The sequence below is a fragment of the Choloepus didactylus genome (genome assembly GCF_015220235.1).
Source record: "Choloepus didactylus isolate mChoDid1 chromosome Y unlocalized genomic scaffold, mChoDid1.pri SUPER_Y_unloc1, whole genome shotgun sequence".
Lineage (NCBI taxonomy): Eukaryota > Metazoa > Chordata > Mammalia > Pilosa > Megalonychidae > Choloepus > Choloepus didactylus.
This window is the reverse complement of record NW_023637624.1, coordinates 6,459,517-6,531,605: the sequence shown is the minus strand read 5'-3', so window position 1 is coordinate 6,531,605 and position 72,089 is coordinate 6,459,517. Positions and strand designations below refer to the sequence as shown.

Genomic DNA, 72,089 nt, shown 5'->3' with positions numbered 1-72,089 from the left:
CCACATGTTGCTAGTGGCTACCATTCTGGACAGCGGAGCTCTACGGAGTCTATAGAATCCTGCAGCAGACACTGCCGTGGCTCATCAAAGCCTGTTCCTTTTCTTCCTGAGCCCACTCAATCTTTTCCAACCTCGCTTGCAACCTCTGCCAGATGTGGACATGGGGCTGAGTTCTGACAAATGGAATGTGCACCAAAGTGATATGTACCAATTCCAGGCCTGGCCCATAAAAACCTCCCAAACAATCCTCCACTCTCCCTTTTCCTTCCCCACCTACCAGCTAAACAGCAAAAACGCCAAGGACCTAGAGGAGAGCACAGCCACAAAAGCGAGGTCTCCTGGTCCACTTATGACCTACTAGCCATTTATTTGTTAAACCCCTGAGATGAGATTCTTGGTTGATTTGTTACAGCAGCTAGCATAATTTATCTCAATGAATAACAATCTCTTGATCTGAATCTGGACATGAACATAAGATCTTACTATCTACATGAACACAAGCTCTGAAACTGTACAGAAAAAACCTGTCCTGACCTTGATCTCTTTGTAGGAACCTGCTGTAATGCAGTCTAAGGAGCTCCATCCTGAACTTGGACAGGATCCCCTAGTCTGGATCTCTCTAGGAACACCTGTCTTGTCCTGTATAGAAACACCCACTTGATCCAGTAGAGGAACACTGCTATAGAAACTATAGGAACCCCTGTGCTCACCCCTATCCAGAGACATTTGCTTGACCCAGTAGAGGAACACCAGAAGTGACCTGACCCTGTCCATGAGTCCCTTCCTACACAGCTCACACAAACAGAATACCTCCCCTCATGCAGCCAAGAATCCCTGCCTCCATCCTTTAAAAGAATCCTAGCAAGATCTAGTTGCTTTTTTTCCATTTTTACTTGAAAGAACAAGTGACAAACTAAGGTTATTCATATTCATATTTAGCATTTTCCTGAAAATAAAATGAGCCTGTTACTTCTAGGAAAACAACTGACAATATTTGTTTGCAATTACAAAATTCAAGCTTTCAAGTGAAAATTTAGATTTTTTCATCTACCACCACGAGTTTGAGAGTTTCCAATACTTAAAGGCTTTTTCCTCTAGATATTGGTGGTGATATTAATAAATGTGATCTTTTGATATTACATTATGAATGTGTCATTTGGAAAATGTACATAACTTAGTGAACCAGCATTTTCCAAATGACCACTGAAGACCAATGGCTTTTTTTTTTATCTTCATTTTATTGAGATATATTCACATACCACGCAGTCATACAAAACAAATCGTACTTTCGATTGTTTACAGTATCATTACATAGTTGTGCATTCATCACCTAAATCAATCCCTGACACCTTCATTAGCACACACACAAAAATAAGAATAATAATTAGAGTGAAAAAGAGCAATTGAAGTAAAAAAGAACACTGGGTACCTTTGTCTGTTTGTTTCTTTCCCCTATTTTTCTACTCATCCATCCATAAACTAGACAAAGTGGAGTGTGGTCCTTATGGCTTTCCCAATCCCATTGTCACCCCTCATAAGCTACATTTTTATACAACTGTCTTTGAGATTCATGGGTTCTGGGTTGTAGTTTGATAGTTTAGGTATCTACCACCAGCTACCCCAATTCATTAGAACCTAAAAAGGGTTGTCTAAATTGTGCCTAAGAGTGCCCACCAGAGTGACCTCTCGCTCCTTTTGGAATCTCTCTGCCACTGAAGCTTGTTTCATTTCCTTTCACATCCCCCTTTTGGTCAAGAAGATGTTCTCTGTCCCATGATGCCGGGTGTACATTCCTCCCCGGGAGTCATATTCCACGTTGCCAGGGAGATTCACTCCCCTGGGTGTCTGATCCCACGTAGGGGGGAGGGCAGTGATTTCACCTTTCAAGTTGGCTTAGCCAGAGAGAGAGGGCCACATCTGAGCAACAAAGAGGCATTCGGGAGGAGGCTCTTACACAACCATAAGGAGGCCTAGCCTCTCCTTTGCAGCAACTGTCTTCTCAAGGGTAAAACTTATGGTAGAGGGCTCAACCCATCAAACCACCAGTCCCCTAATGTCTGTGGTCATGTTAGCAACCATGGAGGTGGGGTAGGCCAATACCCCTGCATTCTCCACAGGCTCCTCAAGGGGGCACTACATCTTTTTTTTTTCCTTGTTTTTCTTGTTTGTTTTTTTTTTTTTAACTTTCCCTTCTTTTTTTTTTTTAATTCAGTTTTATTGAAATACATTCATACACCATACAATCATCCATGGTATACAATCAACTGTCTACAGTATGATCACTTAATTATGCATTCATCACCACAATCTATCTCTGAACATTTTCCTTACATCAGAAAGAACCAGAACAAGAATAAAAAATAAAAGTGAAAAAGAACACCCAAACCATCCCCCATCCCACCCCATTTGTCCTTTAGTTTTTTTTTTTAATCTTCATTTTATTGAGATATATTCACATACCACGCAGTCATACAAAACAAATCGTACTTTCGATTGTTTACAGGACCATTACATAGTGGTACATTCATCACCCAAATCAATCCCTGACACCTTCATTAGCACACACACAAAAATAACAAGAATAATAATTAGAGTGAAAAAGAGCAATTGAAGTAAAAAAGAACACTGGGTACCTATGTCTGTTTGTTTCCTTCCCCTATTTTTCTACTCATCATCCATAAACTAGACAAAGTGGAGTGTGGTCCTTATGGCTTTCCCAATCCCATTGTCACCCCTCATAAGCTACATTTTTATACAACTGTCTTCGAGATTCATGGGTTCTGGGTTGTAGTTTGATAGTTTCAGGTATCCACCACCAGCTACCCCAATTCTTTAGAACCTAAAAAGGGTTGTCTAAAGTGTGCGTAAGAGTGCCCACCAGAGTGATCTCTCGGCTCGTTTTGGAATCTCTCTGCCACTGAAGCTTATTTCATTTCCTTTCACATCCCCGTTTTGGTCAAGAAGATGTTCTCCGTCCCACAATGCCAGGTCTACATTCCTCCCTGGGAGTCATATTCCACGTTGCCAGGGAGATTCACTCCCCTGGGTGTCTGATCCCACGTAGGGGGGAGGGCAGTGATTTCACCTTTCAAGTTGGCTTAGCCAGAGAGAGAGGGCCACATCTGAGCAACAAAGAGGCATTCGGGAGGAGGCTCTTAGGCACAACCATAGGGAGGCCTAGCCTCTCCTTTGCAACAACTGTCTTCCCAAGGGTAAAACTTATGTAGAGGGCTCAACCCATCAAGCCACCAGTCCCCTATGTCTGTGGTCATGTTAGCAACCATGGAGGTGGGGTAGGCCAATACCCCTGCATTCTCCACAGGCTCCTCAAGGGGGCTCTACATCTTTTTTTTTTTCCTTGTTTTTCTTTTTTTTTTTTTTTAACTTTCCCTTCTTTTTTAAATCAACCATATGAAAAAAAAAGTTAAAAAGAAAACAAACATACAATAAAAGAACATTTCAAAGAGACCATAGCAAGGGAGTAAGAAAAAGACAACTAACCTAAGATAACTGCTTAACTTCCAACATGTTCCTACTTTACCCCAAGAAAGTTACCTAATATAGCAACATTTCTGTGAACTTGCTCCTACTATATGCATCAGAAATTAACAGACCATAGTCATTCCTGGGCATCCCCAGAACGTTAAATAGCTTATCTGTTCTTCTTGGATTATTGTTCCCCCTTCCTTAATTGCTCTCTATTGCTAGTTCCCCTACATTAGACATTATAAACCATTTGTTTTACATTTTTCAAAGTTCACATTAGTGGTAGCATATAATATTTCTCTTTTTGTGCCTGGCTTATTTCGCTCAGCATTATGTCTTCAAGGTTCATCCATGTTGTCATATGTTTCACGAAATCGTTCCTTCTTACTGCCGCGTAGTATTCCATCGTGTGTATATACCACATTTTATTTATCCACTCATCTGTTGAAGGACATTTGGGTTGCTTCCATCTCTTGGCAATTGTGAATAATGCTGCTATGAACATTGGCGTGCAGATATCTGTTCGTGTCACTGCTTTCCGACCTTCCGGGTATATACCGAGAAGTGCAATCGTTGGATCGAATGGTAACTCTATATCTAGTTTTCTAAGGAACTGCCAGACTGACTTCCAGAGTGGCTGAACCATTATACAGTCCCACCAACAATGAATAAGAGTTCCAATTTCTCCACATCCCCTCCAGCATTTGTAGTTTCCTGTTTGTTTAATGGCAGCCATTCTAACCGGTGTTAGATGGTATCTCATTGTGGTCTTAATTTGCATCTCTCTAATAGCTAGTGAAGCTGAACATTTTTCATGTGTTTCTTGGCCATTTGTGTTTCCTCTTCAGAGAACTGTCTTTTCATATCTTTTGCCCGTTTTACAATTGGGCTGTCTGTACTATTGTCATTGAGTTGTAGGATTTCTTTATGTATGCAAGATATCAGTCTTTTGTCAGATACATGGTTTCCAAAAATTTTTTCCCATTGAGTTGGCTGCCTCTTTACCTTTTTGAGAAATTCCTTTGAGGTGCAGAAACTTCTAAGCTTGAGGAGTTCCCATTTATCTATTTTCTCTTTTGTTGCTTGTGCTTTGGGTGTAAAGTCTAGGAAGTGGCCGCCTAATACAAGGTCTTGAAGATGTTTTCCTACATTATCTTCTAGGAGTTTTATGGTACTTTCTTTTATATTGAGATCTTTGGTCCATTTTGAGTTAATTTTTGTGTAGGGGGTGAGGTAGGGGCCCTCTTTCATTCTTTTGGATATGGATATCCAACTCTCCCCACCCATCCTCTCATCTTTTTTCCTGTCCTTCTCCCCTTCTTGCCCCTTTGTCTTTCCCCTCCTCCCTCCCTCTTCTCCCTTTCACCACTTGCATCCCCTTCCTCCTCTTCCTTGCCCTCCTCTTCTTCCTCCCTCCCATTCCCTGTCTTCCCTCATCTCATCCTTTCTTTTCTCTCCTCTCACTCAATTCCTCTTCCTTGTCTTCGTCTCCTCTTCCCCTTCTTCCTTTTTCTACTCCTCGTTCCACTTTCTCCTCTCCCTCCTGTCTTTTCTACTCCTCCACCTTCTCCTCCTTCCCCCTCCTCCTTTTTTCTCCTTCCTCTCATCTTCCTCTTCCCCTTCCTCTTTTCCCTTCTCTCTCTCCTTCTCTTCCTTTTCTTTGCTACCCTCTTCCCTCCTACATTTTCATCCACCTTATCTCCTTCTCTGCCTTTCTTCATCTCCTCCACTCTTTTCCTCTGCTCTTTTCCTTTCTCCTCTTTCCTCTCCTTCATCCTTCTCCTCTCCCTCCTCCTTTTCTGCTCATCTTGTTTTCCCTTCCTCATCTTCCCTTCCCCTCCTCCCCCTCCACTTCCTCTTCTTATCCTCCCCTCCTCCCCATACTCCCTGCCCTCCCCTTCTAGAAGAGTCCCAACGGGGGTGGGATTGGGTACAAACCCAGGGTCCCTTGAACCCCTTGGTCACTCCATGGGATCTTGGGGTTCACCCTCCTGTGTTCCCCAACTTCATCCCTATCTGTTGCATCTTGCTCTCTGACTTTTCAGAAACCCCATGGTTTCCGGCTTTACTCCCTCCTCCCCCACCTCCGTTGGGTCTACAGACAGAGGGCCCCCTCAGTTCCTCCCTGCTCCATGGAGGGGGGTCAGTACCCCCACTGCTTATCTCTGCTACCCCTGCCCAGCTTTTGATATCACCCCAAGGCTAGTGGCTTCCTCTGAGGAGGGGGCCAGGTGGGAGGTGTTCCCTTTACCCCTACTCTCTCCCCTGGGGAGGCCTGCCATAGTTCTGCTTTCAGGCTCCTTCAGTCCTTACCATTCCCAGACCTCAATTTCCCCATCTGATGGATAGGAGATGGTGGTAGGGGCTGAGCTAAGACCTACATTCTGGTGTGGTCTGTCCCCTTTGTCTCATCTTTCCCTGTTTGTATCTCTTCCCTCTACCTCTCCGTCTCCCTGTATCTCTCTCTCTCTTTATTTCTCTTCAAGTCTGACTTGCTTTCTCCACTGTCTCTTTCTGTGCTTCTATGACATATCTTGTGTTCTCTCTCTCTCTCTTTTTCTCTGTGCTTTTATGAATGTTCAATTTATTCCCCTCCCTTTCTTTGTCTCTCTGTCTCTCTATGTCTCTGATTGTCCCTCTCCATTCATCTCTGCCTCATGTCTCTTTTTGGTTCTGTCTCTATCTCATTTTCTCTCTCTCTTTCTCTTTCTGTCTCTCTCTCCATCCCTCTCTCCCTCCCTCTCCTTCTCTCTCTCCCCTCCTCTCTCTCTCTCTGATCCTTTTGACCTTATTTCCATGACTCTCTTACAGCTCTCTCACACCACTCTGACCCTACCCAACTGTCCCTATGAATCTGACAGTCACAAGTTCCCTGTCTGTAAGCTGGGGTGATGGGAATGAAGCAGAAGGCCATCTTTGAACCCCCACCTACACAACCTATTGTGCAGACAGGTAAAGGGCTGGGCCTCGGGTTGGGGGTGTGTGTTGTATATGTGCCCATCACCAGCCCCTTCTCTGCCCCAGGAGTCCCCCCTCTGTTTCTCCCTGGGCCTTGCTGTGATCTCTCCATCTGGGCCTCCAGCACTCTCCTCTCTGTCTCTGATTCTTTGTTAGTCTCTGCCTCTCCATGATCCTTTCTATTTGTGGGTATTCTTCTTTACATTCCTGTCTTACTCTCTTTCTCTGCTCCTGGGTCTCTCTCAGTTTCTGTCTCTCTCCCCTACTGGCTCTCTATTTCTGTTTCCCGCTCTTTCTGAGTGTCCATTTCTATCTCTGTCCCTCCCTTCTCTCTCTCTCTTGATGTCTCTGCCTCTGCCTCTTCTTCTCTGTCTCTTTGTCTCTGCCTCCCTTCCCTCTCTGTCTCACTGTGGGTCTCTTGCTCTCTCTTTGTCTCTATCCCCACTATTCCCTCATGTCCTCATCCTCAACTCCTGCCCCATAATCCCCCTCTAGCCCCATTACCCCCAAGCTCTGCACCCCACACCTTGGTGGGTCCAGAGTTGCCCACCCTCCCATGGCAGGGGCCCAGCCCCAGTTATCACTCTCTGGACAGAGATAAAGTTTATCTTGAGGCTGGGGGATATGAAAGCTCCTTATCAGCTGCCCCACTAGAGTAAGTGCTGCCCCAACAGCAGCAGGCAGCAACTCGGCACCCTCGACTCTCCCTCACCCCAGATAACATCCCTATTCCAGCCTTCAAGGGAGTATCCCTTGGGACTGAAGGGAACAGAGATGGGATCTGGGGGTCAGCCATGAGGTTTGAAGGGTTAGAAATGGAGTTTCAGAGTCACGTATAGGGTTGAGGAATCAGAGAGACGTTTGAGGTGTAGCATGGAGTTTAGGGGAAGCACCTATGGAGTTTGAGGGGAGCAGAGACAAGTTTGGAAGTTCAGAGACACATTTTGGGTTCAGAAATCGGTTGGGAAAGCAGAGGTGCAGTTGGGGGGTCAGACATGAAGTATGGGAGTCAAAGTTTCAAAGTTGGAGAGGTAGTTTGGGGTTCAGAAGTGGATTTTGAGGATCATAGAGAAGTTTGGGGAATCCAGCGGTTTTGCTGGAGCAGAGATGGAGTTTAGGGGTCAGGGAAGGGTTTGGGCAGACACAAATGTGGCTTGTGTTCTGAGATGGGTTAGGGTTGCAGCACAGGAGGAGTTTGAGAAGCCAGGATGGAATTGGGATGGAGAAAGGTTTGGGGCTAGAGATGAGATTTGGGGGGACAGAGACATGTTGTGGGGACAGAGATAGAGTTTAGGGAAGGCAGACATGGGGGTTCATGGGGCAGAACAGATTTGGGGGAGTAGACTTGGTGTTTGCAGTGACAAAGACATTTTGGCAAGCAGGCAGTGGGTTGGGGAGAGAAATGGTTTGAGGGGATCAGAGAGAAGTCCTAGGCAACAAATATGGAGCTTGACAGGCAGAGGTGAGAGTAAGAGGATGGAGCTAGGGTTTAGGAGATCAGAGACAGGTTCGGGGGGTTAGAGAGGGAGTCTGGGGCATAGATAAGGATGTTCTGGAGCAGAAAAGGGGTTTGAAGACAGCAGTAGGCTTGGGAGAGAAAAGTGAGGTTTGGGGAGAACTCGGGGCTAGAGACAAGTTTAGGTGAATGAGAACCAGATTTGGGGCAGACATAAGATTTCAGGGGATGAAGGAATGTTTTATAGGCAGATATGGGGTTTAGGGGACACAGATCTGGGATATGGGATACAGAATCAAGGGATCAGGGGAAACAGAAGTCTTGAAAGGGATGGATAGGAGAGAGAGCAGAGCAAAGTGGGATTTAGGGGAGTAGAGTTGGAGGCAGAGATGGGAGTTGGAAAAATAGACATGGGTTTGGGGGTAGCTGTGAAGGGATTCAGGGGTGGCAGACACTTTGGGGACCAGTGGTAGGTTGGGGGGCCTGGAGCAGCCTAGAGAAGTAGCCATGAGGTGAGGGGCAGAAGGCCTGGCATTTGCCTTGCTGGGGGCTCTTTGGGGGCTGAGACTGACCTTGGGCTGGTGGGTGCAGAGGGTTCAGCTGCCTTGGGGATGTGGTGAGCTCGCTGTGATCCCAGGGGGTGTCCTGGCTGGCCTTGGCCTTTGAGGCGCCCTCTTCCCTCCCTCCCTCTCTCCCTCCCTCTCTCCCTCCTCCCTCCTCCCCAGGGAGTGGCTGATGCCCCAGTGGGTGGGGTGATGGGGGGAGGGGGGCAGCTCCCTGCTTGTGGGACACCTCTTGGGCACTGCGGGCCCTCCCCCACCCCACCTGCCCACTCCGTGGATTCTTGGACCCTGCTCCACCTGGGTGCCTGTGAACTTCAGTGTCCTGCCAAGTGAGATGGGCTGAAACCACACAATATGCAAGTAGCAGAGATGGTTTCATGACTCCACTGGGCTTTTCAGTGACTGCTTGTAAAGCCCCTACTGTGTGCTGGGGCAGGTGTGGGCTGGGCCCTTATGTATGTGAGTCCTCCTGGCTGCAGAGAGAGGAGGGGTATGGCTGTACCCATTTTGCAGGTGAGAAGAGTGAGGCTCAGAGAGGTTCGATGGGATTTGAACCCGAGCCTGTGTGACACCTTGATGATCCAGGCCCAGGCTAGGGGCCAGGCCAGGGCTGGAGGAGGGCAGGGGCACCACTCACTCATCGCCCCCACTGGGGCTTACGCCAGCTCCTGCCTGCCCTGGGGCAGCAGATAAGTCTTATCAGATGGAGGCCACTGTGGCTTTTGGTGCCGCGGTAACAGGCTGTCTTTGGGTGGGGGGTAGGGCACAAGGAGAGCACCCAGGGAGAGTGGCTTCAACTTCCTGCTCACCATGCCGCCTTGGAGGCGGGAAACCGAGGCGGGACCTGCAGTTGGTTCCTCTGCCAGTCCTTGCCGAGTAGGATAGGGTGGGGTAAGGGAAGGACATGGAGAGCTGAAGGCACAAAGATGGAGAGAGAGGGAGAGACAGAGAGAGGCCAAGAGACAGACAGAAACAGACAGAGAAAAATGGAAACAGGGAGACACAGAGAGTGACTGAGATAAACACAGAGAGAAAGAGACGGCGAGCTGGAAGGAGTCAGCGGGGGGGGGGGGGGGACAAAGAGGGAGAGATTCACAGAGAGAGCCAGAGACAGGTAAAGACAGATATAGAGAGACGCAAAGAGAGATGAAGAGAGAGAGAAAGATAACGCCTGAAAGCGACAGGGGCCAAGGATGATGTTTGTATAGACGGGACCAGAGTCAGAGACATTCAGAGGGTCTAAAAGGGTGGCCATGAGGCCCCAGGTGACAGCTTGGGGCAAGCCCCAGGCAGGTGGTACTGGGGTGGGGTAAGTGCATATGAATTGATGTAAGGCTTTTGACCCGACTGCCCCCAGCCCACCACAGGGGAACCCCAGAGGGTCGCTGGGCCTCTCAACTTCAATGCCCCACCCTACCCTGCCCTGCTTTCCCCAAACACTATCAACAGTGACAACAACCACAGCCTCTCCTGCTGACACAGGCCTTGGCCTGCCCTGTTCTGGGCACTTTGTCTGTATAAAAATCACCTGACACCCACGCAAACAGCAGGGTGGCCTCCATTTGGGTGTCCCCAAAGGACAGGGGACTCCAGGGGACAGGGGCTCGCCTGCCCACCCATTCTGCTGATGGGGAGACTGAGGCCCAGAGAGGTCAGAGAGGAGGGAGGGAACCCTGGGTCTGTGCTGTCTGCTCACCCGCTGGCCCACCCAGAGGGAGTTTACCATCCTTGTCTTACCTCTCTGAGCCTCAGTGTCCTCATATGCAAAATGGGAGGTTTGAGGAGGAAAGAGAGCAAGGTCACAACTTCCCATTTATTGAGCTTCTGTTGGGTTTCACACCCTGTGCAGGGGCCCTCCTCAGTAAGAATGAAGACAACAACAAAGATGCTGGTGACTTAAGTGGCAGGTGTTCCAGGACGTGGACTCTGGAGCCAGGCCACCTCTGTTTCACAGGCCACCCTTACCATTTACTGACCATGTGGCCTGGGGCTAGTACTATCCCCTCAGTTCCTCTTCTGTAAAAAATGGAGCAATGGACTCTTGAAGACGATTGTATAACAATGTAGCTTACAAGGGATCACAGTGTGATTGTGAAAACCCTATGGATTGCACTCCCTTTATCCAGTGTATGGGTGGATGAGTAGATAAATGGGGGCAAAAACTAAATGAAAAATAGGGTGGGAGGAGGGATTATTTGGGTGTTCTTTTTTGTTTTTATTTTTTATTCTTATTCTTTCTGGTATGGAGTCTTTCTGGTATGAGGAAAATGCTCAAAAATAAACTGGGGTGATGAATGCACAACTATATGATGATGGTACTGTGAACAGTTGATTGTACACCATGGATGATTGTATGGTATGTGAATATATCTCAATACAACTGAATTTAATTTTTAAAAAATGGGGCAAGAAGAGTAACTATGTCCTAGAGTGTTTTGGAAGACTCACTGAGTTTTAATCCACGTCAAGTGATTTTCAAAGTACCGAGATCTCAATAAACGTTAAGTATGTTTGTCAATTTACTGAGGACTTGCCATACCTGAGGCATAGTACTTGGCCCTTTCTTACTAACGTTATTACTAACTTGATTGCAAATACTAAGAATATGCTGGTGCCAATACTAATACTGATTGTAGTCATTAATACTAATAGTAATGCTAATATTAATTCTCATGTTGATTCTGACACTAATACTCATTTTAATACTACTCCTATTAGTAATGCTTCGACTAATAGAAATCTAGAATGAATGATTGTTCTATTTTAATCCTAGCAACACAAACAGCAACAGTAACAACACTAATGCTAATTCTGATGCCAATATTTTTACTGCCACTAATATAATAATAATAACAAGGGCAGCGGCATTATGTGCCAAGCGATGACCGTGTGTCAGGCACTGTGCTGAGTGCTCTCCAGACATCATTTTATCCTGTTCTCACCAGGATCTTGTGATATGAGCACATATCATTGTCCCCAGCCTCCAGACTGGGAGTCAATGCCTTGAAATGAAGATGTTTCTCCCAGTCCCTGGGTTATTGACTTAGGTCTGACACTGATTTGCTGTGTGATTCTTGAGCAAGCCACTCTTCCAAGCCTCAGTTTCTTCACCTGGAAAATGGGTGCAATCATAGACACCTCCCTCAGGGTCTGCGTGGCACCCCTCAAATGCTGACTCTAATTATTATTATCATTATTATAATTATTGATATTGTTATTATTATTATTATTATTAGAAGCAATAGCAGTGTTGGGGGTGAGGTAGGGAAATCTGCCTTCACAGGGAAGGGCAGACTCAAGGGAAGCACCCCAAAGACAAGGACTTGGCCACTGGTCTCATGCCCCAATTCTTCATTCCTGGAGAGGACAGAGGGCTGAACAATGGAAGAAAAGCGCGGGGACTGGGTCTCCTCAGGGCCCTGCCTCCATCAAGAGCTAGAAACCCTGAGGCTCTGAGGCCGGGCCTCACCCCATTCCCTCCCCCATCCCCATTGAGGGGGCACAGGCCCAGAAATCTGCAGCGGCAGTTCAGCCAGCAGGGAGGACAGATAAGGGAGTCAGTGGGGGCCAGGCCAGGCTTTGGGGGAGCCGAGCGCGGTGGAGGGGGTGGGGTGTCCAGGCTGGCTGCGTCTTTGCTGTCAGGCCTCCATTTGAGACTCAGCTCCGGTGTCCTCTCTTCCCGGACGCCCTGCTGACATTTTCTGGGGTTCCACAGCCCTTGCGTGGTTCCTGCCTGTGCCATTGGGACTATTTGTACCATCTCCGGACTGTGGAGTTCACCAGAGTGGGGACAGAATCCACACACCTCAGTGTCAACAGCACAGTGTAGAGAAATGTCGACCAAAGCCTGGCCAAGGAGTCAAATGTTTGCCTCTAGAACCAAACTGGTTTTTACCGACCTACTTCAAGAATACAGACAAGTACAAAGGATACTGTATCAAGCATTCACCTTTGTCAAACTTGAACCTTTTGCTTTATTTCAGATCATTTTATAAAGAAATATATTACAGACACAGTTGAAGTCCTTGCTCCAATTCTGTCTTCCTCTCTTTCTATCTTGAGTTTGGCATTTATCTTCCCCATAAGCATTTTTATTCCATTACTGCATATGGATGTATCCATAAACAGCATATGTTTTTTTTTGTGCCTGTTTCTGAACTTCATATAAATGGAATCATGCAGTCTGTGCTTCTTTTGCTCAGCATAATCTCTGTGGCATTCATCCATGTTGTGTGTATCAACACTTCATTCCTTTTTTTTTTCACTGAGATGTAATTCACACATCATAAAATTCAACCTTTTAAGTGAACAATTCAGTGGGCTGTAGTATATGTACAAGGTTGTACAACCATCACCACTAACTAATTCCAGAACACTTTCATTACTCCCAAAAGAAACCCTGTACCAATTAGCAATCATTCCCCATTGTCCTCTAACCCCAGTTCCTGGCAACCACTAATCTATTTTCCATCTCTATGGATTTGCTTATTCTGGATATTTCATATAAATGGAATCATAACATATGTGGCCTTTTGGGACTGGATTCTTCCACTTCACGTAAAGTCTTCAAGGTTCATTCATGTTGGCGGATGTATTATTACTTCATTCTTTTTAGGGCTGAATAATATTTCATTGTATGGACTTACCACATTTTGTTTATACATTCATCAGTTGATGGACATTTTTGCTGTCACAAATAATACTGCTATGAGCATTCATGTAAAAAGTTTTATGTGGAGATGTGTTTTCAGTTCTCTTGGATATATACCAAGGAATGGAATGTCAGGTTCATTTGGTAACTTTATGTTTAACTTTTTGAGGAATACCAAAGTGTCTTCCACAGCAGATGCACCATTTTACATTCCCATTGGTAAAGTATGAGAGTTCCAATTTCTCCACATCCTCACCAACATTTGTCGTTGTCCCTCTTTTTGATTAAAGCCAATGTAGTGGGTGTGAAGTGGTATCTCACTGTGGTTTTGAGTGGCATATTTTCCTAGTGACTAAGGATGTTGAGCATCTTTTCATGTGATTATTGGCCATTTGAAGATCTTTGTTGGAAAGATGTCTATTCAAATCCTTTCCCATTTTTAATTGGATTATTTGTCTTTTTATTAATGAGCTGTGAGAGTTCTTGATATATTCTGGATATTAGACTATCAGATATGCAATTTGCAAATAGCTTCTCCCATTTTGTAAGTTGTCTTTTCACTTTCTTGTTAGTGACCTTTGAAACACAAAAATTTTTATTTTTGATGAAGTGTCCAACTTATCTATTTTTTCTTTGATTGCTTCTGTTTTAGGTGCCATATCTAAGAATTGCCAATCCAAGGTTATGAAGATTTACATCTATGCTTTCTTATAAGAAGGTTATAGTTTTAGCTCTTAATATTTACTCTTTATAAAGTTAATTTTTGTATAAGATGTGATGTAGGGGTCCAACTTCATTCTTTTGCATGTAGATATCCAGTATCCTGGTACTATCTGCTGAAAAGACTGTTCTTTCCCCATTGAATGGTCTTGTCAAAAATCAATTGACCATAGCTGTATGGGTTTATTTTCAGAATCTCAATTTCTCCCATTGATCTAGATGTCTATCCATATATCAGTACAACATATAGCTTTGTAGTAAGTAGTGAAGCGGGAGAGTAGAAGTACTCTTCCCAATTTGTTCAAGATGTTTTGGCTCTTCTGGGTCCCTTGTATTTCCATATAAATTTTAGCATCAGTTTTTCAATTTCTGCAAAGAAACCAGCTGGAATTCTGGTAGAGATTATCCTAAATCTGTAAATCAATTTGGGGAGTATTGCTATCTTAACAATATTAAGTCTCTCAATCCTTGAATGCAGGATATCTTCCCATTAATTCAGGTCTTTAATTTCTTTCAAGAATGTTTTGTAGTTTTCAGTGTACAAGTCTTAGATTTATTTTGTTAATTGTTTCTAAGTGTTGTATTCTTTTTTTTATTGCTTTAGTAAATGGAATTGTTTTCTTAATTTCATTTGTCAGATTGTTCATTGCTAGAGTTTAGAAATACAATTGATTTTTATGTATTGATTTTGTATCTTGCAACCTTGTTGAGCTCATGTACTTTTGAACTCAGTTAATTCTAACAGTTTTGTTGTGGATGCTTTAAGATTTTCCATGTACAAGATCATGCCATGTGCAAGTAGAGATAATTTTGCTTCTTCCTTTCCAACTCAGATGCCTTTTATTTCTAATTGCCTTAACTAGAATATCCAGTACAATGTTGAACAGAAATGTTGAGAATGGACATTCTTGTCTTGTTCTTGATCTTCAAGGGAAAGTTTTCAGTCTTTCATCATTAAGTATGAGGTTAGCTGTGGGTTTTTTTGGTAGATGCCTGTTATCCTGTTCAGGAAATACCCTTCTAATCCTGATTTGTTTAGTGCTTTTATGAATGAACGGGTGGTGGAATTCATCAAATGCTTTTTCTGCATGTAATGAGATGATCAAGTGTTTTTTTCCTTCATTTTGATTGATTTTCGTATGTAGAACCAACCTTGCATTCCTGGGATAAATCCCAGTTGTTCATGGTATATAATCTTGTTTATATGTTCTGGATTTAAATTGTTAGTATTTTGTTGAGAATTTTTTCATCTATATTAATAAGAGGTATTGGTCTGTAGTTTTCATTTCTTGTGATGCTGTTGTCTGGTTTTAGTATAAGGGTAATGCTGCCCTCACAAGTTCATTCCTTTAAAAAAATTTATTGTGGTAGCATATACATAACATAAAATTTGCCATTTTAACCATTTTTTAAGTATTCCATTCAGTGGTGTTAATTATATTTACAAGTTGTGCTAGTATCACCACCACCCATTACCAAAACTTTTTCTTCACCCCGAACAGAAACTCTGTACCCGTTAAGCAATAACTTCTCATTCTCCCCACGCCCCAGTCCCTGGTAACTGCTAATCTACTTTCTGTTTTTATGAATTTGCCTATTGTAGATATTTTGTCTAAGTGGAATCATACAATATTTATCCTTTTGTTTCTGGCTTATTTTACTTAGCATGATGTTTTCATGGTTCATCCATGTAGCATGTAGTATATGTCAGAACTTCATTCTTCTTTATGACTGAGTAATATTCCATTGTATGGATATACTTTTTGCTTATTCATTCATCTGTTGATGGACACTTGAGTTGTTTCCACCTTTTGGCTATTGTGAATAATGCTGCTATGGATATTGGGGTACACTAAAATGTTTGAGTCCTTGTCTTACTTCTTTTAGGGATATACTTAGGAGTGGACTTCCCAGGTCATATGGAATTCTATTTTAAACATCCTATGGAATGTATATGCTACAGTTTGTTTAACCATTCACCTGTTGCTTTGGACATTGAGTTGTTTCCAGTTTTTTTTTCCCCTGTTATAGTAAGTCTGCATTTGACAAACTCATATTCTTCTCACTGTGCACACACATGTAAAGGAGTTTCTCCAGGGGGCAGGGGTTATCAGTTCATGTACCCCATCCATCCACCAGGCATGTAACGGCTGGGTCCAAGGCAGGCTGTCATTAAAAACAGGCAGAAAATCTGCTAAAGATTCAGCCTTTAGTGTGCTGAAACTCAAAACCTCATGCTTCCTCTTGCCCAGCATTTTTGGAGTTCCTGGAGGGTTCACACATAGGGTCTGGCTGAGCCACCCTCTGGGGACTATTTAGACCAGAGAGTTCCACAAGTCTAGGGGCTCCCCTACCTCAAGAGACTCTCATGCATGCTTATTCATCCATCATTCATTCACTCAAGAAACCACTCTTCCCTTTCTTCCTCTCCTGCCTCATTTGCTAGTTCCTCCTCTCGTTTCAGAACTCTAAATATCCTTGGGCCTCTTCTCTAGCTGACATTTTGTTTTTAGTGAAGTCATCCAGTTTACATCTTCAAAATATCTCCAGAATCTGACCTCTTCTCGTTGTCTCTCCTGCCACCACCATCATCACTCTTCTTGAACTATTGCAGTAGACTCCTCATCAATGGTCCCCTTGCTTCCAACCTCACCGTTATAGTCCATTCTCCTCACATCAGCCAGAGGGATCCTATTAAAACTTAAGTCAGATCATATTTCTTCTCTGTTCAAAACCCTTCTTTGGCTCCTCACTCACTCAAAGTAAAAGCCAAAGTATTCCCCATGGCCCATGGCCACAAGGATGTACACAACCTGACCCCTATCACCTCTTTGACCTCCCCTTTTACCATTCTCCCCCTCACTCTCTCTTCTCCAGCAGCACTGTCCTCCTTGCTGTTCCTTACACACACCAGGCACATTTGTACTGGCCTTTGTACTGGCTGTTCTCTCTGCCTGGTTTGCTCTCCTTCAAGACATCTTTGTGGCTCTCTCCCTCATCTCTTCATCTCTGTACCCAAATGGCTCCTTCTTGGTGATGCTTTTCCTGACTGTCCTATCAAACATTGTAAACTGCCCCAGCAATTTTTATCTGTGTTTCCTCTTTTCCATGTTTTCTTTTTCTCCAAAGCATCTGTCATCTTCTAACATACTTACTATTTTACTTATTGATTTTTACTTATTTTCTGTCTCTCTCACTAGAACAGCAGCTCCACAAACATAGATTTTTTTGTTGTTGTTCAACACTGTCACTCCAATGCCTGGATCAGGGCCTGGGGCACAGTAGATACTCACTATATGTTTGTTAATTGATTGAATGAGTGAATGGCTTGATGGTGAGGGGACAGAAACAGAGGAAACTTGGCATTGTCCCACCTACTCTGTCAGAAGTTAAGCCTCAAGTGTATGAGTCTAGACCTCACAGATCCTCAGGTAAAAAGTGCTTAATACTCTGGTGGTGAGACCAGAGAAGGCTGTCCAGGAGTAGGTAGTGTCATCTGGGCTGGTCCTTGAATAGGGATCATAGAGATCTTGGGGTTCAGTAAGGCCAACAGGGTGGATGAAACAGCAGGCAGCACCGGGAAGGGGTGAGGCAAGTTTGAAAAGGATGAAACGATGTGTTCACTGACAATGAGAAATCTGTCAGGGTCCTTGATTTCTAAGGGCATGAACCTGAATTTGGTCCTCAGAGATATCACCCTGGTCACTGACCCCCAAACAGCTCAGAGACCTCATACCCTGTATAAAGACCCATACAAAGCTCAGAGACGGTAATAATACAGAGCTCATATTAATTGAGAAATTATTAATTTATTGAGAATGTTCAGATGTGTAGGTTTGGTTTCAAACCCATCTCAGGTAATCCTCAGAAGGATTCGTGGAGTGCCAATATCCTCAGTCCTCTGACGTCTCTGGGGGTAGGCAAGGGTTTGCAGGAAGGAAGGGAGAGGGTAGTATCGTGGGGAACAAAATGGAGAAGGGCTAGTCTCAATCATGAGGAGATACAGTTGGACACTTCAATCAGGTTTCTGTCAGGGTCTTGGAAGTAGATAGACATAATGGGCCCTTTTGCCCCTGTTCTGGGGACTGGACCCTCCTCAATGGGGACATCACAAGCCTGAAGTGGGAGGGGAAGAAAAAGTCATCCATCACAGTCTATGTGAAATCAAAATTTAATTTCTTATGGTGGTCCAGAAGACCGTAGAAGTCCCCTGTTTCTTTCTGACCTCATCTCCTACCATTTTTCCCCTCCCTCATTCTGCTCCAGCCGTTTAGCTGAATTACCTTGTGCAGGGTATTTAACTGCTCTGTACCTCAGTTTCCTCATCTGGAAATATGATTATAGTATATGGTCTTACCTAGTAAATGGCAGAGCCAGAATTAAAACCCATGGAGTCTGGTCCAAAGTCCATAACCCCTGTGCTTTATCTATTTTGTTTCCAAACCAGTCTTTTTTGCTGATACTTTCCAAAAAAGGAGTGTGAGTTATTTGCACAAAATATATTCAATACCTCCATCTGTGTTTTCCAAAAGGGTTACCAATATCCCTATTACATGAAATTCAGTTTAAATATTACAGGGACACCAAATTAAATAACAGTGAATCAGAAATTATTCCCTCTTCATTCCTCTTCAATCCTCCTGATTACTCCAAGAAGAAAGTCTCAGGTAGATGCTGACAAGTCTTTAGCACACCCTTAACACTTGCTAAATCTCCTTTTTAATGTTAGGCCCAGAGTGTTCAGGGATTGAAATAGCTAGAATCTAATCATATTGTTATACTTTTATAGCTGCTTGTTTTTACAGTTACTTTCTCTTTATGGAAAGATATAGTGTTTTTCATTTACTTGCTTGAACAACATTTTCTTGTTTTTTTTTCTTAAACTTTTTATTTTGAAATAATTTCAAACAGTTGCAAAAATAATACAAACCCTATACAGATAACTCCAACATACCCTTACCCACCCACCCTGATACTCAGATCCACCAATTATTAACATTTTGCCACACTTGCTGTATCATTCCATCTATCCATCTGTCTATCAATCCATATCTGTCTGTCTATCTGTGTATCCATCTGTCTAAACTATCATCTATCTACCTATTTTCTAAACATTTGAGAGTAGGTTGTATATACATCATGCTCCTTGAACACGTAATACTTCTATGTACATTTCCTAAAAACAAGGATATTCACTTATGTAACCACCTTAAGCACAGTTATCAAGTTCAGAAAGTTTTCACATAAAGTTTACAATCCATATTCCCATTTTTCATGCCCCAATAATGTCCTTTTGGAACATTTTATATTTTTCTCTTCCTTTATTAGATCTAGTCCAGGATCATGTATTGAATTTAATTGTCATCATCCCTTTAGTTGCCATTCTCTTGTTACATAAACTTATATATGTAAAAAGAATGTAGGCATAATTTTTTACAAGAGTGATATGTTTCTTTTTAAATACATTTGTTTATATGAAAAACAATGTTAATAAAAATAATGAGTAAATAATTGTGTATAGGCATTATCTGGATATGATGAAACGCACTATACCTGAAGTTTGAGGAAGACTTCCCTGGCTCATGTTTCTGTTTTCACTGTATGTGCAGCAGTTTTCTCAAAAATAATGGACGGCCAACTCACCTTGAGGTGCTAGATCATTTTATCCAAAGGCATCTCTGTGATCAGATATATGTCCAGGGAGCCAGGAACTGGGTGAGAGGCTTTGGGCTCATATTCTTTTCCTACCTCATGGAGGTTAAATATCTGGTCTCCGAAACACAGTGCTTTCCGATCTCCCTATTTGGGGAGAGAAATCAACTCCCAAGATGAGTGTGGGCTAAAGCAAGCCCCATCTACCTCCTTCAACAAGTTTCAAAATATTAAAAAGTAGAACAGGGGTTTTAATGAAAAACAGCATTGCCTTATCCACCCAAGTCTCATTCCCTAGAGGCAACTGTTTTTACCTCAAATATATATTTGTTTTTTATTTCTCCTGGAAATTATTTCCATATCTCTGAATAATATGTTTATACCATCCATGGCAACTTGCCTACCCAATATACATTTCCTCCTTTTTTCTTATAAACACAACCCACCTTTCAATGGAGTTAATTGTGTGCCCAGCTTTAAAAAATTTGCATTTCCCAGTATACCTTGTAGAGAAGGGAGGTCACGTAAGGTAGACTGGACAATGATTGTTAGCAGAGGTCCTGGGTAGGACTTCCATAAACCTCCCTGCCCCACTGAGCTGACACTTTTTGTCTACTCACTTCCTCCTTCTTCCCAGCCACTGCCCAAGCTCTGACTGCCTACCTCTGGACTGGCTGCTAAATGAGAGAAAATTAAAACCCTAGCTTACTTAACCCCCTGTTAGTGTAGTTTTCTCCTACGTGCCTCCAAACTCAATCCCTAACCGATGCACCACTATTTCTTTTGATTTAGCAACTTTAGACATTTGCTCTCATCTCCCTAATGTAATAAACGAGAATTTATCTCATCCATACTACTACCCTGCCTGGTAGAATTCTATCATCATTTTTAGTTCCTCTTGTGGTTCCTTTTCAATTTTTAAATAACCCACTTGCATCTTTATTTTTAAGTAGATCAACTATAGGAAGTATCTCATCAGTCTTACTACTCTTCTCTTTATGTCTCCTCCCTCTTCTGTACCTCTCAACTTCTGTTATTTCTTTCATAATTTGTATATTTCTTTCTTTTATGTCACCATAATTGATACCACATCCACTCTATCTGAAAATGGCTTTATTTCACGTTTACAGTTCAATGATAGTTTGGCTGGATGTAGAATTCCAGGTTGCAGGTTATTTTCCCACAGCCCTTTAAATATGTTGCTTCACTGTCTTCCTAAATCTGGTGTTGCTGGTAAGAAGTCTGATGTTAACCTACTTTTCATTCTTTTGTAGGTAATACATCCAACCTCCATTCCTGTAGCACTTAGGATTTTTCCTGATCCCAGATGTTCTGAAAATTCACTCCAACATGTCTAAATACAGAGTTGAAGCATCGTGTGTTTCATTATCATGGTCCATGCAAGTCTCTTCTCTTGTTTTATTTGTGCTTTTATACTTTGTATCTCCATTCTCCATTCCTGTCCCCACCTTAGGCAAGCATTTTAATGTATTTGATGTGCATCCTTTTGTTTTCATAAGTTATTGTAAAGTGTGTACTATTGTTTTTTATGTGTGTGTGTGTTATAAGTGGTACCATGATGTAGACCTGATTCTGCTTCTGATTTTTCACTTAATATGATGTTTTTAAGACCTGTCCATGTTGCTGTGTATACAGCCAGTCTGAATCTGCATAAGACTATGTTTCTGCAAAGTGTTCCATGTTAGTTTTTAAAATTTTATCATTTGCTATTACATAGGCCCTTTTAATCTAAGACCTACATTTTTTTTTTTTTTTAGTTCTGGACAATTCTCAGCTATTGTTTGTTCAAGTATCGGCTTCCCTTCATTCTGTTTTTTTGAATCTTTATCTGGAATACTTCTTTAATAAATATTGGAACTTCTGCACCTATGCTCCATGTCTCTTGTTTTCTTTTACATTTTCTGTATCTTCATTCTTGGTACTGTTTTGGTAGAGATCCTTGGCCTAGTCTTACCTTTAATTAACTCACTTTTTCAGCTGTTTAAAATATTAACACATATTTTTTATTTCTAAAATCACTAATTGGTCTTTTTTCTGAACCACCTGTTCTTGTTTTGTGGAGCATGAAACACTAGCTCTCCAAGGAAATTAAGTATATAACTTAATTATAATTCATAATTAATTCTAAATTATAAAATAATAGTAATAAATAAACTTTTTTATGCTTCCTTTTTTATCTTCATTTATTGAGATATATTCACATACCACGCAGTCATACAAAACAAATCGTACATTCGATTGTTCACAGTACCATTGCATAGTTCTACATTCATCACCTAAATCAATCCCTGACACCTTCATTAGCACACACACAGAAATAATAAGAATAATAATTAAAGTGAAAAAGAGCAATTGAAGTAAAAAAGAACACTGGGTGCCTTTGTCTGTTTGTTTGTTTGTTTCCTTCCCCTATTTTTCTACTCATCCATCCATAAACTAGACAAAGTGGAGTGTGGTCCTTATAGTAATAAATAAACTTTAAATGAAGTCCAATTGTGATTATTCTGGTTGTACAACTTGTTTCTCCAAAATGTCACAATAGTACACATTTTACAATAACTTATGAAAACAAAAGGATGCACATCAAATACATTATAATGCTTGCCTAAGGTGGGGACAGGAATGGAGAATGGAGATAAAAAGTATAAATGCACAAATAAAACAAGAGGTCAGGATAAGATCCTATTATGATTGTTATATTAACACTGTTTATTCAGGTGTAAATTCATCTGTTGAATTTTTCTGTCTTTCATAATGTTGGTTTTCCTAAAGGCTTGGTGACTCTGGAATATGATATTATCTTTATATTTGAGATTTCCTGTTAGACTGTAAGATAGTGGGGAGTTAGTGTGACAGCTTTCACTATTTTCAGTGAGTGCAGGAAGGATGGTTTAGCTCATCAGGCAGAGCATCTTGAGGGCTGATCTGGTTGTATGACCTGTTTCTCCAAAATATCACTACCTACCTGGAATATTCTTGCCCTTGCTAATGACACCATCTTCTGAAGTAGAATTTTTCTTTGCATACCCTAGGCTGTAACTCCCCTCTGTGGCTGTATCTTCCTCTGCATCCATGGCTTTTTTTTTTTTTTGAGTCACTCTGCTGATCGCTGTTTCTGGTCTGCCGGGAGTTCCCCTTTTTGCCTCTAAGTGCATGGATTTATGATTTCTTTTTATCCAGTTATCATTATTTTGGTGCAGGAGAGGAAGACCTCAGCATTTGCTCAGGGCCAAATCTTGAAACCAGAAGTCATGCTGTTCCATAACTATAATTAAGTTTTCCCTACTTTGCCCATAGATTGAGTTTTTGGGTTTTTTTTGCCTTTTATTTTTTTTTATTAGAGAAGTTGTGGATTTACAGAAAAAGCATGCAGAAAACACAAAGGTCCCATGTAACTCTCTCTTATTAATATCTTGCATTAATGTGCTGTATTTGTTACAATTGATGAAAGAATATTATTGTACTAACTATATTCCGTGGTTTACATTAGGCTTCCCTGTTTGTGTTGTACAGTGCTATGGTGGGTTTTTTTTTCATTCTAATGATATATACAATCTAAAATTTCCACTTTTAACTACATTCAAGTATATAATTCAGTGCTGTAAATTACTTTCACAATATTATGCCACCATCACCACTATCCATTGCCAAAATTTTCCATCACCTCAAGTGGAAACTCGATAATTTAAGCATTAACGTCCCATTCTTCACCCCTGCTTGTCCCCCAGTAGTCTATATTAAATTTTTGACTCTGAATTTTCTTATTCTAATTATTTCAGATCAGTAAGATCATACAGTATTAGTCCTTTTATGTCTGACATTTCACTCAAAATGATGTCTTCATGTTCATCCATGTTGTTACATATATCAGAGCATCATTTCTTTTCACAGCTTAATAATATTCCATTGTATGTATATATCACATTTTGTTTACCCATTCATCTGTTAATGACCTCTTGAATTGCTTCCATGTTTTGGAAATTGTGAATAATGCTGCTGTGAACATCATGAAAATATCTGTTTGAGTCTCTCCTTTCAAATCTTTTGGGTGTATACCTAGAAATGGGATTTCCAGGTCATATGATAATTCTATATTTCTCTTTCTGAGGAACTGCCAAACTGTCTTCCACAGCAGCTGCTCCATTTTACATTTCCACAAACAACCAACCAGCCTTTCTATGTCTCCACATTCTCTCCAACACTTATTTTCTATGTTCTTAATAGGCATTCTAATGGCTGTGAAATGGTATCTGATTGTGGTTTTGATTTGCATTTCCCTAATGAATAATGACATTGAGCATCTTTTTTGTGTACTTTTTGGCAATTTGTATATCCTCTTTGGAGAAATGTATTATTCAACTCTTTTGCCCATTTTTTTGATTGAGTTGTCTTTTTGTCATTGAGTTGTAGGATTTCTGTATTTATTCTGGATATTAAACCTTAGTGGATATGTGGTTTCCAAATATTTTCTCTCATTCTGTAGGTTGTCCTTTTACTTTTATAATGAATTCCTTCAATGCGCGGAAGTTTTCATTGTTGTAAGGTCCCATTTATCTATTTTTTTTCCTTTGTTGCTCATGCTTTGGGTGTAAGGTCTAAGAAACCATTACCTCCTAAAAGTCCCCCCCCCTTTTTAGGAATTTTATAGTACTGGTTCTTATATTTAGGTCTTTGATCTGTTTTGAGTAGATTTTTGCATATGGTATGAGATAGAGGTCCACCGTCATTCTTTTGTCCATATGGATGTCCAGGTTACCCAGCACAATTTGTTGAAGAGGCTATTCTCTTCCAGTTGAGTGAACTTGGCACCTTTGTCAAAAACCAATTGGTTGAGGGAAGAAGATGGAGGCAGAGAGAGTAGTGGAAGCTAGTTTGTCCCCCAGGAATAACTAATAAACAACCATGAACAACTAGTAAATAATCTGGAATAACTGTGGGGGGACAAATGTGACTGTCTGCTCATCATACACCAGCCTGAATTGGGAGGAATGACCAAGATCACAGCATAAAATCTGTAAGTAAAAACTGTGGATCCAAGCCAGGAGCCCCCTCCCCCCACAGCCTGAACTGCAAAGCCTCGTGGTGCTAGAGAGCAGCTCTCTCCCAGCAAGTGAATGTAGCTCAGCTGATCTCCAACTGGGGTTTTAATTAACAAACATGGATTGCTTGATGCAAGCTATGAATCCCCAACAAGCAGACAGAGGCTTTGGGTGACAACTGACCTTGTAGAGCCAGATGGTGGCTGTGGACTGGCCCTGAAGGGGGCTTTCTGTCCCTTTTTCAGCTCAGTGGAGAATGCTTCAACCATTTTCAGTCCCCAGCTTTCTGGCCCAGACAAGGGTGGAGATAGCACAGGCAGAGTCTATTCAAATGCTAATGACCTCTCCCTAGGAGGTTATCTTCCCTAAGAGGAAAGGAGTGGGGCCCAGCTCTATTACCCCCATTCCATTCAGAACCAGACCCCAGAGCCTGGGGGAAAACAGCCACAGGCCACACCTTCTTACACCAGTCTGGAATTACAGGCTGACAGGCACCACCTGCTGGGCAGAAAAGCACAGTGACCTGAGGCATCAGAGGATATACCAATTTTCTAAGACACACCCTCAGGGAAACCAGATACTGAATATTTCTTCCTTCTGGGACCTGAGCCTGTTCTGTTTTCGGAAAACCTGATTGGGGGTAACCAAGGAAACCAGATGCCTAGACAACAGAAAAGTACAACCTACACTAAGAAAAATGAAGTTATGGCCCAGTCAAAGGAACAAACTTACACTTCAATGGAGATACAGGAATTTAAACAACTAATGCTAAATCAATTCAAAAAGTTTAGGGAAGATATGGCAAAATAGATGAAGCGTATAATGGAAACACTGGGTGTACATAAGGTAGAAATTGAAAGTTCGAAAAAATAACTGGCAGAATCTATGGAAATGAAAGGCACAACACAAGAGATGAAAGACACAATAGAAACATACAACAGCAGATCTCAAGAGGCAGAAGAAAACACTCAGGAACTGGAAAACAAGGCACCTGAAAGCCTACACACAAAAGAACAGATAGAGAAATGAATGGAAAAATATGAGCAATGTCTCCAGGAACTTAAGGAAAAAATGAAATGCAGGAATGTACATGCCATTGGTGTCCCAGAAGGAGAACAGAAGACAAAGGGGGCAGAAGCAATAATAGAGGAAATAATCAGTGAAAATTTCCCATGTCTTATGAAAGACATAAAATTACAGATCCAAGAAGTGCAGCATACCCTAAACAGAATAGATCTGAATAGGCCTACATCAAGACACTTAATAATCAGACTATCAAATGTCAAAGAAAGAGAGAATCCTGAAAGCAGCAAGAGAAAAGCAATCAATCCATCACATACAAAGGAAGCTTGATAAGACTATGTGCGGATTTCTCAATAGAAACCATGGAGGCAAGAAGGAAGTGGGGTGATGTATTTAAAATACTGAAAGAGAAAAACCACCAACCAAGAATCCTATATCCAGCAAAACTGTCTTTCAAATATGAGGGAGAGCTTTAAATATTCTCTGACAAACAGACAATGACAGAGTTTGTGAACAAGATACCTGTTCTAAGGAAACACTAAAGAAAGCATTGAAGACAGAAAGGAAGAGACAGGAGTGAGAGGTTTGGAAAACAATTTCAGGAGATAGTAGCACAGCAATGTCAGTACACTGAACAAAGAAGACTGTGAGTATGGTTGAAAGAGGAAGGTTAGGATTATGTGGGACATGAGAACCGAAGATGAGACTGTATAGCTATACAGACTGGGACTCTATAGCTCAGTGAAACTCAGGGTGCTCAACAATTGTAAAAAAAGGTACAAATATGTTTTTTTTTGTTTTGTTTTTTAAATTCAGTTTTATTGAAATGTATTCACATACCATACAGTCATCCACGGTATACAGTCGTTCACAGTACAAAAATATAGTTGTGTTTTCATCACCACAATCTATTTCTGAACATTTTCCTTATATCAGAAAGAATCAGAATCAGAATAAAAATTAAAAGTAAAAAAAGAACACTCAAACCACCCCCCATCCCACCCTATTTGTCATTTAGTTTTTGTCCCCAGTTTTCTATCCATCCACCCACATGCTAGACAAAGGGAGTGTGATCCATAAGGCCTTCACAATCACACTGTCACCCTTTGTAATCTACATTATTATACAATCGTCTTCAGGAGTCCACACTACTGGGTTGGAGTTTGGTAGTTTCAGGTATTTACTTCTAGCTATTCCAATACATTAAAACCTAAAAGGTGTTATCTATGTAGTGCATAAGAATGTCCACCAAAGTGACCTCTCGACTCCACTTGAAATCTCTCAGCCACTGAAAGTGTTTCGTCTCATTTTGCATCCCCCTTTTGGTCAAGGAGATACTCCCAGTCCCATGATGCCGGGTCCACATTCATCCCTGGGAGTCATACTCTGCGTTGCCAGGGAGATTTACACCCCTGGGAGTTCGGTCCCATATAGCGGGGAGGGCAGTGAGTTCACCTGCTGAGGTAGTTCAGTTAGAGAGAGAGAGGGCCACATCTGAGCAACAAAGAGGCACTCAGTGGGAGACTCTTAGGTACAATTATATGCAAGTTTAGCCTCTCCTTTGCAGTAACAAGCCCCAAAGGGCAAATCCCATGATAGAGGGCTCAGCACATCAAACTGCCAGTCCCAATGTTTGTGTCAAAATCAACACCAGTCCAGGTGAGGAAGTCCAACACTTCTGCACCTTCCCATAGCTCCTTGGGGCAGGGGTGGGGCTGTAAATATATTTTTTATTCTCTGCCCAAATTACTTTGGGATGTGTCACTATTTCAGTCTAACCTATACCAACCCACTGCATCTCACTTCCTATTCAAAGCTCCATGCAATCATGTGTTTGAACAAACCGACTGTAGAGTTATACTGTTTAGAAAACATGGATCCTGCACCAAATACACATCTCTTCCCTTGGTCTCACATGGAAGTAGAAGTTCTAAAACACTGTCAGTTTCGACCTTTACCTTTTTGCGGGTTGCTGGTGCTGAGTTCCAACTTGGCGGGCCGGGGCCAGGGAACCTGGTCAGCCCCTGGGGGAGGCGATGGGCATGGGCAGTAGCACCCTCCACAGCCCCCCACCCAGGGAACCTGGCCAGCCCCTGGGGAGGGTAGTGGGCATGGGCAGTAATACCCTCCACAGCCCCCCGGGCCTGAGAAAGTGGAGCCTGCTACAGGCCCCATCTCCCTCACCCAAAATACAACCGTTAGAGGAAGCTTGCCGGAGAAAACCGCCCCCCTTATCTTGCCCGCACACTCCCCGTTGCCAGAGCAACTCCCGCCACCGCCAGTGCGCATACACCGTTGCCAGAGCAACTTCCGCCCTTTTTCAAACGACCTCCGCGCCCTCTCAGAACCAATCCTAGCCTTTATCCCCTCAGCATTGCCATGTAAGGACCCCACACCCCTAACACCGACCCCGCCCTCTATGCCACCCTATATAACTTGTGCTCACCCCTGAATCAAGGCTTTTTTCTACTACCTTGAAAAGAGAGTGTCTCGCGTCCCTCTCTCGCCGCCCTCCACACCTTGCACGCCTCTGCCGGGGACTCGGTCAAGTCCCCCGCCTCACCTTCGCCTCCGGGAAGAGCTGCCGCTGGTACCCTTCAAGCAACGCTGAGCGCAGAGGGTTCCGTGACTGCACGCCCCTAGCTGCGACTGCAACCCCTTTGGCCTGATTTGCCCTAGTCTTAACCAGATCTGCTTCATTCATATCACTAATTGAAGACTGGGCTCTTTTTCAGCTTTTTTTTTTTTTTTAACAGTTGCTGTATGCACTAATCAAATATGTTTTTACATGAGGTAGAACAAATGAAAGTCAACATTGCAAGGTGTTAAAAATGGGGGGGGGGTTGGGGGAAAATACAATGAATTCAAACTAGAGACTATAATTAACAGAAACATTGTATTATGCTTCCTTCAGTATAACAAAGGCAATATACCAAAGCTAAATGCATATGGGGGGTGGGGTGGGATGTGGGAAGGTGTGGGACTCCTGGCATTGGTGATGTTGTCTGACTCTCTATTCTACTTTAGGTTAATGCTAGCTTTCCTTTTGTTGCTTTCTAGCTGTCATGTTTTTGTTTTCTCTCTCTCTCTCTCTCTCTCTCTCTCTCTCTCTCTCTCTCTCTCTCTCTCTCTTTCTATCTCTATCTCTCTCTCCTCTCTCTCTCTCTCTCTCTCTCTCTCTCTCTCTCTCTCTCATCTCTCTAACTTCTTTAACTCTTTCTCCTTCTTTGTGGAAGAAATGGAGATGTCCTTATGTAGATAGTGGTGATGGTGCTGAATACATAAGTACGTGACTATACAGGGAACCAATGATTGTTTACTTAGGACAGAATGTATGGTGGGTGAACGAAACCGTCTAAAAAATGGGTTGATGAAGAAACCTTGAGGGCACTATATTGAGTGAAATAAGACAGACACACAAGGACAAATATTGCAGAGTCTCACTGACATGAACTAATTATAATATGTGAACTCATAGACATGAAATAGAAGTTACCAGGATATAGAATGAGGCTTGAATGGGGAGTGGTTGCTTATTATGAGCAGAATGCTCAACTGGGTGAACTCAAACGTTTGGAAATGGACAAGGGTGACAGTAGCATGTTGTGAGAACAGTGCTGAAAGGTGTGTAAAGGTGGTGGAAAGGGTGAGCTCAGAGTCATACATGTCACCAGAAGGAAAATTGGAGGTTAAAAGATGGGAATGTATAAAACAGTGAATCTTATGGTGGACAATGTCTGTGATTAATTGTACAAATATTAGAAATCTCTCTCATGAGCTAGAACAAATGTATAACACTATAACTAGAAGTTAATAATAGAGGGCCATATAGGAAAAAAATATTTACCTATTGCAAACTACATACTACAGTTAGTAGTATTTTAACCTTCTTTCATCGATAGTAACTAATGTACTATACCAAAACTATGAATCAACAATGGAGGGGGGGTTGTTAGGGGTTTGGGAGGATTTGAGTTTCCTTTTTTGTCTTTATTTCATTTCTGGAGTAATGAAAATGTTCTAAAAATTGAAAAAAAAATTAATTGTGGTGATGGATGCACAGCTGTATGAGGGTACCATGGGCAACTGATTGTACACTTTGAATCTTTGGATAGTTGTATGGTATGTGAACAATCTCAATTAAAAAAAATAAAAAAAAACACTTGGCCATATGTGAGGGTCTACTTCTGAACTCTCAATTTGATTCCATTGGTCTATATGTCTGTCCTTGTGCCAGTTTGGTTGAGTTTTAAATTTAAAAAATTAGGAAATATTATTTACATTATTATTGCTGTGAAAATATTGTATATTGCATAGAAAGTATATTCTGTGACTACGTTTCATTTTGGTACAGCTTTATTTAAATTAACAATTTCTAAATTTTTGCTTTTTTTTTTGCTTTCTCTGCATTTACCATTTTTGAAGATATTCTGATTTCTCAAGAATGGTTTTAAATCTGAAATCCTCCTTTCATTTTTCTTGGACCACTCTTTCCTGGGAACCTTTCTAAACTGGATTGATAGTTCTCTAGCTATCTTTCTGAGATCTCCTTCTTAGGATCCACAGCATCCTGAATTTCATCTTTCTTTCCCTGGCTTAATCATTCATTTTGATGGAGCATACCCTCAGGTAATTTTCAAGCAAGTGTTCGAAATTTCTGAGTCTTTCTATGCTTAATACTGATTTATTCATATTTATTCACAAAGCTCACCCATGATTGGGCATGGAATTCTAGTTCGACATTTTTTCCCTCGGAATCTTGAACATGTTATTCTACTGTCTTCTAGTCTCTGGTGTGATTCTTGGGAAATGTGGCATCTGTATGTTTCTGTTTCCTTTGTATTTGAGCTACTTTTCTTTTAAATCTCTGAAAGCTCTTAGGATCTTCTATTTCTCTATTGTGTGCTACAATTTCAAAAAGATGTCAATGTGCAGGCACTCAGTTAATCCTTTCCCTATGAAGACTGGAAATTTCTCTTGCATTATTTCTGTGATAATTTCCTCCCCTCCTTTTCCTCTCTTCTCTTTTTGGAAGTCTCATTATTTGGAATTTGAAATCTCCTCCATTGATCCTTTCATCTTTAAAAAACCTTTTTATTTTGAAATATGTTCAAACTTATAGGACAGTTACAAAAATAATACAAACCCCGTACAGAGAACTCCAACATACCCTTACCCCACCATACACAGATCCAGATCCACCAAAGTTAACTTTTTGTCACATTTGCTGTATCATTTTATTTATCAATCCCATTTTCTGAATACTTGATAGTAAGTTGTATAAGCATGCTTCTTGAACATTTAGTACTGCCATTTACATTTCCGAAGAACAAGGATATTCACTTACGTAACTACTTTAAATGCAGTTATCAAGTTAAAGAATTTTAACATTGATATAAAGATAATACTCTATATTCCAATTTTTCATATGTCCCAATAATATCCCTTTGAACCCTCTCTCCTCCCTTGCTAGATCCCATCCAGGATCATGTATTGCCTTTAACTATCATTGCCTCTTTATTTGCTCTTTTTTAAAAAAAAAATTGTGGGAACATATATATGCAACATAAAATTTGCCATCTTAATCATGCCCAAGCATACCATTCAGTGGGATTATTCACTTTCACAATATTGTGGTACACTCACCACTTTCCATTACTTAAACCTTTCCATATCCCCAAACCTGAAACCCTACACTCATTAAGCATTAACTCCCCATTCCTCCTGCTCTGTGCACCTGGCAACCTGTACTCTAAATTCTGTCTCTATGAGCTTGCATATTCTCTGATATTTTCTTTGTAGTTACCATGGGGCTTAAATTTAACATCCTAAATCTATAACAATATGATTTGTTTTGATGCCAACTTAAGTTCAATGGTATACACAAACCATGTTTCTATACCCCACCGGACCCCCACCTTTATGTAGTTCTTGTCACAAATTACCTGTTTATATATTATGAGCCCAAAACCACTGATTATAAATAAACTACATTTTATGCATTTGCCTTTTAGATCCTGTAGGAAGTAAAAAGTGGAGTTACAAACCAAAAATGCAATATTGCTGGCATTTATATTTACTTGTGTTGCTAACCTCAGCAGAAATTTTTATTTCTTAATGAAGCTTTGCTCTATTATCTATTGTTCTTTTCTTTCAACCTCAGAACGTTCTTTAGCATCTGTAGGGCTGGTCTAATTAGTGGTGACAAAGGCCCTCACGGTTTATCTGGGAATGTCTTAATGTTTCCCTCTTTTTTGAAAGACAGTTTTTGCCGGATACAGAATTCTTGGGTGGTAATATTTTGCTTTCAGCACATTGCATATGTCATCTCACTGCCTTCTTCCATCCATGGTTTCTGATGAGAAATCAGCACTTAATCTTATTGTGGCTCCCTTGTATATGACATGTTGCTTCCCTCTTGCAGCTTTCAGAATTCTATCTTTATCATTGCCATTTGAAAGTATGATTATAATATCCCAAGGCATGGGTCTATTTGGGTTTACCCTTTTTGGAGTTCACTGAGCATCTTGGATGGATATATTCATAACTTTTGTTAACTTTGGGAAGTTTTCAGCCATTATTTCCTTGAATATTGTGTCTGCTCCTCTCTTTCTTTTTTCTCTTTCTGGGAATCCCACAATGCATATATTGGTATGCTTGATGGTGTCTCAGGATCTGTTCAATTTTCTTCATTCTTTCTTCTTTCTGCCCCTCAGGCTGGGTTATTTCAATTGTCTTATCTCCAAGTTCACTGATTCTTTTTTCTACCAGCTCCAATCTGCTGTTACTGTGGTCTTCAGCTCTATTTGGTTCCTTTTTATAATTTCCATCTCTCTATTGATATTCTGTTTGTGTTCATCTATCATATTCGGATTTCCTTTAGTTCTTTGTCTTTATTTTCCTTTTGCTCTCTGAGCATATTTAGGACCATTAAAAAAAATCTTTGTATGGTATGTCTCAGGTCTGATCATTCTCATTGATGGCTTCTAACGCTTTAATATTCTCTTTTGCATGAGCCATCTTTTACTGTTTCTTTCTACGTTTCCTAATCTTTTGTGGAAACATGGACATTTTGATATTTCATTATGCTGTCACTGAAATTTAGATTCTGCAGCATCTGTTCCTTAAGCTTGTATCCAGTTACTGGTATGACTGAGTTTTCCTTGAATGCCAGGAGCTAACAAAAAAAAAAAAAAAAAAAAAAAAGAAGAGAAAAAAGAAAGCACCTTTCCTAGTCTTTGGAAATTGACCTTTGTAAGTGCCCTTCTTCAGGACTTAACCAAACGATGAATTTAGAGAATAGGTTGAGGCCAAAGTGTAGGAGCCTCCCTGATCCTTTCTACACATGTGTCTTATCTTGGGCATGAACATGTGGCCCTTGGAACTCCCCCCTTTACACAGTTCTGAATGTCCTGTCTTCCCTAGGGAATGATTCCCTCATGGTCCTGGGAACTGCACTGTATGTAGGAGAGCTCTATCAGCTGCCTTCTATACACAGAGCAAATTCTGGGATGGTGAGTCCCTCAGGCCACCACCAGACAGACTGGGCCAGACATACATGCTCCCAGTATGTGCATGAGGGTTGCTCTTCTCCTCCCCCACCCCCCACCCCCCATAACCAAGACCAGGGGCCCACACTGGGAATGCAGGCTGGTTTGGCTCTGAGCTAATGAGGTACGGGAGACAGGCACAAGAGCCTACCACTTTTTAAAATATTCATGTAATGTTTTATTTGCTGACCTCTTTGAAACATTCCAAAATCATAATGGAAAACGGAATTTTCCGTGCTAAAATGTTCCTCAATGTAAGTATCTTAACGTATTGTGCCTTCATTTTACTCTTGAGGAATCAACATGTGAAAATTACATTTAAGTGGTACAAGTTAGGTAGGAAATACAAGATAAATATCAATTGATATATTTCTGGTTTCTTGGAAAACATAACAGTTTTGAGTCATGCTTAACATCTTGGTTAAGTAAAGAGAAAATGGGCAGGGGTATCACAGGTATGCAAAGATTTAACCATTCCAACAATCCTTGGACCTTCTGAGAAATTATAGATAGGATATATGTAGTAAATATATCTGTGATATAGTGATTTCAGTCATTGGTGACCATCATTCAGTTCATGCATTCAAAGTAATTGCAGTTATTTTTGATCACTGAAAACTGGATTCAGATAAGTTATAGCCCAGTGAACTAAAGATACTACAAATCCCTTACTTCTATAATATAGTTCAAATCTGGAAAGTTTAAGGTAAAGGAATACTTGTTATTCATAATTACCTTTAGACATAATTGAGACTACACTACTATGTTTAATTAGGTGTACTACTATGCATACTACCATATGCATAGTAGTAACACATATGTGTAGTGACCATATTTTATATTTACTAGTCATCAACAGCACACATTTTTATGCCCCAAAAGAATTATTTATCCAGTAAAATGTCTACATTTAATTTTCTTTTAAAGAGAGTTGAACTAAATTGAAGGAAGATTGGCTTCTTTTGATATCTTTTTCAAATTACTGATATAAATTTACCAAAGAAATAATTATATATATTTGCCTAACATTAAATAATCTGCAAAAAGTCTCCAAAATAGATGCATTTCTTTTTCAATTTCCAAAAAAAATAGAGGCTTTCTAACGGAAAGCATTTATATTCCTAGCTCTCTAAAGTAAACATTAAGAAACAAAGTAAAAAAAAAAAAGATCGCTCAGCTTTTGAATAGACCACTTAGTTACATAACGTGTTTTCTGTCCCCAACACTTCCTCATATTCAAAAGATATTTAATTGCTTCCTGAGAACATGGCAGTCTTCATTTCAAACCAGTCTGTCGGTTTCCATGGCAACACTGCGGGATTCCCCGGCTGCCGATAAGCCCATTAGCTGACTGTGGATTTTCTCAATCTTCTTTTACATCTTGAGTTTGATTCGCTCCATACACTAAACACCTCTGGGTCAAGACATCACGCTAGGCACAGTAACTAAATCTTCTGTTACTTTAATACACAGACTCCCATCGGAACAAGGGAGTCTCCTATATTTGAGAACTACGGGTGCCTTTAAAAGCAGAGGTTCCACAAGGTAGAGCTTCTCAGCCACGTGGCTGAACTTCTAGGTTTGCTACTGCGTCATCGTGGGCTTGGGGTGGAAACGGAGGGGGAAGAAAGGCAGGACAGTGGGACCGGAGGCAGCATGACACAGCCCACCTACCAGCCTCCCTCCCTCTCTCCCTCTTGGGGCCACCAGACTCAGGAAGCCCCGATCCCACCACTTTTTTTTCAAGAACATTTATACATGTTTTTAATTAGATTAGCTTTACAAGCAACTTGAGAGTTCTTTCCTAATGAAACACTGCTTTCAAATTACGTGACTTTACAGGCTATCTGTATATGAATCCTGAAATTCTTTACTTGCTATTGATAAAGGTCTTGTGTTTTACAGCTGGATAATGTGTTGAATAAAAACAGCATTATGAAGCTTTATCTTTAACCAGGATTAAACACACATAGGTCACAAATAGTTTTAAATAAGAATCCTAATTGGTGACAAGTTAACTGTCCTGCTAACATCAAATGGGTAGATTTTAAATGGTTATTAAAGAAATGGCTATTCTGATTTCTTTGCCCTTTTACAATGATCTCCCAGAAATTATATAAACTTTTCAAAAAAAAATACTTAATGTAAGAGCTGTCTGGCAAGCACAACCCACAGATAGTAGAATCTGACACTTCGCACAAATAAAGTATGCATTTGAATGACACGGAAGCTCCCCTAATTAAAAGGCTGTTGTACATTTTGAAATTCAAAGAAACCTTCCATCAACATAATGCAATTTCTACTAAACTTGAAAATGATAGCACTTCTGAGTTGTGGCCTAATGCAATGCACTGCACTGAAGAGCAGGTAGCAAAGACAATTTGCCCTCCTGGGTCAGGCTGGCAGAGGCACTTACAGTAAAGATGTTAAGTTTTATTATCTGGAATGAAGGAGAGGAAGTAGAACAAAACTGAGTATGGGTAAGGAAAAACAATACACTAATTTCCTGCAAGTTCTCCTAAGTGAGATCACAATACTGAATATTTAATCCCATGCTAAGTCCACACTGTCAGTTTCACTAAACAATGTTTTTCAAGTTTTACATAAACAATAGTAATCTTTTAATAAAAATTACTGAGCTGTCCATAGAAAAGTTCCCTAACTGAATACAAACTATACAGATACTAAAACTGTCATAAGTTGAAATATACAGAAATGTTTCTGTACAGTCACATTATTTTGGCAAAGATGATCAAGGATACAGATAGAAAACTTAAGTGGGCAAGGTCTTTTACCCAAAATTCATGTAAAATAAGGACTCCACCTTTTGGGCTTTGTTAAAGAGCCTAGGAAATTGAAGTCTAAGACATCCATCTCAATTCACTCTTTACATTATAGAAGTCTGGGTGGTCTTGGGTGATTTTGTATTATTCCCTCTTTTTCTGAAAGCTAGACAAGAAAACCATTATAACATAAAAATTAAAGTATCTGGTTTTGCTTTTTTGTTTTTGTTTTTGTTTTTGTTTCTTTCAACTAAACATACATCTTTCAGTACTGATAAAAGGACAGCATCATGTTTGGGGAATGCCTCAAGAGGAACACTAAACATTTAGCCCGTAATGACACATTTCAGTCTCAATGCATATATAATCTCCCCTTGATACTATTCAACAGAAACAAGGTTCTGATCTACAGATGGGTCATAGTAGTTGGATCCTACCACTTTTAACAAGTCTTTTTCTTGAATCAGTGTTCACCCTGTCACTGCAGTCTTTTAATGGTTTTCTGGAGCCCTGAGAAAGATGTCTTTGTCTGTTTTTACTGGTTGTTCAAAGCTTCTGTGGGGTGGTGAAGCCCATCTTGATCAGGGCAGGTTATCCTTTTACCTTTTCTATCAGTTTTTCTGTGTTTTGTTTTTGGAGTTATGTTATTTTTTTGAAATGCTATAATTGAATTTTACTCCACCTGCAATTTGGCATTGGGGAGAAAGAGATTACCTTGAAAGTCATGACCTCCATGCCCAGGATCTTGGAATAAAACATGGTGGTGTCTTTAATGCTCTTTACTGTCATCACAATACGGTCAAGTCTATGGACAAGACAGGGCGGAGGAGTCTGACTGCTGCCACTCCATGACTAAAAAAAAAAAACAGAAAATCAGATGAGATCACATTGTCACTTGTCACTCTCAGATTTCCTTCTCCTAACCTCCATTACCTCCCCCAATTACTACACTTCCTACCCCAACCCCATTTAAGGGGAAAATCCTGGAAGAAAACTTCAGTAGGTCTTATTGCCCTGTGTGGATTCACACGAGTCCGTGCCTGTCATGACTACTCTTCACTGTTTTCTTTCTCCTTCCAGAAAGACAGAGGGAAGTCAAGTCCAAGACCAAACCTTCCCTTGTTTTCTCCAACCTGGAATTCATCTCTTTTCCAAGAAATGACAAAACACAGAGGGGGCCCAACCCGATGAGTACAAATCCTCCATTGGCCAATTTTAACCCAGCCCTCTTCTTTCCCACTCTATTGCTATGATCACAGATGACAGGACAAGAAGAGAACATCTCAGATGAAATAAATGTTTCTAGGCATGTCTGTTTACAGATCCACCTTGGCATCCATTTGGAGAGCATGCCATTCTACTCTTCTTCTGGCTCTTGGCACCACTCCCAACCAGATCTTTCCCTTATATTTTCACGACTTTCATTCTCTGGTAATTTGTATATTTACATTACTTCTGCTATAGAATTATAACGCTCTCGGGGTCTGGCGATATAGGTCATAGAGCATATTGGTTAAAAGAACAGACTCTGGAGCCAGATTGACATTTAATTAATCTTTCTATGCCTGTTTTCCCCTTCTGTAAAATGGGTTTACTTTTATACTTATCTTGCTAGATTGTCATGAAGATTTAAAAAAAGAGTGACATTTTTAGGCTTAGAACAATGTTTGACACATGGCAAGTGCTACAAAAGGGTTAACTATTACTATCATCATCATCATCATTATGTCATGACCATCTTGTTAAGAACCAAACTCCCTAACACGACCTGCATCCTCTGTAGCCTCATCCATTGCTCTTGAACTGCAGGCTGCACTGCCTTTTTAGCTGTTCCATAAAATGGCCATCCTTGTAGCTTTAGCCCCAGGGATTTGCATATGTTAAAATCTGTTTCCCTGACTAGCATACAAGTTTCATAAGAATAGGGATTACTCTTTTTTCCCCATTATGTCCCAAACAACTAGCAAATATTTAATAATATTTTCTCAACAAATATCCACAACAACAAGTAGACCCAGTGTCTGGCACAAAGTGACATCTGGTCATTCTGTTCTGTTCTATTCTATTTTACTCTATACTATTCTATTCTGTTCTGTTCCACTGTGTTCAATTCCATTCAAACCATTCCATTTTTTAAAAATTCAGTTTTATTGAGATATATTTACATATCATACAATCATCCATGGTGTACAATCAACTGTTCACAGTATCATCATATAGTTGTGCATTCATCACCCCGATCTATTTTTGAACATTTTCCTTACTCAAAAAGAATAAAAATAAGAATAAAAAACAAAAGTAGAAAAGAACACCCAAATCATCCCCTCCATCTCATGCTATTTTTCATTTAGTTTTTGTCCCCATTTTTCTACTCATCCATCCATACACTGGATAAAGGGAGTGTGGGCCACAAGGTTTTCACAATCACACCCTCGCAACATGTATGCTACATAGTTATACAATTGTCTTCAGGAATCAAGGCTACTGGGTTACAGTTCAAAAGCTTCAGGTATTTACTACTAGCTATTCCAATACACTAAAAACTAAAAAGCATTATCTATATAGTGCATAACAGTGCCCTTCAGAGTGACCTCTCCACTCCATTTGGAATCTCTCAGCCACTGAAACTATTTCTTCTCATTTTGCATCCCCCTCTTGGTCAAGAAGATACTCTCAGTCCCACGATGCCGGGTCCACATTCATCCCCGGGAGTCATATTCTGCATTGCCAGGGAGATTTACAACCCTGGGAATCCGGTCCCATGTAGGAGGGAGGGTAGCGAGTTCACCTGTCAAAATGGCTCAGTTAGAGAGAGAGGGCCACATCTGAGCAACAAAGAGGCACTCAGGGGAAGACTCTTAGGCACAATTATAAGCAGGTTTAGCCTCTCTTTTGCAGTAATGAGCTTCACAAGGGCAAGCCCCAAGATAGAGGGCTCAGCATACCAAACTGCCAGTCCTCAATGTTTGTGAGAACATTGGCAACAATCCAGGTGAGGAAGTCTAACACCTCTGCATTTCACCCCTGCTCTTCAGGGGGGCCCTACATATATATTTTTATTCTCTACTGAAATTACTTTGGGATGTGTCGCTATTTCACACTAACCTATACAAACCTACCAGATCTCACTTCCTGTTCAAAGTTCCATGTAATTATCAAACCATTCCATTTTAAACAATTTATTTCACTGAGCCCCTGCTAAAAAAATACTGTGCTATTGTATTTTCATGCATGGAAGAGGCATTAGCAAAATTGCTGAGTTCTCCTGGCCTCCAGGGTACAGAAGATCCACATGGTCACAGAAGCAGTGGGATAAGAAAATGACTGACATTTAGGCTCCTTTGGAAATAAAATTGTATACTAAAAAAATCTTCATATCCTTTTAATATCTGGAGGATCTGTAATAACACCCCTTTTTCATTAATGATATTTGGTAATTTCAACTTTCTCAATTTCTTGAGAGAAAATAGAAATTACAAATATTATCTTATTAGTCTGTTCAAAGAACCAACATTTGACATTGTTGACTTTCTCTGTTGTATGTTTGCTTTCTAGTTCACCAGTTTTTGCTCTTATCTTTATAATTTCCTTCTTTCTACTTTCTTAGGGCTCAACTTGCTGTTCCTTTCCCAGATTATTGATATGGAAGCTCAGATCACTGGTTTTCAACTTTTCTTCTTTTCTGATCTATCCATTTAGAGCTATGGATTTCCCCTAAGCACTACTTAAGTTGCATCCCCCTAACTTACTGTAAATAAACTCAACTGATTCCTCCTGTTATTCAATGCCCTGCCAGCTCAGATTCACTGCCCAGATCCTGTTCGGACTTGGAGCTCCAGCCAACCTGTATCTCAAAGATGAGCATGGATAGCTCTTTTAAGGAACAGGAAGAAGGCCAGTGTGGCTTAGAATTCAAGAGTGAGTGACGGATGAGCTGGAGAGGAAGGCAGGAGCCAGATCTTTTTTTTTTTTTTTTTAAAGTCTTTATTTCACCTTCACTTTTTTTTTTTTAGTTTTATGTAGTATTTACTCTTTTTTTTAATCTTCATTTTATTGAGATATATTCACATACCACGCAGTCATACAAAACAAATCGTACTTTCGGTTGTTTACAGTACCATTACATAGTGGTACATTCATCACCCAAATCAATCCCTGACACCTTCATTAGCACACACACAAAAATAACAAGAATAATAATTAGAGTGAAAAAGAGCAATTGAAGTAAAAAAGAACACTGGGTACCTTTGTCTGTTTGTTTCCTTCCCCTATTTTTCTACTCATCCATCCATAAACTAGACAAAGTGGAGTGTGGTCCTTATGGCTTTCCCAATCCCATTGTCACCCCTCATAAGCTACATTTTTATGCAGTTGTGTTCGAGATTCATGGGTTCTGGGTTGTAGTTTGATAGTTTCAGGTATCCACCACCAGCTACCCCAATTCATTAGAACCTAAAAAGGGTTGTCTATATTGTGCATAAGAGTGCCCACCAGAGTGACCTCTCGGCTCCTTTTGGAATCTCTCTGCCACTGAAGCTTATTTCATTTCCTTTCACATCAGGAGCCAGATCTTAAAGGGTCTTGGAGGTGAGGTTAGGGAGTCTGGTTTATAAAAAGATGGTCAAGGCATAGTAATCATATAAGATTTACTGTATGCCAAGTCCTGTTATAAGCACTATAAAAAATACAATCCATTTTATTCCTCACCGCAACTCTTTAAAATAAATGTAATCAGAATGCCCCAAACATGATTCTGTCCCCACTTTTGTCCCCTCCACACAGGGAAGGTTTCTATTTTTCTACAAAGTCCTCTTTGAAGGTCCCCTACAGAGTGCCAGGGGCCCTGGAATTCTCTGGATTAACCCCAAGGTCAGCACTGTGTCTCCTGGCCCCTCCCTACCCGGCCCCATCATGACAGCCTCAGGGACACCCTCAATGAGCCACTCTTGTGTCCCTCCCCCTCTCCCTGACTGAATTGGTTTCCCCCAGAGCCTCCCTGAGGAAAACAGCCAGCCCTCAGCCCAGGCCCACGCCTCGAGCATGTTTACATCTGCTGGAGCCCTCAATCTGTTAGTGAAGGTCCTTTCCATGTTCCTCTGCTGCCCTCTGCTTGTCTTTGAAAGAGGAAGAAAGAGAGGAGGACCAGAAAACGGACGTCAGCACACCACGATGGCCCGCCCAGAAGGGAAGCCAGTTACCAGACCTGGGCCAGAGGTATCCCTGAGCCTTGGCACGAACACCTATGCCTGAGATCCCCAAAGGCCACCCTACTCACCTCTTTCTCTGAAGTCCTTCCCCACAGCCTGGCACACGACATGGCATAGAGGGTAGGTGTCCCTGACTGAGCTGGGAGAAGTGTTTGCCCTTGCCCGGGTACCTCCAGACAACCCTTCGGCCCAGGAGATCAAGGGGCAGAAGTGGGAGGGCCGCAAGCTGAAGGAGTGCTGGTGATGGCAGAGGTAGGCGGTACACATAAAACGACTTTGACATAAAACTCAGGATCTAGGAAGTAAAAAGCTTAAGTCATTTGTATGTGAAGGGATTAATTCTCAGTAACAGAAAAACCATCACTAAGTATTTGGGGGACTTCTGTTCTAGGGTGTGAGGTCTCCCATCTATTGTGTCTGGAGTGTGAGGTCTCTGATGTGTTTGGGAGTCTGCGTCCAGGGTGTTAAGTTCTGAGCTGTTTGAGTTAAGGTATCATGTCTCTCACTTATGGGTCTGTTTCAGAGCCAGGATCCCTGAGCTGTTGAATTCTACATCCCAGGGTGTGATGTTTCTGAATTCTCTTGAGGTGAGATCTCTGGGGTATTCCCCATCTCCAGTCCACCCCTCACCTCATCCCATCCTTGCTCTCCGCTGCTGAGAGTCAGGGGGTGTTCATTGGCCCCAATGGGCTGTTTGCCTTACCCTGAGCTGAGCCCCCCTTCTCTCCTGCAGGTTACCTGCCTGGTCTCTGAGCACGTGAGTTTGAGATTCTTGTTCCTAGACACACCCCAGATATACACATGCACACACACAAACAGTCTGTAGTGTGGATATTGTGTTTAACAAATGATTTTCCTTTATAGAGAGTTACACGATAATGCATAAATACAGATTTTGTGTAAGAGATTCCAACAATCCATCAGTTAGTAGATTCCACAGGCCATCTCCATCCTCCATGCCAAAATGACCACTGGGATCAGTTTGTGATTTTTGCTCCCAGACACTTTTCTCTGCATTTATATATTGCATGCACACACACACATCCACACAGACACACACAGTATAGCCATTCTTGTTCCTGCCTGCCTTTCCCTGTTAACAGCACCTCCTGGAGAAGATACCCCCCCCCACACAGCAGGTACACACAGGTCCCCCTCAATCTCTTTCTCATCCAGCAGGTGCTGTGTGGTATAACCTGAACACCCTTCCCCAATTCATTTTATCTTCCCACAGTTATTGGCTATAAATTACCATTTAGTTTTTCCTCTAGTTGTACACTCCTACTATCTGTGGTGGTTTGGAGCTATGTACCCCACAAAAACATGTTCTTAAACTTAAACCATTCCTGTGAGTACGAACCCTTGTAAATAGGACCTTTAGATGAGGTTACTTCAGTTAAGGTGTGGCCCAACCAACTCAGGATGGGTCTTAATAGGGAACGTCACACACACACTGAGAAAGCCAGAGGGAGCAGCTAGAAGCTGAGAGCTGGGTTCTCAGCCAGAACCTGGGAGAAAGAAAAGCCAGGAGAGGCTGCCATGTGCATGGCCATGTGACAGAGAAGCCAAGGACCAAGGATCTCTGGTAGCAAGCCCTGGATTTCCAGTCTTCTGGGAGAAAGCATTGCCTTGATGATGCTTTGATTTTGGACTTCTCCTAGCCTCAAAATCGTGAGCCAACAAATTCCCAGTATTAAATCCAACCCATTGCATGGTATTTAATTTAGCAGCCAGGAAACTAAAACACCATCTTTGTGCACACAGCTCTGTGCACAGGGGTGTTTCCTTAGGACACATTCTTAGAAGTGATATTGCTGCATCAAAGGGTTTATTCATTCAACAACATCAAATAAGCAGTACTGAATGCTAAGTACTGTTCTAGGTGGGAGACATTCGGAAATGAGACAGACAAAAGTCTCTGCCCACATGGAGGTGACATTCTAGGGGCAGGATGGGAGCAAATGTCCAATTTTTATTTCTGTAGATGCTCTATACAGTCCTGGAAGGTTTTACTTGCATGAGTGGTGTGTTCACTAGCTTCCTCTACTCTTTTGAACACTACTCTTGGAGGGGCAGGACCTCTGCAGCAGGAAGTTGGACACCTTGACCTTAGCTCTGTACAAGATCTACAGGATCTGGGGTTGTGTGGTATGTTGAATGATGTACCTCAATTTAGACATGCTCTTAATCTTAATTCGCATCCCTGTGGGTATGAACCCATTGTATTTAGACCCCTATGAAGATGTCGTTTTTTGTTAAAATTTGGCCAACAGAATGAGGGTGGGCATTAATCCGGATTACTAGAAGCCGTTTTAAGAGATGCTGGAAGTCACTGAAGCCAGAAGGGAGAGGACATCATGTAACAGGAGGCAGAGATACAATACATGTCAGGGAACCCCAAGGATGCTACAGCACCAGAATGCTACAGTCTTCTGGGAGAAAGCACGCCTTGCCAATGTCTTGCTTTTGGACTTCCAGCCTCAAAACCGTGAGCCAATAAAGTCCTATAGTTTAAGCCAACCCATTGTGTGGTATTTGTCATAGCAGCCTGGCAAACCAAGACAGGCTAGGAAGGTCCATTTGGGGAGGTGTGTGTGTGTGTGTGTGTGTGTGTGTGTGTGTGTGTGTGTAGTTAGGAGAGTGGGAAGATGGAAATTGAATGGTCCACGGGGAAAAGTGAGGGGAAGAGTGGGTGGTTTTGGAGGAAGCTCGGGACAAAACAATCCAGTGAATATAGGCATGAACAGCCCCTCACAGGGCATACCCTCAGAGGGTATGCAGGAGTGGAGGGGATGAGAAGTCTGGCACTGCCTTGGAACACACTATTGTGCAGTTGCATGGACACCCCTGGGATCTCAAAGATTGGAGTGTGGACAATACTAGGGTTACAAAGACATGGGTGTAGATAATCCTGGGGTCATAACAACTGGCGGGGGGGGGTGACACTGCTGGGGTCATACAGCTTTAGGTCTGGACACTCCTGGGATCACATAGATTGGCATGCAGACATAATTGTGGTCATACCAATTGGCATTTGGAAACTCCTGGAGTCACACATTTGGAAACTCCTGGGTTCATAGACTGTGGTGTGGACAGCTCTGTCACACAGAATGGGAAGATGACACTCCTGGGGTCACAAAAATTGGGAAGGGAATGATGTTGGAAATATGCATTGGAAGATCTCCCACTAAGAGGGGAAAGTTTGAATAGTACCTAAGCTATGCATGCAACTGACTGGCTATAGAATATGGGCTCCACTTTTCTTTTCTCTTTTTTCTTTTTTAAAAAACATTTTTTACTGTGAAATATACATACATATATATATATACACAGAAGAGTGATAACTTTCAGAGTATGATTTAACAAGTGGTTATAGAGCAAATCTCAAAGTATAGTGTGGGTTACAGTTCCAACATTTATTTCCTTCTGGCTGTTCTAATACAATAGAGAGTTTAAAAAAATCTATATAATGATTCAGTATTTGTAATCCCTTGTTAAATCCTATCTGGTCTGTTGCTTCCTCTTCCTCTCATTTATTCACTTTTCCAATCTTCAGGAGTATCTGGTCAGTGACCACCCTAACTTGTTCATGTTGAAAAGGGGTGTCGACATTATGGGAAAGGGGGACACATCTGCTTGATGTTCTTGAAGAGGCTGTTGCCTCTGGGTTTTGGGACTTATCTGGCATAGGGACACGCTGGGGATTTAAGTTTCTGAAAAACATACTTATTGAGTGAAACTTTTTTAGAGTCTCAGATGGGAACATGGGTGTTCTTTACGATTTTCGGGAATGCTATTGGTTTGGGCTTGGTTAACTGTGGCCATTTGCAATATCTGGCTGAAGCTTGCTTAAGGGTAACCTCCAGGATAGCCTCTCAACTATATTTGATATCTTTTAGCCCCTGGAAGCTTATTTTGGTACAGTTCTTATCCCCACCTTTTGGTCAAGTAGGCATTCTTAATCCTTTGATGCCAGGGCCAGGCTCATTCCTGGGAGTTGTGTTCTTTTGTCTTTTTAAAATTTTTACTGTAGTAATATATATGCCACTCAAAATTTCCCATTTTAGCCATTTTCGAGTGTACAATTCAGTGGTACTGATTACTTTCACAATATTTTGCTACCAACATCCATTACTGCAGAAACTCTGAACCCCTTTAGCAATAACTCCTCCTTCCCCTACCCACCTCTTTACCCCAGGAGCCTGTAACCTGCTATCTGTCTTTAGGAAATTTGTTTATTCTAGGTATTTCATATAAGTGAAATCATACAATATTTGTCCTTTGGTATCTGGCTTATTTCACTCAACATAATGTCTTCAAGGTTCATCCATGTTGTTGCATGTATTAGAACTTCATTTCTTTTTTAAATTTTTATTTTTTAATTGAGATCGTTCACATACCATACAATTATCCAAAGATCCAAAGTGTTCAATCACTTGCCCACGGTACATTCATACAGCTGTGCATCCATCACCACAGTTAATTTTTTTCAATTTCTAGAACATTTTCATTACTCCAGAAAAGAAATAAAGACACACAAAAAAAGGAAACTCAAATCCTCCCATACTCTTAACCACCCCCCACCTTCATTATTGATTCATAGTTTTGGTATAGTACATTTGTTACTGTTGATGAAAGAATGTTAAAATACTACTAACTATAGTATATAGTTTGCAATAGGTATATATATTTTTCCTATATGCCCCTCTGTTATTAACTTCTAGTTATAGTGTCATACATTTTTTCTAGTTCATGAGAAAGATTTCTAATATTTGTACAGTTAATCACGGACATTGTCCACCACAAGATTCACTGTTTTATACATTCCCATCTTTTAACCTCCAGCTTTCCCTCTGGTGACATTCGTGACTCTGAGCTTCCACTTTCCACCAATTTCATACACCATTCAGCACTGTTAATTATTCTCACAATGTGCTACCATCACCTCTGTCCATTTCCAAACATTTAAGTTCACCCTAGTTGAACATTCTGCTCATAACAAGCAACCACTCCCCATTCTTTAGTCTCGTTCTATATCCTGATAACTTACATTTCATGTCTATGAGTTTGCATATTATAATTAGTTCATATCAGTGAGATCCTTCAATACTTGTCCTTGTGTATCTGACTTATTTAACTTAATATAGTGTCCTCAAGATTTCTTCATCAACCCATTTTTTAAGATGGTTTTGTTCACACCCCATACACTCCATCCTAAGTAAACAATCGCTGGTTCCCTGTATAGTCCCGTATTTATGTATTCATCATCACCATCACCACTGTCTGTATAAGGACATCTCCATTTCTTCTGCAGAAGAGGAAGAAGAGTCAAAGATGGTAGGGAGACAGGAGAAAAAGAAAAAAAGAAAGAGAGGGAACAAAAGAACAAAACAAAACAAAACATGACAGCTAGGAAGCAATAAAAGGAGAGGTATCATTAACTAAAGTAGAATAAAGAGTCAGACAACATCATCAGTGCCAGGAGTCCCATACCCTTCCCTTATGTCCCCCTCTTACAGACATTTAGCTTTGGTATATTGCCTAAGTTATATTAAAAGAAGCATAATACAATGTTTCTGTTAACTGTAGTTTCCAGTTTGCATTGATTGTATTTTCCCCCAATCCCACCCCATTTTTAACACCTTGCAATGTTGACATTCATTTGTTCTCCCCCATGTAAAAACATATTTGTACCTTTTATCACAATCGTTGCACACCCTAGGTTTCCCTGAGTTACACAGTCCCAGTCTTTCTTTCCTCTTTCCGTCTGGTGTCCCACATGCTCCTAACTTTCCTCTTTCAACCATACTCACAGTCATCTTTGTTCAGTGTACTGGCATTTCTGTGCTACTATCTCCCAAAATTGTGTTCCAAACCTCTTATTCCTATCTTTACATTTCTGTCTGTAGTGCTCCCTTTAGTGTTTTCCTGTAGAGCAAGTATCTTGTTCACAAACTCTGTCATTGTCTGTTTGTCAGAGAATATTTTAAGCTCTTCCTCATATTTCAAGGACAGTTTTGCCAGATACAGGATTCTTGGTTGGTGGTTTTTCTCTTTCAGTATTTTAAATATATCACCCCACTTCCTTCTTGCCTCCATGGTTTCTATTGAGAAATCCACACATAGTCTTATCATGCTTCCTTTGCGTGTGATGGATCACTTTTCTTTTGCTGCTTTCAGGATTCTTTTTTTATCTTTGACGTTTGATAATCTGATTATTAAGTGTCTTGATGTAGGCCTATTCAGATCTCTTCTGTTTGGAGTATGCTGCACTTCTTGGATCCGTAATTTTATGTCTTTCATAAGAGAGGGGGAATTTTCATTGATTATTTCCTCTATTATTGCTTCTGCCCCTTTTCCTTTCTCTTCTGGGACACCAATGATGCGTACATTCCTGCATTTCATTGTCTCCTTAAGTTCTCGGAGATGTTGCTCATATTTTTCCATTCTTTTCTCTATCTGTTCTTTTGTGTGTAGGCTTTCAGGTGTCTTGTTCTCCAGTTCCTGAGTGTTTTCTTCTGCCTCTTGAGAGCTGCATGTTTCCATTGTGTTCTTCATCTCGTGTGTTGTGCCTTTCATTTCCATAGATTCTGTCAGTTGTTTTTTTGCAGGAAAGGAGATGATAGAATGTTCCAGCAGAAGGAACTGCATGTGTAAAGCTTTTAGAGATGAGAAAACAAGGGGAGAGTGGTGGGTTGAATTATGTATCCCCAAAAATCATATGTTCTTTATTTTTAATTTTTATTTTAAAATACACTTAAACTTACAGGGCAATGTTTGTTGTGTCATTCCATCCATCCATCCATCCACCACCTATTTATCTTATGTATCTATCTATCTGTCTATGTCTATTTATCAATCTATTTTCTGAACACTTGAGTAGGTTGTATAATCATGTTCCCTGAATGCTTAATACTGCCATGCACAGTTCCTAAGAACAAAGATATTCACTTATGTAACAACCTTAAATGCAATTATCAAGTTCAAGCAATTTAACAATGATATAAAGCTTACAGTCTATATTCCAATTTTTCATGTCCTGATAATGTCCCTTTGAGCCTTTTCTCTTCCCTTGCTAGATCCCATTCAGGATCACGTATTGCCTTTAATTGCCATTGTCTCAACTGCTCCCAAGCATACCATTCAATGGGATTAATCACATTCATAATGTTGCAGTACCCTCACCTACCTGCCAATACTAAAACTTTCCCATCTGCCCAAACAGAAACCCTACACCCATTATGCATTAGCTCCCTGTTTCGTCTGACCCCAGACCTGCATATTATATTCTAATTTCTGTCTCTATGAGCTTGCATACTCTCCAATATTCTCTTTGTAATTACCATGGGGCTTACATTTAACATCCTAAATCTATAACAATCTCGTTTGTTTTGATGCCAACTTCACTTCAATAATACACACAAACCACCTTTATGTAGTTCTTGTCACAAATTACAGGTTTATACATTATGAGTCCAACACCATTTTATGCATTTGCCTTTTAGATGCTGGAAAAGACAAGAAAGCGGATTCTCCCCTAGAGCCTGCTGACCCCTTAATTTTCGACCAGTGAGAACCATGTCAGACTTGTTTATCTGGGAATGTCTTAATTGCTCCCTCATTTTTTTTTGAGATTGTTCACATACCATACAATTATCCAAAGAGCCAAAGTGTACAATCACTTGCCCATGGTACATTCATACAGCTGTGCATCCATCACCACAATTAATTTTTTTTTCAATTTTTAGAACATTTTCATTACTCCAGAAAAGAAATAAAGACACACAAAAAAAGGAAACTCAAATCCTCCCATACCCCTAACCCTGCCCCCGCTCCGTTACTGATTCATAGTATTGGTATAGTACATTGTTACTATTGATGAAAGAACATTAAAATACTACTAACTGTAGTATATAGTTTGCAATAGGTATATATATATTTTTCCTATATGCCCCTCTATTATCAACTTCTGGTTATATTGTCATACATTTGTTCTAGTTCATGAGAGAGATTTCTAATATTTGCACAGTTAATCATGGACATTGTCCACCACAAGATTCACTGTTTTATACATTCCCATCTTTTAACTTCCAACATTCCTTCTGGTGACATACGTGATTCTGAGCTTCCCCTTTCCATCACATTCACACACCATTCAGCACTCTTAGTTATTCTCACAATAACGTGCTACCATCACCTCTGTCCATTTCTAAATGTTTAAGTTCACCCTAGTTGAACATTCTGCTCATGCTCCCTCATTTTTGAAGGGCAATTTTGCCAGATACAGAATTCTTGGTTGGCAGTTTTTTGCTTTTAGTACTTTCAGTGCCTTCTTGCCTCCATGGTTTCTGATGAGAAATTGGCACTTAATCTTATTGAAGCTCTCTTGTATCTGACAGGTTGCTTCCCTCTTGCCGCTTTCAGAGTTCTCTGTTTATTTTGCCATTCAAAAGTCTGACCTCCAGACCTAGAAGATAATAAACTTTTGTTGTTTTGAACCTCTAAGTTTGTGGTAAGTTGTTACAGCAGCAATAGGAAACTAACACAGCACCCATTTTATTTTTCCCAGTTGAGGTCTCCCAAACCAAACTAACACAGCCCAGACCCAGCCTGCTTCTCACCCTCCTCCTCTGCTGCCATCTTGGACAGACTGAATTCATCTCTGACATTACCACCCACTTTTCTCCAAAGAAACAGCTGTATGATCACAATAAAAAATGTGTTATGTTCTGAAAGAGTTGATTCAATTCCTTAAAGATACTTCATTTTCGTTGTCTTAAACCCTCATAAAAATCCCATGATTATGTGACAGATCAGAATAGTGTTTATGACTCCCCAATTGACAGATGGGAAAACTGAGGCCCATGGAGGACACATGACTTGACAAAGCCACACAGACAGGAAGTGGCTTTCCAGACTCCAGTCCCAAACATGGCATAGAAACATTGAGGTCGGGAGCATGTGGTAACGGAGCCAAGAATTCTATCTTCCTGTTTAGGACATAGCACATCAAATTTCAGTTTTCTTCTGGAAGAATTACGTTTGAGTTTGGCCTTGATCTCTAAGAAGAACCTTCCATAAGTAACACTTAGCACTGGATAAGAATATATGAGCCATGAACAAGTTAGGGTGGTCATTGCTTGAACACCCCTGAAGAGTGAGAAAGTGATTAAACAATTGGAAGGGGTAGCAACAGACAAGGTAGGGTTTAACAAAGGATTACGAATACTGAATCTTCATATATATATATATATACATATATATAATTTCAGATGCTAGGGTATTAGAATAACTAGAAGGAAATAACTGAAATGGTGGAACTGTAACCCATAACATTCTTTGAAATTTGCTCTGTAGATACTTGTTAAATTGTACTTTGAAAGTTATCACCTTTCTGTATATATTTTATATTTTACAATAAGGAAATAACTGAAACTGTGGAACTGTAACCCATAACATTATTGCAAGTTACCTATATCACTACTTGTTAAATCATACTTTGAAAGTTATCACCTTTCTAAATATATATTATAAATCATAATAAAGAAATAACTGAAATTGTGGAACTGTAACCTATAAAATTCTTTGAAATTTGCTCTCTAACTACTTATTAAATTGTGCTTCGAAAGTTATCACTGTTCTGTATATATGTTAAATTTCACAATAAAAATTTATTTAAAAAAAGAATATATGAGCCAGAGATATCGTAGGCCCTCATTGCATTTTTTTTTTCATTTTCATTGAGATTGTTCAGATACCAAACAATTATCCAAAGATCCAAAGTGTACAATCACTTGCCCCTGGGTACCCTCATACAGCTGTGCATCCATCACACTTAATTTTTGTTCAATTTTTAGAAACTTTTCATTACTCCAGACAAGAAATAAAGTGAAAGATGAAAAAACAAAAAAAAAAAAAGAAAAGGAAACTCTAATCCTCCCCTATCCCTAACCAACCCCCTTCAACTGTTGACTCATAGTATTGATATAGTACATTTGTTACTGTTTATGAAAAAATGTTGAAATACTACTAACTGTAGTATATAGTTTGTAATAGGTATATAGTTCTTCCCTATATGCCCCTCTATTATTAACTTCTAATTGTATTGTCATACATTTGTTCTGGTTCATGGAAGTGATTTCTAGTATTTGTACAGTTGATCATGGACATTGCCCACCATAGGATTCAGTTTTATACATTCCCAACTTTTGCATATAATATTTCTCTTTCTGTGCTTGGCTTATTTCGCTCAGCATTATGTCTTCAAGGTTCATCCATGTTGTCATATGTTTCACGAGGTCGTTCCTTCTTATTGCCGTGTAGTATTCCATCGTGTGTATATACCACATTTTATTTATCCACTCATCTGCTGAAGGACATTTGGGTTGTTTCCATCTCTTGGCAATTGTGAATAATGCTGCTATGAACATGGGCGTGCAGATATCTGTTCGTGTCACTGCTTTCCGATCTTCCGGGTATATACCGAGAAGTGCAATCGCTGGATCGAATGGTAACTCTATTTCTGGTTTTCGAAGGAACTGCCAGACCGACTTCCAGAGTGGCTGAACCATTATACAGTCCCACCAACAATGAATAAGAGTTCCAATTTCTCCACATCCCCTCCAGCATTTGTAGTTTCCTGTTTCTTTAATGGCAGCCATTCTAACTGGTGTTAGATGGTATCTCATTGTGGTCTTAATTTGCATCTCTCTAATAGCTAGTGAAGCTGAACATTTTTTCATGTGTTTCTTGGCAAATTGTGTTTCCTCTTCAGAGAACTGTCTTTTCATGTCTTTTGCCCATTTTATAATTGGGCTGTCTGTACTATTGTCATTGAGTTGTAGGATTCCTTTATATATGCAAGATATTAGTCTTTTGTCAGATACATGGTTTCCAAAAGTGTTTTCCCATTGAGTTGGCTGCCTCTTTACCTTTTTGAGAAATTCCTTTGAGGTGCAGAAACTTCTAAGCTTGAGGAGTTCCCATTTATCTATTTTTTCTTTTGTTGCTTGTGCTTTGGGTGTAAAGTCTAGGAAGTGGCCGCCTAATACAAGGCCTTGAAGATGTTTTCCTACATTATCTTCTAGGAGTTTTATGGTACTTTCTTTTATATTGAGATCTTTCATCCATTTTGAGTTAATTTTTGTGTAGGGTGTGAAGTAGGGGTCCTATTTCATTCTTTTGGATATGGATATCCAACACTCCCAGCCCCATTTGTTGAAAAGACCATTATGACTCAGTTCAGTGACTTTGGGGGCCTTATCAAAGATCAGTCGGCCATAGATCTGAGGGTCTATCTCCGAATTCTCAATTTGATTCCATTGATCTATATGTCTAGATGTTTTCCTACATTATCTTCTAGGAGTTTTATGGTACTTTCTTTTATATTGAGATCTTTCATCCATTTTGAGTTAATTTTTGTGTAGGGTGTGAAGTAGGGGTCCTCTTTCATTCTTTTGGATATGGATATCCAACACTCCCAGCCCCATTTGTTGAAAAGACCATTATGACTCAGTTCAGTGACTTTGGGGGCCTTATCAAAGATCAGTCGGCCATAGATCTGGGGGTCTATCTCCGAATTCTCAATTTGATTCCATTGATCTATATGTCTATCTTTGTGCCAGTACCATGTTGTTTTGGCAACTGTGGCTTTATAATAAGCTTCAAAGTCAGGGAGTGTAAGTCCTCCCACTTCGTTTTTCTTTTTTAGAGTGTCTTTAGCAATTCGAGGCATCTTCCCTTTCCAAATAAATTTGATAACTAGCTTTTCCAAGTCTGCAAAGTAGGTTGTTGGAATTTTGATAGGGATTGCATTGAATCTATAGATGAGTTTGGGTAGAATTGACATCTTAATGAATTTAGCCTTCCTATCCATGAACATGGAATATTTTTCCATCTTTTAAGGTCCCCTTCTATTTCTTTTAGTAGAGTTATGTAGTTTTCTTTGTATAGGTCTTTTACATCTTTGGTTAAGTTTATTCCTAGGTACTTCATTTTTTTAGTTGCTGTTGAAAATGGTATCTTTTTCTTGAGTGTCTCTTCAGTTTGTTCATTTCTAGCATATAGAAACATTACTGACTTATGTGCATTAATCTTGTGTCCCGCTACTTTGCTAAATTTGTTTATTAGCTCTAGTAGCTGTATCGTCGATTTCTCAGGGTTTTCCAGATATAAGATCATATCATCTGCAAACAATGACAGTCTTACTTTCTCTTTTCCAATTTGGATGCCTTTTATTTCTTTGTCTTCCCGGATTGCCCTGGCTAGCACTTCCAGCACAATGTTGAATAACAGTGGTGACAGCGGGCATCCTTGTCTTGTTGCTGATCTTAGAGGGAAGGCTTTCAGTCTCTCACCATTGAGTACTATGCTGGCTGTGGGTTTTTCATATATGCTCTTTATCATGTTGAGGAAGTTTCCTTCAATTCCTACCTTTTGAAGTGTTTTTATCAAAAAGGGATGTTGGATTTTGTCAAATGCTTTTTCAGCATCTATTGAGATGATCATTTGATTTTTCCCTTTGGAATTTTTAATGTGTTGTAATACATTGATTGATTTTCTTATGTTGAACCATCCTTGCATGCCTGGAATGAACCCCACTTGGTCATGGTGTATGATTTTTTAAATGTGTCTTTGGATTCAATTTGCAAGTATTTTGTTGAGGATTTTTGCATCTATATTCATTAGGGAGACTGGCCAGTAGTTTTCCTTTTTTTGTAGCATCTTTGCCTGGTTTTGGTATTAGATTGATGTTAGCTTCATAAAATGAGTTAGGTAGTGTTCCATTTTCTTCAATGTTTTGAAAGAGTTTGAGTAAGATTGGTGTCAGTTCTTTCTGGAAAGTTTGGTAGAATTCCCCTGTGAAGCCATCTGGCCCTGGGCATTTATTTGTGGGAAGCTTTTTGATGACTAATTGGATCTCTTTGCTTGTGATGCGTTGATTGAGGTCTTCTGTTTCTTCTCTGGTCAGTCTAGGTTGTTCATATGTTTCCAGGAAATTGTCCATTTCTTCTACATTATCTAGTTTATTGCCATACAGTTGTTCATAGTATCCTCTTATAATTTTTTTAATTTCTTCAGGATCTGCAGTTATGTCACCTTTTTCATTCATTATTTTGTTTATATGGGTCTTCTCTCTTTTTGATTTTGTCAGTGTAGCTAGGGGCTTGTCAATCTTGTTGATCTTCTCAAGGAACCAACTTTTGGTGATATTTATCCTCTCTATTGTTTTTTTGTTCTCTGTGTCATTTATTTCTGCTTTAATCCTTGTTATTTCTTTTCTTCTACTTGGCTTAGGATTGGTTTGCTGTTCATTTTCTAGCTTCTTCAGTTGATCCATTAGTTCTTTGATTTTGGCTCTTTCTTCCTTTTTAATATATGTGTTTAGTGCTATAAATTTCCCCCTCAGCACTGCTTTTGCTGCATCCCATAGGTTTTGGTATGTTGTGTTCTCATTTTCATTCATCTCTATATATTTAGCAATTTCTCTTGCTATTTCTTCTTTAACCCACTGATTGTTTAGGAATGTGTTGTTTAACCTCCAGGTATTTGTGAATTTTCTAAGTCTCTGATGGTTATTGACTTCTAATTGTATTCCATTGTGGTCAGAGAATGTGCTTTGAATAATTTCAATCTTTTTAAATTTACTGAGGCTTGTTTTATGTCCCAGCATGTGATCTATTCTGCAGAAAGTTCCGTGAGCACTAGAAAAGTATGTGTATCCTGGTGATTTGGGATGTAATGTTCTGTATATGTCTGTTAAATCTAATTCATTTATCAGATTGTTTAGGTTTTCAATTTCCTTATTGGTCCTCTGTCTGGTTGATCTATCTATACAAGAGAGTGATGTGTTGAAGTCTCCCACAATTCTTGTGGAAACATCCATTGCTTCCTTTAGTTTTGCCAGTGTTTCTCTCATTTATTTTGTGGCACCTTGATTGGGTGCATAGACAGTTATGATTGTTATTTCTTCTTGTTGAATTGCCCCTTTTATTAGTATGTAGTGGCCTTCTTTGTTTCTCAAGACATCCCTGCATTTAAAGTCTATTTTATCTGAGATTAATATTGCTACACCTGCTTTCTTTTGGCTGTAGCTTGCATGAAATATTTTTTTCCATCCTTTTACTTTCAATTTCTTTGTGTCCCTGTGTCTAAGATGAGTCTCTTGTATGCAACATATTGATGGTTCATGTTTTTGATCCATTCTGCGAATCTATATCTTTTAATTGGGGAGTTTAATCCATTTACATTCAACGTTATAACTGTGAAGGCATTTCTTGAATCAGCCACCTTATCCTTTGGTTTATGTTTGTCATATATATTTTTCCCCTCTGTCTATGAATATCCTTTATTGTACCCATACCGAATCTCTTTAGTACTAAACCTTTCTCCAAGTCTCTCTGTCCTTTCTTTGTTTCTCTGTCTGTAGGGCTCCCTTTAGTATCTCCAGTAGGGCAGGTCTCTTGTTAGCAAATTCTTTCAGCATTTGTTTGTCTGTGAAAAATTTAAGCTCTCCCTCAAAGTTGAAGAGAGCTTTGCTGGATAAAGTATTCTTGGTTGGAAATTTTTCTCACTCAGAATTCTAAATATATCGTGCCACTGCCTTCTTGCCTCCATGGTGGCTGCTGAGTAGTCACTACTTAGTCTTATGCTGTTTCCTTTGTATGTGGTGAATTGCTTTTCTCTTGCTGCTTTCAGAACTTGCTCCTTCTCTTCCGTGTTTGACAGTGTGATCGGAATATGTCTCAGAGTGGGTTTATTTGGATTTATTCTATTTGGAGTTCGCTGAGCATTTATGATTTGTGTATTTATGTTGTTTAGAAGATTTGGGAAGTTTTCCCCAACAATTTCTTTGAATACTCTTCCTAGACCTTTACCCTTTTCTTCCCCTTCTGGAACACCAATGAGTCTTACATTCAGACATTTTATATTATTTATCATATCCCTGAGGTCTGTTTCGATTTTTTCAATTTTTTTCCCCATTCTTTCTTTTATGCTTTCATTTTCCATTCTGTCATCTTCCAGGTCACTGATTCGTTGTTCAACTTCCTCTAGTCTTGTACTATGAGTGTCCAGAATCTTTTTAAAGTGGTCAACAGTTTCTTTAATTTCCATAAGATCATCTATTTTTTTATTTAGTCTTGCAATGTCTTCTTTATGCTCTTCTAGGGTCTTCTTGATATCCTTTGTATTCTGTACTATGGTCTCATTGTTCATCTTTAGTTCTTTGAGTAGCTGCTCTAGGTGCTGTGACTCTTCTGATCTTTTGATTTGGGTGTTTGGGCTTGGGTTATCCATATCGTCTGGTTTTTTCATATGCTTTATAATTTTCTGTTGTTTTTGGCCTCTTGGCATTTGCTGAACTTGATAGGGTTCTTTTAGGATTTGTAGACCAATTGAAGTCCTTATCTCTAATTTATCAGATCTACAGCTTCGTGGGGTACACTTTCTCTAACTAATCAGCAGGTGGTGTCCACGAGCCACCTGTTCTCCACAAGCCAGTTCTCCCCTGCTTTGCCTTTGTGGTGAGTGGGGGAGTGAGTCTTGTGGGGTCCAATTGGTGTACCAAGCTTGCGTGTGTAGTTGGTGTTGCCCGCCCTGTATATGGGGCGTGTTTCTGGGCAGTCAGGGAGGGGGGTTGCTCTAACAATCAAATCTCCCTGGCGGTCCTGGAGTTTTAAAGGTGCTGCATTAGTCTAATCCTTCAGTTCAGTCCTGCCACAGTTTGTCTCTGCCACTGACCCACAAGTCCTTGGTATTGGCGTATGGCTCCTGAGACTTGCAAGTGGGTCCCTCTTCCAGGGCGTGCACCCCCTGGTCCTCTGTTGAGGGATGACTGTGCTATGTCACAGGTGAGTGTCATCCCCCCAGGGTGGTTCTGGGCTGCTGGGCTGTGTAGGGAGGATCCCAGTCTGCTGAAATGATGGCTGAATGGGGCTTTGTTAATTCACACTGCTCCACCTTCCCAACTCTGGAACAATCAGCTGAGGTTGCAGGGAAGGCTAATGTCCATGCCCAGTTTTGTGTAGTGTGCCTGTTATTTCAAGCACTTCCGTCACACTGGGTTGTGTGGGGCAGCTCTGGGCTATGGGGCTGGCGATTGGCAGGAGTGTTTCCTGTCCACCAGGATGATGGCTGTGAGCGGACAACCCCCTTTTCTTGGGAAGTTGTGGTGTTTAGTGAAATTTCTCAGCCACTGGATTATTGCCTTTTGTCTCAGAGCTCTCTTATTTCTGCTCTTGTCTTGACTTGCCCAAATTGCAAGTCTTTGAAGCTTTCTGTATTGGGCTTCTTAGAGTAATTGTTTTAGAAAAAGAAAAAAGGATTTAAAAAAAAAAGGGCCCTCCTCACAGATCTAATGGGTTATTGAAATGCTAAGAGACAAAGCAATTAGGGCCATTAAGGAAAGTTCCAAGGGGCAGAGAGATCAGCTTTTCTTCGGGATTTGCATATGCTCCTCAGGGCCTGAGCTCGGGCCTGAGCTCTACCCTTCCCCTTTCTATGTTCACAAGAACTCCAAAAATCCTCCGCTTTTATTTTGGAGTTTTTTGTGTTGTTTTTTTTCTATGTCTGTCTCCTCTCTGCTGGGCTGGCTGCTCTCAGATTCTCTGGTGTCTGGTCTCAGTCTATCTATGGTTGGAGTTTGGATCACTAGAATGAGTTTCTGATAAGGGCTGCCACTGCAGTTCTCCCTTCTCCTTCCCGGAGCTGACGGCCCCTCCTCCCACGGGATTGAGCCTGGCAGGGAGGGGCGCGGGTCCCCTGGCTGCAAAAACTTACAGATTTCGCTGATCTTAGCAGTTCCACGTTTTCATGAGTGTTGTATGAAGTATGCCCAAAGTCAGATTGCTCTGTGGTGTCCAGTCCACGCAGTTTCTGGCTTTCTACCTACTTTCCTGGAGGAGTAACTAAAACATAGAACTCACCAGTCCGCCATCTTGCCCCGCCTCCACATTCCCAACTTTTTTTTTGTATCTTCATTTTATTGAGATATATTCATATACCACGCAGTCATACAAAACAAATCGTACTTTCGATTGTTCACAGTACCATTACATAGTTGTACATTCATCACCAAAATCAATCCCTGACACCTTCATTAGCACACACACAAAAATAACAAGAATAATAATTAGAGTGAAAAAGAGCAATTGAAGTAAGAAAGAACACTGGGTACCTTTGTCTGTTTGTTTGTTTCCTTCCCCAATTTTTCTACTCATCCATCCATAAACTAGACAAACTGGAGTGTGGTCCTTATGGCTTTCCCAATCCCATTGTCACCCCTCATAAGCTACATTTTTATACAACTGTCTTTGAGATTCATGGGTTCTGGGTTGTAGTTTGATAGTTACAGGTATCTACCACCAGCTACCCCAATTCTTTAGAACCTAAAAAGGGTTGTCTAAAGTGTGCGTAAGAGTGCCCACCAGAGTGACCTCTCGGCTCCTTTTGGAATCTCTCTGCTACTGAAGCTTATTTCATTTCGTTTCACATCCCTCTTTTGGTCAAGAAGATGTTCTCCGTCCCACGATGCCAGGTCTGCATGCCTCCCCGAGAGTCATATTCCACGTTGCCAGGGAGATTCACTCCCCTGGGTGTCTGATCCCACATAGGGGGGACGGCAGTGATTTCACCTTTCAAGTTGGCTTAGCCAGAGAGAGAGGGCCACATCTGAGCAACAAAGAGGCATTCGGGAGGAGGCTCTTAGGCACAACCATAGGGAGGCCTAGCCTCTCCTTTGCAGCAACCGTCTTCGCAAGGGAAAACCTATGGTAGAGGGCTCAACCCATCAAACCACTAGTCCCCTATGTCTGTGGTCATGTTAGCAACCATCAAGGTGGGGTAGGCCAATACCCCTGCATTCTCCACAGGCTCCTCAAGCGGGCACTACATCTTTTTTTCCTTGTTTTTCTTCTTTTTTTTTTTTTTAAGTTTCCCTTCTTTTTTTTTTTTTTTTTTTTTAATCTTCATTTTATTGACACATTCCCAACTTTTGACCTCCAACTTTCCTTCTGGTGAGATATATGACTCTGAGCTTCCCCTTGCCACCTCATTCACACACCATTCGGCGCTGTTAGTTATTCTCACATCTTGCTACCAACACCCCTGTTCATTTCCAAACATTTAAGTTCATCCTTATTGAACATTCTGCTCATACTAAGCAACCACTCCCCATTCTTAAGCCTTGTCCTATATCTTGGTACCTTATATTTCATGTCTATGAGTTTACATATTATAATTAGTTCCTATCAGTGAGACCCTGTAACAATTGTCCTAATGTTTCTGGCTTATTTCACTCAGTATATTGCCCTCGAGGTTTTGTCATCAACGCATTTTTTTTTAATATGGTTTTGTTCACTCACCATAGATTCCATCCCAAGTAAATAATCGATGGTTTTCTGCATGGTCATACATTTATGTGTTCACCACCTTCACCACTATCTATATAAGAGCATCTACATTTCTTCCACAAAGCAGGAGGGCGAGTCAAAGAAGGTAGAGAGGCAAAAGAAAGAGGAAAAAAAATGACAGCTAGGAAGCAGCAAAAGGAAAAACAACCTTAAATCAAAGTAGAATAAAGAATCAGACAATACCACCAATGTCAAGTGTCTAACATGCCTCCCCTATCCCCTCCTCTTATCTGCATTCACCTTGGTATATCACCTTTGTTACATTAAAGGAAGCATAATACAATGATTCTATTAGTTACAGTCTCTAGTTTATGCTGATTGCATCCCTCCCCCAATGCCTTCCCATTTTTAACACCTTGCAAGTTTGACATTTGCTTGTTCTCCCTCGTAAAAGAACATATTTGTACATTTTATCACAATTATTGAATACTCTAAATTTCACCAAGTTACACAGTCCCAGTCGTTATCTTTCCTCTTTTCTTGTGGTGTCTCACATGCTCCCCACCTTCCTCTCTCAACCGTATTCATAGTTACCTTTGTTCAGTGTACTTACATTGTTGTGCTACCATCTCCCAAAATTGTGTTCCAAACCACGCACTCCTGTCTTCTATCACCCTGTAGTGCCCCCTTTAGTATTTCCTGTAGGACAGGTGTCTTGTTCACAAAGTCTCTCATTGTGTGTTTGTCAGAATATATTTTGAGCTGTCCCTCATAGTTGAAGGACAGCTTTGCTGGATATAGGATTCTCGGTTGGCGTTTTTTCTCTTTCAGTATCTTAAATATATCACACCACTTCCTTCTTGCCTCCATGGTTTCTGCTGAGAGATCTGCACATAGTCTTATGAAGCTTCCTTTGTATGTAATGGATTGCTTTTCTCTTGCTGCTTTCAGGATTCTCTCTTTGTCTTTGATATTTGATACTCTGATTATTAAGTGTCTTGGCGTAGGCCTAGTCATATCTCTTCTGTTTGGAGTACGCGGTGTTTCTTGGATCTGTAATTTTATGTCTTTCATAAGAGATGGGAAATTTTCATTAATTATTTCCTCTATTATTGCTTCTGCCCCCTTTTCCTTCTCTTCTGCTTCTGGGACACCAATGATACATACATTATTGTACTTTGTTTCATCCTTCAGTTCCCAGAGACATTGCTCATATTTTTTCATTCTTTTCTCCATCTGCTCCTTTGTGTGTAGGCTTTCAGGTGTTTTGTTCTCCAGTTCCTGAGTGTTTTCTTCTGCCTCTTGAGATCTGTTGTTGTATGTTTCCTTTGGTCTTTCATCTCTTGTGTTGTGCCTTTCCATAGATTCTACTAGTTGTTTTTTTGAACTTTTGATTTCTGCCGTATACATGCCCAGTGCTTCCTTTACAGCCTCTATCTCCTTTGCAATATCTTCTCTAAACTTTTTGAATTGATTTAGCATTAGTTGTTTAAATTCCTGTATCTCAGTTGAAGTGTATGTTTGTTCCTTTGACTGGGCCATAACTTTGTTTTTCTTAGTGTAGGTTGTAATTTTCTGTTGTCTAGGCCTGGTTTCCTTGGTTATCCAAATCAGGTTTTTCCAGACCAGAACAGGCTCACGTCCCAGAGAGAAGAAATATTCAGTATCTGGTTTCCCTGAAGGTGTGTCTTAGAAAATTGCTCCAGTCTTTGATGCCTCAGGTCACTGTGCCTTTCTGCCCAGCAGGTGATGCCTGTTAGCCTATAATTCTTGACTGGTGTGAGGAGGTATGGCTGTGTTCCCCCAGGCTCTGGGGTCTGGTTCTGAATGGAAAGGGCCCCACCCCTTTCCTCCTAGAGAAGACAGACCCCTCAGGTGGAGGTCATTAGCATTTCAATGGTCTCGCTCTCTGCTTGTGCTGTCTCCACCCTTCTCTGCTTCACAGCCCTGGAAACTGTAAATGACTGGAGCTTTCTCTACTGAGCCAAAAAAGAAACAGATAGTCCCCTTCAGACCCAGTCCAAGGCAACCCTCTGGCTCTCCCAGGTCAGTCGTCACCCAAAGCCTCTGTCTGTTTTTTGGGGATGCATACCTCTAGTGAGCAGTTCACACTCACTAATTAAAACCCCAGTTGGAGCTCAGCTGAGCTATATTCGCTTGCTGGGAGAGAGCTTCTCTCTGGCACCATGAGGCTTTGCAGCTTGGGCTATGGGGGAGGGGGTCTCACGACTTGGTTCCGCAGGTTTTACTTACAGATTTTATGCTGTGTTCTCGGGCATTCCTCCCAATTCAGGTTGGTGTATGATGAGTGGATGGTCTCGTTTGTCCCCCCGCAGTTATTCTGGATTATTTACTAGTTTTTTCTGTTTTTTTGTAGTTGTTCCAGGGGGGCTACTTAGCTTCCACTCCTCTCTTTGCCGCCATCTTGCCCGAGTCCTCCCTCATTGTATTTTTTAAATACATTTTTAAATGATACAGAAAACTAAAAAAAATGGAAACATTTGTTTAAAAGTTGCTAATATTATATTTGCAGAGACAGAAGGTAGATTTGAGCCTACCAGGGGATGGGAGAGGGGGAAGGGGAGTTTTTGCTTGGTGGGTATAGTATTTGTAAATAAAAATTAATAAATAAAGGGAAAAAATTGCTAGTATTAATTTTACAGAGACAAAACTCACCTGAACTTTCCCTGGCTCTTCCAATTAACTTAAGATTATGAAGTTTTAATGGATGTTTTATTCAGACATCCCTATTAATGGGAATATGGCTCTATTTTTAAATGAGGATATAAGTTTCCAATATTCATATTAGAACTTTTTTTAAGCTGAGAAAGTAACCAGCAATCATGTCTGGGCTATACAGCCCCATGTCTTTGTGCAATTAGGTCAGAGGGCAGGCAGAGCCCTGGAGAATCATGGGAGGTATGGGGTGGGAGCAGGCTACATGAAGAAGGGGATACAGGGACCTGCCTGAGAGCCATTGCTCCATGTTGGGTATGAAGAGTGTGGGAGCTAGTGCCAATCCTCTAGGTGGCATTTGGAAAACACTTGCCTACATTTGTCCCTGACCTTTCCAGGTTTGCTGTTTGTCTAGTTGGCAGAGAAGAGTGAAGAGAGAGGTGGAGATCATGTCAGCATGGTTGCCTAGCATGTCTCAAACTCAAATGCCTGCAGGGTCCTGCCCATGTGTGAATGAAGCATGGGGGGCATTTGGAACCCCATACCCCATGTAGAGGGTGTAGCTGATTTCCAGCTCCAGTCCACTGTTGTAGAGGTGGCCAGGTCTTCTAACATCTCAACAGATGCCAGATATCTGAATTTTAGTAGAGAATCTCTTCATTTTTAAAAGTTGACCACTAATTACAGTTTTTTAAAAATCCTTTGCAGCCAGTGGACAAGTGGGCAAAAGATTTGAACAACACATTACAGAAGAGGATCTCCAAATGTCCAGGAAATATGTGAAAAATGTTCAACCTCATTATTCATCAGGAAAAAGCAAATCAAAACTGCAATGAGAAAAACAAACTGCAAGGAGGAACATAATATCAGATAAGTAAAAATAAATTTTAATGGTAATTCTTTATACACTGATGGTGGGAGTGAAAAGTGATGCAACCACTTTGGAAAACCACTTGAAATGTTTTAAGAAAGTTAGGAGAGCTATATCCTCTGTGACCCAGAAATTCCATTCTTTATTATACACTAAGAGACTGGATAAACAAATTGTGGAATATATACACAATGGAATACTATACAGAAACAAGAATGAACAGATTACAGCTACACACAACATATATGTATCTCATAGGCAAAACGTTGAAGGGAAAAAGCAAGACACAAAAAATACATACTGTATGGTTTCACATATGTACAATTCAAGACAAACAAAACTAAACTCTGTTTTTTTAGGATCACAGACGTAGGTAAAGAAAAGTAAGGAAATACTGACCACAAAAGTCAGGGACCAGTTCTCTCAAGGGTAGGGTTGGGGAGAGGATGATAAGCTGCAGAAGAGGCTTGCTGAGGGCATCTGTGGTCCTGGTGATGCTCTATTTCAGGAGCTCGCAAACTACCACCGGCCAAATCTATTTTGCTGCCTAATTCTTACACCGTGACTAAAAACGATTTGTAAATTTTTTAATAGTTGAAAAAGAATTTAAAAAATAATGTTTCATGGCACACAAAAATTGTATGAAATTCAAATATCAGTGTCCACAAATAAATTTTATTGGCACACAACTATCCCCATTCATTGCCTGGGGCTACTTTCATGGATGACAGTTGACTAGGTGCAACAGAGACCATATAGCTCACAAAGCCTGAAATATTTATTCTCTGGCCCTTTACAGAAAATATTTACCAACACCTCACTGATTTAATTCTTGACCTGGCAGTTTTGTTTGTGCTCACTTTATACTGCAGGGCATTCTATGAATTCTATGAGACATATCGTGTGTGTGTGTGTGTGTGTGTGTGTGTGTGTGCGCGCGCGCGTGTGTGTGTGGCATCTGGGTTCAAGGCAGGGTTGCCAGGAGTGCCATAGACACAGGACATGTCCCATCTTTAATTATTTTATTCTGCATACTGTATTGACCTTGTCAAGATGCCCCAAATATCCTGAATTCCGCTTTTTCCAATAAATTACAAAAATTTGGCAGTTGGAGCTATTTTTCTGCCACAGTAATTAGCTCTTAAATCACTTAAATGGCAACACTGCTGAAAAACTTAACTCCACAATCCCTTATGGTCTCTCCTGCAGGTTTGGTTGAGGGAAGACCAAATGAGTGACTGAAAATTAAAAGTAATTAGTTTTCATACTCAAGAAAGGAAAAGTCTGTTCTTTGGTCAAAGTCCCAAGTTGTGAATAAATAACCACCCTTAATTAGAGAGAATTTTGGGTTAGTTGCCAATCAGCAACAGCCTTACCCAGTAACTACATGTTGTATAGTAAAGAATTTGGTTAGTCTTTGTCCAGGTTCCTGGGACATACCGTCTAAATCTTTAGAATTTCTCACTATGGCAGTGTCTTTTGTTATTCATGGTGGGATTACTTCGGATGGTTTATGTCAATCAGATGACTCAGGGAGGGGTTAGCTACACCTGCAATCTTGGGATGGAGACTGACCATGCCTGAAAGATCAACCATATCATTAGGGGGTTGAGGGTTTTATCCACATCATATCAGCGAGATCTCCGGGAAAGGGAAGGGAGTGGAGATTGAGTTCAACCATGTGGACACTGATTCAGTCAATTGTGCCTACATGATTGTTTTGGTTTCCTAAAGCTGCCAGAATGCAATATACCACAAATGCATTGGCTTTTACAATGGGGGTTTATTCACAAATTTACAGTTCTAAGGACATAATAGTGTCCAAACTAAGGCATCAATGAGAGAATACCTTCTCTGAAGAAAGGCCAATGGCATCTGGGGTTCCTCTGTCACATGGAAAGGCACATGGCTGGCTTCTGCTGATCCTTCTCTCCCAGGTTTCATTGCTTTCAGGTTCTGGCTTTTTTGGTTTCTGTGGGTCCTTGCTTGCTTCTCCCGGGACTTTTCTTTCAGAGCTCTCTTGGCATCTTTGGATGTTTCTCTCTCTAAGTTCTCTGGCTTTTTTCTGTCCTTTATCCTCCCATAAAGGACTCCAGTAAAGAATTAAGACCCACCTTGAATTGGGTGGGTAACATCTCAATTGAAACAACCTAATCCAAAGGACTCACACACAATAGGTCTGCACCCACGGGAATGAATTAAAAGAACATGGGTTACATAACAGTTTCAAACCACCACAATGATGAAACTGAAATAAAAACTCTGGACACCATACCTGGGGAGCACTTCCATGATGTGCTAGGAGGGTAATGTGTCCTGGCTCCATGTGGAGAGGACATGGGAACTTTGCATTTTTTCACCCTATGTGTCTAATTTCTATCCTTTTTGCTATAATAAAACTAATCTTTTGTGCTTTCCTGGGTTCTGTGAGTGTTCCAGCTAGTTATCAAACCTGAGGGAGTGGTCGAAACCCCTGAATTTGTAGCCAGTTGGTCAGAAGTGTGGATGTTCTGGGAACCCCCAAATTTGTGGCTGGTGTCTGAAGTGAGGGCAGTTTTGAGATTATACCATTAACCTGTGGAGTCTGACCTAAATTCAGGTAGTTAGTCAGAATTGCACTGTAGTTGACCTCAGAAGTTACTGCACTACATTTCTGAAAGTTAGGGAACGAACGACAGCTCCAACCTTCTGAAAGTCAATCATTCCGTGAACATATCCTGACAGCCAGCCAATCAGCAACAGTCCCATGCTTCTTGACAACAGCCAACCAGCTAGTGCTTCACTCCAGGTGCCATTTTGCCTCTGAAAGCCAACCAATCAGTGATAAACCCCCTGCTAGACAACAGCCAATCAGCAAGTGGTTCACTCCAGTTGCAGTCTTCTGAAAATCAACCAAATCAGTGATAACCCCCCTTCTACACAACATCCAATCAACAAGTGCCTCACTCCAATTGCCATGATTCTGGCAGTCAGCCAACCAGTGATAAATCCCCTTCTACACAACATCCGATCAACAAGTGCTTTACTGCAGTCGCTATGCTCCTGAAAGCCAGCCATTCTACAGCAGCGTTGCTCAAGTGACCATGACCACAGGTGAAGTCCTTCAGTCTTTAAGCATCTTTAGTTCTGAAAGTACCCTAATCTCTGAACACCAACCTTCCCAAAGTTTTATGTAAGAGTAGCTGTGGCTTTGTTCTGCAAGACTGCACCTTACTAGTACAGCTCTCCCTTGCAGACAAACCAGAAGAGTTGACTTTTTTTTTCATCAGGTAGAGTATAATTTATTGTTTGTTCACATACTCGCAATCCTTTCAACAGTTCACGATTAGCTATGAGTTTGGATTTGAAGTAGACATACTGATGCGGCTGTGAGTTTATCAAATTCAATCTTTTCAATTCTTGAGGTTGTTGCTGTTATGTATATATTTTATTTGTATATAGTTGAACCCCCAAATGCCAATAGGTAGGTGTAAATTCCATGATGAATTTTCTGAGCAGGGGACATATTCAACAAGGAAAAATCCTTTCAAAGTTCCTTGAGCAGGATGCCCATTTGAGCAATATGTTCACTCAATATAAAGTAAATGGTATAAAGCCCAATATAAATCAGCATGTTACAACTAAGCATAAGAAATGTATGATTTCCTCAACTAGTACCAAAGGAACTGATAAAATAATAGATTTTTGATTAAGAGAAATTCAGCTAGAGAAGATAAATTAATCATAATAGAAGTTGTAATAGACTTCCAAACTGTGTATCATCATTAGTCTTTCAGCCTCAATGACTCTTGGAATGTACCGCGAACAAGTTTTTTAAGTGTGGGTGTAATAGCTCCATATACTCTTACAGAGATCATCAAAGATCTAAAGTTCTCATCTTTTTATGGGTTAGCCATGAATGCAAGCACTCACAATGCAGAAAAAAATTGTCTTTCCTTGTGCAATATTTTTCTAGCCAAAAGCCTATTGCTAGTGAAATCCTTCGAGTTGAGCCTCAGAAACAGTATAAAATTTTTGCAGAAACTCTTATTGGGTTGGGAGGTAATGGGAAAAAATACACTCCTTTTGGTGGAGTTACTACAACTACACATTTTGGTGGCTGTTTGAATGGAGGTGCAGACAATGTTTATTAAAAACCTGAATGATTCTGTGGAACGTTGGCTGTCCTCATATTCTACATAATGCTGCTCAGATGGCATTTGATGTCCTTTTTATTGATACTGAAGTGTCATGAAATTATTCTCTTACATCAGCATTTACACTCTTTGAACCGAGCAGTTAAAGGATTTTTTGTCATTTTGTTGACATTTTGTGTTCCTCAGTTCCCTTACATTCAAAAACTCACTGGCTCTCTTTAACAGATGCAGTTGAGAGAATCTTCAGCTCATTTGAAGCACCGAAATAATACATTAATTCTGAAGAAAAAGCCCCCTGAATTCCTGCTGGTGTTTAAAATAATCCTTTGAGTGAAGCCTACTTATTTCTTGTTCACTGTTTTCAACTCTCTTTAGCAATAGGATTATGCAAATTGAAAGAATAGCAAACAGTGGGCAGGAAGCACTCCGCTGTTTAAAGGAAATTGTTGAATGCCTTAAAGAAAGAATTGAGGAAAATTTATCCCTTTACTAGTCAAGGCTGTTCTTAAAAGGGACAGCATTGCTTAAGAATAGGAAAAGAAATTCCAACTTGCCATGACTAAGCTTTTCAAATGGATTTCATCTCTTGAAGCCACGAATTCTTTTACATGAATGATACTCTTGCAGCATGGGAACAAGTAGAATCATCATGTGTGGTGTTGAAGGAGGCAAAAATTGAAGACAATACAATTTTTTGATAGTGGACATTTATAAAATGAAGAGATGCAACATACTCCTGAAGGGTGGAAAAGCAAGTTATGTCAAAAAAGATGGCATTATGTGCTTCAACAAATCAAAATTGAAGAACAGTTCTCGGGTTGTTAACTTTATGCTATTATGTGTTCAATATACAGGCCCATAATGCTAATTACTGTTGAATATGTTTTCTCATTAATGATTGTTCAACAGATAAAGGAACAAAATAAGCTGGATGTGACCAGTATAAAACCATGTTACAATGTTCCTGTGTTACAACATACACTGTAACTGCAAGGAATTTTATGAGCAAATGCTGCAAAGCAAGAACTGTTAAGGAGAGCCCAGTCATCAGGGAAATATAATTAAAGGAAGAGGTATGTAATTGAGATACTCAAATTTATTTTATATACACAGCAAGTATTTTGTTTAGTGTAAGTATGTCCCATGCCATTTTTCTCTTTATCTTACTGAACATATGCATAGGCAATTAGAAATCATTCAAATTTAACTAAGCATTCTGTATTCTTATTTGCTAAATCTGGTAATCCTAAATCCCAGGGGGTGGGATCTCTGAGCTTTTGGGGTCTGTGAACCACTGGGGATCTGTGATCCCGGACGTGAAGTCTCTGAGGTGGTTGGGGGGAGGAATGTGAGTCAGGGCCAGGATTAGGATCAGGCTAGAGAGGCACTTGCCTTGAGTGCAAAATTCAAAGGGGTGCCAAAAATTTAGTAATCAAGATAAATAATATTTTAATGCAATATTTAAAAAAACAAAAATTAATGCAAAAAATCCACAGTGAACAAAATATAAAAAAGTTTAAATAACACAACATCAGTACTGAGTCTAGGATGTGAGGTCTGTGAGTTGCTTGGAGATCCCAGGGTGTGAGTTCTTTAAGATGTTTGAATAATTTTTGTAAAAGGTGTAAGATATGGGTCAAATTTCATTTTATTTGAAAAAAAAACTTTTTATCTTCTAATGTATTTTTCGGTTCTAAAGTTTCCAGCTGGCTCTTTTTTTATATTCTGTTTCTCTGCTGAGAACTTCTGTCTTATCATTCATTTGAAGAGTGTCTACCTTTACATCATGGAACTTGGTTGGCATAACTTCTTTAAAGTCTTCAAGAATTTTAATATCTTAGTTATCTTTGGTTGGTATATGTGGATTGTCTTTTCCCTTGAGAATTGGCCACATTTTTTTTTGGTTTTGTAAGTACAGCAATTTTAGGTTCTATCTTGGACATTTTAAATATTGTGTTGTTTTGACTAGGTCTTGTTAAATTCTCTACAAAATGATTATTATTTTTTTAATTTTAGCAGGCCATCAACTTATTTAGGTTTGCACTGCAAGCTCTGTCTCAAAGCCTTTGTGATGCTGTTTTGGACCTGCCCCATGCACATGCTGCTCAGGAGTGAGCCTGAGATTTGTGTCAACTCTTACACAGAATTAGGGGATCCCCTTCTCCAGCTCTCTCCTCTATGGAATTCCCCCACACATCCTCCAGCCTTTAAGGGCCTGTTTTCCTGGTCCTCTGCCCAGATCAAGGTCCCTTCTTTTGGAGATTTAGCTGCCTGCCCTGCTACCATACAGTTTGGCAACTGGCATGCCCTTGGGGCAAAGCCAAAAAAGAAAAAAAGGATAAGTCTACACTGATGCCCTCCCCACACACACAAACCCTTCAGAAATGTAGGATCTCCTGTTCCAAGTTTCTCTGGCCAGAAGATGGGGTTTCTACCATAGTTTCAGCCTCCCACTGCCTTTGCATGGCTCCACAACTAGGGCGCATCCTCATGTCTAAGCAATGAGAGAAAAGAGAAAACGAAACAGGGAAGCTCACTCCCATATGGTTTGCTTCCCTGTGTTTTTTTTTTAAACATTAATAAGCATTCACTTTTATTTATAATTTACATTCCTTCTGCAAATTGAGTACCAATTATCTGGCAGACAGATAACTGTATAACTAAGTTATTTTCCTAAACAAAATAGATTATACTTCTTTGGAATAGAGAAATGTATATGGGTATTGAGAATTTTCATGTTAATAAAAATGTTGTAACATAATTTTAATCTATAGGAACAGTTATATGACACCAAGTAATTATACAATAAAATGTCTTTATTTTCAGCAGTGAGTGGTAAAGGAGCAACACACCAAGAGCCATGAGATGTGCCTTGGAAACCAACAGAAAAATAGATCTTAACTTTATAAACATATTCCCTTGTGAACAAGAGATTTATTTTTGCAGACACTCTTCCATAATTCCTTTCAGTTTTGTATGTTGTTGACAGTTTGCATATATGTCTGTACATTAATATACTTTACAGTAATACCATTCTTTATTTTAGAAAAAGATAACACTCCACACTTGATGTATAGTTCTACAAATGATTCGTTTTCCTGATCAGTTGAAATATATGCAGAACCTGGAACTATATTTTTATTCAGCATATGGTATGATTTGGCATTTTTAAAATTAAATTTCCAGAGTATTATTTGAAATTGCATGAATGAAAAATAAAACATCATTCATATTTTGGAGACAGCAGAGTGTAAATCTGTGAACAACTATGTCAAGGCTAATTTCATTTGTTCTTTGTATAATAAATGTAAAATAGTATTCCAGCTATTGTACAATATTTAAATCCTATAAATAAACGCAATAAATAAACACAAAAATTGAAGTGTTTGTCATAATCAATTGTCTTCAAGTGATACTTTACTTCCTCTCTAATAAATTCATTGTTAGGAATCCCTGATCTACAAATCAATTGAGATCATTACACTAACAGAATGTTACAGAATATATAAAGCATAAATAAATGAAACTTAAAAGAATAAAAATTCCTGTAAGGGACAATTAAATTCATTTTTTTTAACAGTAGAGGCCATTACATGGCCATGACAGGATTTCTTAAGATAGGCCCCAATAGGACCTGCATGGTAGAGAATATTCCAAATAAGCTTGCATCCCTGAATTTCCCATGATTTTGTAATTACAAAAACACAAAACTAAGAGACGATAAAACTTCTCAATAGTCCCAGATTTTTACAGGTAGATATATTTTGAACTCATCTGAGTCACTAGATCCAATTTTAAAAGGTTAACTTGAATTCAGCAAAGCAATGAGTGTCTATGTTTATATGATCTTATGAACAGATGAAACTGGATATAACCATGAGGACAAACTTGGCATTAATGTATGACAATTAGTTTGAGTATCAATATTTAAAATACCTATGTAAAAATTAAATACATGATTTTATCTATAAGCATAAATGCACAGGAAAAAGAAATTTCTTACGGATTTATTAAGAAATTAGTGAAATGATAGGGCAGGGTGTAATTTTGAAGCATCCCTAATTCTACTTTCTAATTGCAGTTAATTACTTGACCTTCTGTTCTTAATCTTTACATTTTAGGGGTACCATGATCAAATTCAAGACATTTTTAATCTAGGAATAGTTTTTAGAGTAAGACTGTCATCAAGTAATTCCATTAGGTCACTGAAATCAATGTGGAACTAGACAGATGGTTATCAAATCTTTCAGTAATCACATCACTGTGGTCATTTTTGTCTTCTCATACTTCCTTGGTAGAGTGGCAGGAAAGATAACGCTCATGATAAGGGACAAGTTAAACATCCAAGCTCAATGAGTTTTAAGAAAGATAGCAATGTTCTATACATGCCACATGGGACCCAGGAGAAATAAATGCCCTAACTGAAGTTTCACATCATTTATTCTTTTAAAACTCTTTTTTTATTCTTTTAGCCTTAGATGAGTATTGGCTTTTTAAGCTTTCTTAGGATATCAGATCTCTATGAATGCAGAAGTTTAGCAAATTAACACAATCAATTATCTAACTGTGCTACCTGGGGATATAACTTGGGAGATGCCATGTATAAGTTTGAAGAGAGGGAAGTTGGAATTAAATGACGAAACTATTATACTCCACTAACAAGGGTAATAGGCAAGTACAAAAAATATAGCACATTCTGGCTATAATGATCTCTAACTTCTTTCACAAGATAAACATTATTATATGTGGAAGCAATGCACTCATTTTCATCATTTTAATTCCTAACACTGAAGATAAGTATGCTCATGTAACATCACACATCAATTGAAACAGAAAATAAAGGCATTGACTTTTTTTCCTGCGATTTTATAGAGTTATATTCACATACATACATTTATCCACAGTGTACAATCAGCTGTTCATGGTATCATCATAAAGTTGTACATT

General features: G+C 40.2%; 1 protein-coding gene across 1 annotated transcript; it reads right to left on the bottom strand.

Annotated features, from left to right (window-relative positions):
- Positions 1-17,716: 17,716 nt before the first annotated feature.
- On the bottom strand, positions 17,717-38,125 carry GLOD5 (glyoxalase domain containing 5). Its single transcript, XM_037824694.1, is given in 4 exon segments — positions 17,717-17,950; positions 19,478-19,633; positions 36,617-36,754; positions 38,072-38,125. Coding segments are annotated over 4 exon segments (435 nt in total). The 5' UTR covers positions 38,087-38,125; the 3' UTR covers positions 17,717-17,824.
- Between the last annotated feature and the right edge of the window lie 33,964 nt (positions 38,126-72,089).